A 72,089-nucleotide genomic window follows, 5' to 3' on the forward strand; every position below is an offset into this window, starting at 1 on the left:
AGATTTGCATGAACAAACTCCTCGTAGTTTGCTTAAAACGATATATTCGCAATCTAAGGGTCAAAGGACTATTGACCTCAGTATGATTGTTAGAAGAATCTATGATGTCTGGTTATGAGGCATTGAGAGTTGGAGACTCTATAGTTCTTCTAGGTATCTTCCGAAGGTACTGAATTGACCAGTGCACTTCTAGAGACAATATAAGAACAAACCATTTAACCTCTTATGTCTCGAAGTCACTATGTATGAATTGCATCATGCTTACCTTAATCCTGAAATGAGACATGCCATTTCACAACTAAGTATTCTCATTTGAGAAAGTCAAAGTTCAGACTCACTATGTGATTCAGAACAAGGCCTATTGGTGAAGTACTAAGTTGTGAGTCTGTCATGAGTAACTTTGTGAAGTTCTCATAGATATGGAATTCATGTACAAGATTGCTGAAATGCAATGTATGTAGCCTCATGCTTTGTTCCTTGGAGTGTGAATAAATGAACTGGCCAGTGTCCAAATTGAGTCCTGACTCTTTTGGATGAAACAATGTGACTTGTTAGCTCCTCGTCAATACATTGTTTCTAACTTATTCACAAGCGACAAAGGAGTTGAGGAAATAACAGCTAGAAGGGTAAAATGGTAATTTAGTAAATCCCGACTAGCTGATGACATTCATGAAGGGTAAACATAGATAATATTCAGTGGATCCGCTCATCATAATTAGGTCGAATTCTTGAGTAGAAAATAAATTCATTTGAACCGAGAGATTTTAAGTGTCAGCTCTTTAGTGGAGTCAGTTGGCATTAAGCTAAACTTGGAAGAGGTTTGTGAACTCTTGAGTCCAAGTGTTTAGCTCAAGCTTTGTTCATTTGGGTCCATGAGGTCACTGTCACGAATCACATCGATAGGAATAGTTAAACTGGAAGCAAAGTCAAAACAAGAACGAAAATAGTTAAAAGGGTATTTTTGTCTTTTGAGACAAAGGATGAAATGAATGTCAATAAATTTTTTGACAAGGTCATTTGATGACAAATGAAACTTAAAACACTCAGCCATTAATAGTTTATTGGGCCTTGAGGATTAATTTAATTTCATAGAATTTTACTATAAAATTCTTAATGGGCTTTTCTTATGTTGTCATGATCAAATGAAGAAACATCTAGAAGCTCCTTCTAGAAGCTCAAATTTCGTCCAACCCAAGGAAAATAAGGCTGAATTTCGTTCCTGCCATAGTGGGAAAGAGAGTTTTTTTTGTGCATTGATGTATGAAGATACTTGCCAAAAGAAAAAGAGGAAACAAATTTCCTTAAGAAGGAAAGTGCATTTTCGGCCAACTAAGAGGAAATCAAATGAGGAAACAAATCCTAAGCCTTCATGAGGCATGTTGGACGTGCAAGGCAATAGGAAAAGAGGAAACTACCTTTTGAAGGTAATCCTCCTCCTATAAATAGGAGCCTCATTCCTCACATTTCATTCATCCAAGTTTAAGAGATTTGAGAGACTCTCTCTCTAGAACTTGTGGCCGAAAATCCTCTCTCTCTCTCTTACTCGACCTAGTGGTTCGCTCTGCGACTTCAAGACTTGTTCTTAAGTCCTAATGTTTAAAAGTGCCCACTCACTGATTCCTTCTTTTCGAGTGATTTAGTGATAGAAACTTTCGTGGTTGCTCGAGGTGCCGAGGAAAGAAAGAGAGACTTACTGCGAGGGGAGACGAGCGTTGCAAACTTTCCACAAGCTTCTTCAAAGTTCAAGCTTCAAGAAAGGTTAGTAAACTGTTGGAATCGATCTAGGGTTTGAGAAAAAGTTTAACGCTTCGTTAAGCGGCGGAATTTTAAAAATTTTCTTTTTAAGTAAAACTAGTTTTTACTAACCTAGACAAGAGCATATGCATGTAAATAAAAACTAATATGAGCTATAAAAGTTACTAACCTTTTGATGCTTGAACGTTGATGAGCCTTTGGAAGGTTGGCAACGTTCGTCTCCCCTCGCAGCACGTCTCTCTTTTCTTTCCTCGGCACCTCGAGCAACCACGAAAGTTTCTATCACTAAATCACTCGAAAAGAAGGAATTAGTGAGTGGGCACTTTTAAACACTACGACTTGAGAACGAGTCTCGAAGTCGCAGAGCTAAAGACTAGGTCGAGTGAGGACCTAGGTGCCAAGACAAGAGAAAACCGAAAATAAACTAGAGAGAGAGAGAAGAGGACTTCGGCCAAGTTCTAGAGAGAGAGTCTCTCAAATCTCTTAAACTTGGATGAATGAATTGTGAGGAAATGGGGCTCCTATTTATAGGAGAGGTCTCACCTTCAATAAGGTAGTTTCCTCTTCTATAGAATATCACATATTCATGAGCAAAAATCCTTCATTTCCCATTCCTTGTTGGGCGCCCAAGGCTGCCTCCTAGAGGCAAGGATTTGTTTCCTTTTTTGTTCCTTGGCTTTCCCTTTTCTCACTTGGCCGAATTTCCCATTGCATGTGTGGGAAATTTGTTTCCTCTTTTTCTTTTGGCAAGTATCTAAATACATTTATGCACAAAATAAACTCTCTTTCCTTGGGTATTATGGGCGCCCATTTCACTTCTAGAAGGAGCTTCTAGAAGCTTCTTCATTTATTCATGAGAACATGAAAAAGGCCCATTAAGAGTTTTCAATAAAATTCTTATGAAATGAAATTAATTCACAAGGCCCAATTAATCATATTATGGCCGAGTGACATTAAGTCATCAAATGAACTTGTCAAAATTTATTGACATCCATTTCATCCTTATGTCTCAAAAGACAAAAATACCCTTTTAACTATTTTCGTTCTTGTTTTGGCTTAGCTTCCAGTTTAACTATTCCTATCGATGTGATTCGTGACAGTGACCTCATGGACCCAAATGAACAAAGCTTTAGCTAAACACTTGGACTCAAAAGTTCACAAACCTTTTCCAAGTTTAGCTTAATGCCAACTGACTCCACTAAAGAGCTGACACTGAAAATCTCTCGGTTCAAATGAATTTATTTTCTACTCAAGAATTCGACCTAATTATGATGAGCGGATCCACTGAATATTATCTATGTTTACCCTTCATGAATGTCATCAGCTAGTCGGGATTTACTAAATTACCATTTTACCCTTCTAGCTGTTATTTCCTCAACTCCTTTGTCGCTTGTGAATAAGTTAGAAACAATGTATTGACGAGGAGCTAACAAGTCACATTGTTTCATCCAAAAGAGTCAAGACTCAATTTGGACACTGGCCAGTTCATTTATTCACACTCCAAGGAACAAAGCATGAGGTGACATACATTGCATTTCAGCAATCTTGTACATGAATTCCATATCTATGAGAACTTCACAAAGTTACTCATGACAGACTCACAACTTAGTACTTCACCAATAGGCCTTGTTCGGAATCACATAGTGAGTCCGAACTTTGACTTTCTCAAATGAGAATACTAAGGTGTGAAATGGCATGTCTCATTTCAGGATTGAGGTAAGCATGATGCAATTCATACATAGTGACTTCGAGACATAAGAGGTTAAATGGTTTGTTCTTATCTTGTCTCTAGAAGTGCACTGGTCAATTCAGTACCTTCGGAAGATACCTAGAAGAACTATAGAGTTCCTAACTCTCAATGCCTCATAACCAGACATCATAGATTCTTCTAACAATCATACTGAGGTCAATAGTCCTTTGACCCAAAGATTGCGAATATATCGTTTTAAGCAAACTACGAAGAGTTTGTTCATGCAAATCTACATTTGTCTCTTCGTAAGTTGTTAAGTTTGTTTATGGACTAAAAGACTATGGTTTTATCATAAAGCTTCAGACAAGGAAGATTGAATGAACGTTTCAACTTTATTAATGAATGAATAGGCAATTACAAGCAAGAGTCTTCATGAGACTTTATTACATCAAATGTTCAAAATAAAGACTACAACCCTTCTTGTGGGCACCATTGACAACAAACTCCCACTTGACTCAAAGAAGGTGTGTGTAGTCCTTCATGCCTAATCCCTCACGATGTTGGTCGAAGACCTTGTTCGCTAGGGCCTTGGTGAATGGATCTGCGAGGTTGTCCACCGTTGAGATCTTCTTCACTTCCACGTCTCCGCGCTGCACGATCTCTCGAATCAAATGGTATTTCCTCTCAATATGCTTAGAGCGCTTATGGCTTCTAGGTTCCTTTGAGTTAGCGACAGCCCCACTATTATCACAATAAAGGGTCATGGGCTCGTCGACGTTTGGAACAACTTCCAAATACTTAAGGAACTTTCTAAGCCATACAGCCTCTTTGGATGCTTCACAAGCAGCCACATATTCTGCTTCCATTGTGGAGTCAGCAATGCAAGATTGCTTAATACTTCTCCACACAACAGCTCCACCATTAAGGATGAACACAGATCCCGAAGTGGATTTCCTGGAATCCTTATCCGCTTGAAAATCGGAGTCGGTATATCCCGTCATAGTCAGGTCAGTACCTGAGTATGTAAGCATCAAGTTCCTAGTTCTTCGAAGATACTTAAGAACATGCTTAACAGCAATCCAGTGCTCGGGTCCAGGGTTGGATTGGAAACGACTAACTACGCCAACGGCGAAACATATATCAGGTCGGGTGCAAAGCATAGCATACATGAGGCTTCCTACGGCAGAGGCGTAAGGAATTTTCCTCATGTCTTCAATCTCTTGTGCAGTCTTGGGAGACTGGTCCTTAGAGAGTGAAATTCCATGCCTAAAGGGTGTTTGACCCCTCTTGCAGTCTTGCATCGAGAAGCGATCCATCACCTTATCAATATAAGATGCTTGAGAGAGCGACAGGGTCCGGTTTTTCCTATCTCGAAAGATTTGGATTCCCAGAATGTACGCGGCTTCTCCTAGATCCTTCATATCGAATTGCTTTGCCAGCCAGACCTTGACCTCAGATAACTTACCCACGTCATTACCAATGAGTAGTATATCATCGACATATAGTACCAGAAACACAACTTTGCCTTCGTGTATTAACTTGTAAACACAAGGCTCATCTATTGACTGTTCAAAGCCGAAGCTCTTTACAGTTTCATCGAATCTAATGTTCCATGACCTAGATGCTTGCTTTAGTCCATAAATGGATTTAAGCAACTCACAAACCTTGGTCTCTTGACCTTTATCCACGAAACCGTCTGGTTGAGCCATGTAAATGCGCTCGTCAAGATTGCCATTCAGAAAAGCTGTCTTGACATCCATTTGCCAGATCTCATAGTCGAGAGCTGCAGCTATGGATAGGAGTATGCGGATGGATTTAAGCATCGCGACTGGCGAGAAGGTTTCTTCATAGTCAATCCCTTCTTGTTGGGTATAACCCTTCGCCACAAGTCGTGCTTTGAACGTCTCAACGTTCCCATCAGGACCCCTTTTCTTCTTGTATATCCACTTACACCCTACGGGTTTAATCCCTTCAGGAAGGTCTACAAGTTTCCAGACTTTGTTGACATACATCGAGTGCATCTCAACTTTCATGGCGTCAAGCCAAAGGTTTGATTCAGAACAAGCCATTGCTTGGCTATAGGAAACAGGATCATCCATGTCAGAGACGGCTACAAGAGAGTCTCCATAAGACATGTACCTGTCAGGCTTTTGAGTAGCCCTCCCACTACGTCGAAGTACTACTTGACGAGATTCTGATGAGTTAGGTTGTGTTTCAGTTGGGGTAAGAACAGTTCTTACAGATGAGGTAGAAGCTTCCTCACCCAACTTTTCTTCAAGCACAATTTTGCTTCTAGGTTTCGCATCCTTCATAAAGTCCTCCTCGAGGAAACGAGCATTCGTGCTAACGAAAGTCTTATCGTCCTCGGGACTATAGAAAGTAAAACCTTTGGTTTCCTTCGGATATCCTACAAACAGGCACAATTCTGACCTACTAGCCAACTTGCTAGTCTTTTGCCTTAGCACGTGTGCAGGGCAACCCCAAATTCGGATGCGGCCAAGATTCACTTTACGGCCAGTCCATCGTTCATAAGGAGTACCAGGAACCGTTTTGGACGGAACTTGGTTCAGAATATAAGCGGCTGTTTCGAGGGCATATCCCCAAAAGGAAAGCGGGAGTGATGAGTAACTCATCATTGATCTAACCATCTCCATAAGAGTTCGGTTTCTTCTCTCTGACACTTCGTTTTGTTGAGGTGTGCCAGGTGCGGTAAGCTGAGAAGCGATACCTTCTTCTTTAAGAAAGTCATCGAACTCTCCAGACATATACTCACCACCTCGATCAGATCGAAGGGTTTTGATCACTTTGCCAGTTTGCTTTTCCACTAAAGCCCTAAAGACCTTAAATACGTTAAAGGTCTCGGATTTGTGTTTAAGCAAATAGACAAACCCATATCTTGAGTAATCATCAGTGAAGGTAACGAAGTATTCGTATCCTCCACGTGCCTGTTGGTTGAGCGGACCACATACATCAGAATGTATTAGTTCCAGCAACTCAGTGGCTCTTCGACCCTTATCGGAGAAAGGTCGCTTAGTCATTTTTCCTTCTATGCAGGATTCACAAGTAGGTAGTGAACCTATTGCAGAGGCTTGGAGTGGACCATCCCTCACAAGTCTCTTAATCCTATCTAGACTGATATGACCAAGTCTTAAGTGCCAGAGGTATGTTGATTTTGTTAGATCGGAGGATTCAGAAAGTTTGATCCTCTTTGGCTCCCTAATTAGATCATTATCTATTTCGGTGTCTAAAAGAGAAGGTTGAGTGGGATAGATGTAGAAAAGAGCATTCTTCATACATGCATCAGTGACAAGAATTATCAGGAAACGAAATACGAATTCCATTCTTAATGAACTTTAAACAATAATCTTGCTCACGAAGACGAGCAACGGATATTAAGTTCTTCCCAAAGGTAGGAACAAAATAAACATTATTCAAGTTTAAAGTGCGGTCTTCAAAAGACAGCGTCACGGATCCCACAGCCTTTGCAGACACCAGGCTCCCATCACCCCATTTGAAACAGAACTCGCCTTCCTCTAAGCTTTTGGTTTTCTTGAAACCATTCAAGGAACAACAAATATGGTTAGTAGCAGCGGAGTCAATAATCCACGATGATACATTATCAGCTACTAAGCATGCTTCGGTAACTAGTACAATACTATGTTCCTTTGCTTTGAGATAGGCGGGACAGTTCTTTTTATCGGCCTTGTAAGGTCTCTTCACAGTTCCAGAGACGGAGGCTTTTTGCTCAGTAGCATGTGCCTCTCCTTGACTCCTCTTTCTCTTAGTGAGACTTACAGCAGTGTGAAGTTCCTCCATAAGCTTGGTAACAGTGTACTCTAGCTTGTTAATGGAGCAGTTCATCTTAGAGGTATCAAGAGATGCGGGGAGAGTTTCTAAGATCATATCTATGAAATTCTTCCCATCATTCTCAGATCCTAGGATTTCCATCTTATTTAGAAAACTAATGATCAGTATCATAAAGTCTCTAATAGGAGTCCTAGCCTTCATATGACAGTTCATAAACTGTCGGACTGCTTGTTGCCTTGCTTGACGCCTTTGCCCTCTAAATATCTCAAGGAGATTGTAGAGCATTTCGGCGGCAGTCTCGATGTCACGATGTTGCTCTTTCAGCATATTGTTCATAGATGCCAAGATATAGCACCTCACAATCTCATCGGATCGAAGCCAGGCCGCTAAGGCGTCATTGTCCTCTTGAGTTGAATCATTCGTCAGAGGAGGACACGGGGTGGTGAGTACCCATTTGTGCTTGTTAACGGTAGGTATTATGTCGAGGTTACGTTTCGAATCTACGTAGTTTTCGTTTTCGAGTTTGATCGAGGAAAGAAAGATAGAGAGATGGTTGAGAGACATATTGCCTATATAAGTTGAAACAAGTTTATGATTAGTCTTTGGTTTAGGATTTAAGTTTTATTAAGACTTTTGTAAAACCCAAAGGTGTTATAAACCAAACGATAATTTACTCCCTCAAGAGAAGGCCGCAAAAAATCTCCTTTTATAAGTAAATGACACATCATTAATGCTAAGCCAAGATGTCAGTACATCATTTTGACTAGCCACCTTGTAAATTGGTTTGATCACTCACATCCTTTCGCAGAGCCTTAAGGAAGGATACTAGGGATTGAGTCTAAGTGTGCAACCAACCACTTAGTCCAAAAGATCAGCTTTGAAAAACAATCCCCCAAGGGGAGGCCTTGCCATCATTGCATCATTCTCGGACGTAGCTCATTGAGCAATGATCGAAGCAACAACGCCTTGGAGTACTCACATTTAAGTGAGGGTCGCAAGAGCGGCTCTTAGTCCCACGTTATTGCATCTTTCATTAGTGTTGGGGATCGCGGGTTACAAACAACGAGTATAACCCTCCCACTTAGTTTTTGGAGATGGTTCATCGACTCTTTTAAGTTCGGAAACAGATTTCCCAGTTAGAGAGCGACAGAGCGGACAACTAGAAGAGAATCCTAGATCGACATGTTCAGAGCAGTATTAGTGCATAAAGGCACAAGGGACATACTCGATCTTTTCCTATTTTCTATTTCGGGAAAGTGCGTGAGGGAAGTGTGAACTTCAACTCACTCGAACACTTGAAAGTTTGAGATTACACATCTTTTTATTTTTCGGTTTTGTCTACAAAGAGACCTCCCACTCAAAATTTCAAGAGCATATAGATTTTGAACATATGTGATATAGATATAGTTTTGAAAACATTTTGAAAATTTATTTGATTTGGATGACAAAATATTTTCAAGTTTGAAAGTGAAAACGGTTTTTCAAAATTCAAACTAGTTTTGTAAAAATTCAATTTCAATTAATCTTTCAAAAAAAAACAAAACTTTTAATCTTTACACATCATGTTTATAATCATATGAAAAACATTTTTGCTCAAGAAAGTTTTCTCATTAGAGTTCTATAACTCATGGTAGTGGGGTTTGAAAATCCGGATTTCTAAAAAAACTGGAGTTTCAGACAGCCGCGCACCTCGGAGTAAAATCGCCATAACTGGCGGCTCCGATGTCCTTTTGAGCCGAAACCGGTGGCATTGGACAGAGGACAGACAGAGCTTTAATTTGATTCAAGAATCATTAAATTTCGATTTCTGAGCAGAGAGTTATGCCGCTTTTAATGCGGGTTTACATTCCAGCTCGAAGAAAAAGAAATAAATTAAAGCTTTGTCCTTTTAGGTGCGAAAAAGAATCGAGTGTAACGGAACGTTTTATGAGGTTGTTTAAAGCTTTTATTTGTGTTTTATTAGCAGGGTAACAACATAGAATAAAAGAAATAACAACATGCATAAAACGATTCAAGTAAATAAACGGAACTAGTAAGAAAATAAAACTAGTCACAAAATTTACTCGAAAAATCTCAAACCTTTAAAACACGTTTTTCAATATAAAAAATTAAAAACTTTTAGAACTGATTCTAATGTGTTTTAACATCATCCCAAACTCATAGAAAATCAACATGCTTTTTAATTTAAAGACAAGAGCAATAAATTAAAAAAAAATCTAAGATTACAATTCTAACTTGTCACAAAATTAGTAAACTTTCGAAAACGATTTTCAAGCTCATAATTTAAAAAACATGCACATGCATTCCTTTGACCATAGCTCTGATACCATTTGTTGGAATCGATCTAGGGTTTGAGAAAAAGTTTAACGCTTCGTTAAGCGGCGGAATTTTAAAAATTTTCTTTTTAAGTAAAACTAGTTTTTACTAACCTAGACAAGAGCATATGCATGTAAATAAAAACTAATATGAGCTATAAAAGTTACTAACCTTTTGATGCTTGAACGTTGATGAGCCTTTGGAAGGTTGGCAACGTTCGTCTCCCCTCGCAGCACGTCTCTCTTTTCTTTCCTCGGCACCTCGAGCAACCACGAAAGTTTCTATCACTAAATCACTCGAAAAGAAGGAATTAGTGAGTGGGCACTTTTAAACACTACGACTTGAGAACGAGTCTCGAAGTCGCAGAGCTAAAGACTAGGTCGAGTGAGGACCTAGGTGCCAAGACAAGAGAAAACCGAAAATAAACTAGAGAGAGAGAGAAGAGGACTTCGGCCAAGTTCTAGAGAGAGAGTCTCTCAAATCTCTTAAACTTGGATGAATGAATTGTGAGGAAATGGGGCTCCTATTTATAGGAGAGGTCTCACCTTCAATAAGGTAGTTTCCTCTTCTATAGAATATCACATATTCATGAGCAAAAATCCTTCATTTCCCATTCCTTGTTGGGCGCCCAAGGCTGCCTCCTAGAGGCAAGGATTTGTTTCCTTTTTTGTTCCTTGGCTTTCCCTTTTCTCACTTGGCCGAATTTCCCATTGCATGTGTGGGAAATTTGTTTCCTCTTTTTCTTTTGGCAAGTATCTAAATACATTTATGCACAAAATAAACTCTCTTTCCTTGGGTATTATGGGCGCCCATTTCACTTCTAGAAGGAGCTTCTAGAAGCTTCTTCATTTATTCATGAGAACATGAAAAAGGCCCATTAAGAGTTTTCAATAAAATTCTTATGAAATGAAATTAATTCACAAGGCCCAATTAATCATATTATGGCCGAGTGACATTAAGTCATCAAATGAACTTGTCAAAATTTATTGACATCCATTTCATCCTTATGTCTCAAAAGACAAAAATACCCTTTTAACTATTTTCGTTCTTGTTTTGGCTTAGCTTCCAGTTTAACTATTCCTATCGATGTGATTCGTGACAGTGACCTCATGGACCCAAATGAACAAAGCTTTAGCTAAACACTTGGACTCAAAAGTTCACAAACCTTTTCCAAGTTTAGCTTAATGCCAACTGACTCCACTAAAGAGCTGACACTGAAAATCTCTCGGTTCAAATGAATTTATTTTCTACTCAAGAATTCGACCTAATTATGATGAGCGGATCCACTGAATATTATCTATGTTTACCCTTCATGAATGTCATCAGCTAGTCGGGATTTACTAAATTACCATTTTACCCTTCTAGCTGTTATTTCCTCAACTCCTTTGTCGCTTGTGAATAAGTTAGAAACAATGTATTGACGAGGAGCTAACAAGTCACATTGTTTCATCCAAAAGAGTCAAGACTCAATTTGGACACTGGCCAGTTCATTTATTCACACTCCAAGGAACAAAGCATGAGGTGACATACATTGCATTTCAGCAATCTTGTACATGAATTCCATATCTATGAGAACTTCACAAAGTTACTCATGACAGACTCACAACTTAGTACTTCACCAATAGGCCTTGTTCGGAATCACATAGTGAGTCCGAACTTTGACTTTCTCAAATGAGAATACTAAGGTGTGAAATGGCATGTCTCATTTCAGGATTGAGGTAAGCATGATGCAATTCATACATAGTGACTTCGAGACATAAGAGGTTAAATGGTTTGTTCTTATCTTGTCTCTAGAAGTGCACTGGTCAATTCAGTACCTTCGGAAGATACCTAGAAGAACTATAGAGTTCCTAACTCTCAATGCCTCATAACCAGACATCATAGATTCTTCTAACAATCATACTGAGGTCAATAGTCCTTTGACCCTAAGATTGCGAATATATCGTTTTAAGCAAACTACGAAGAGTTTGTTCATGCAAATCTACATTTGTCTCTTCGTAAGTTGTTAAGTTTGTTTATGGACTAAAAGACTATGGTTTTATCATAAAGCTTCAGACAAGGAAGATTGAATGAACGTTTCAACTTTATTAATGAATGAATAGGCAATTACAAGCAAGAGTCTTCATGAGACTTTATTACATCAAATGTTCAAAATAAAGACTACAACCCTTCTTGTGGGCACCATTGACAACATAAACTTCTAGCTCATATTGGTTTTTAATTACATGTACTTGCACTTGTCTAGGTTAGTAAAAACCGTTTTTACTTATAAAAGAAAATTTTTAAAATTCCGCCGCTTACCGAAGCGTTAATTATTTTCTCAAACCCTAGATCGATTCCAACAAATGGTATCAGAGCTATGGTCAAAGATATGCATGTACATGTTTTTAAAATTATGAGCTTGAAAATCGTTTTCGAAAGTTTACTAATTTTGTGACAAGTTAGAATTGTAATCTTAGATTTTTTTTAATTTATTGCTATTGTCTTTAAATTAAAAAGCATGTTGATTTTTATGAGTTTGGGATGTTTTTAAAACACATTAGAATCAGTTCTAAAAGTTTTTAATTTTTTATATTGAAAAACGTGTTTTAAAGGTTTGAGAAATTTCGGTAAATTTTGTGACTAGTTACTTTGTCTTTCTAGTTTCTTTTATTTACCGTTTTCGTTTTATGCTTGTTGTTATTTCTTTTATTCTATGTTATTACCCTGCTAATAAAACACAAATAAAAGCTTTAATCAACATCTTAAAACGATCCGTTACACTTGATTCTTTTTCGCACCTAAATAGGACCAAGCTTTAATTTATTTCTTTTTCTTCGAGCTGGAGTAAACCCGCATTAAAAGTGGCATAACTCTCTGCTCAGAAATCGAAATTTAATGATTTTTAAATCAAATTAAATCTCTGTCTGTCCTCTGTCCAATGCCACCGGTTTCGGCTCAAAAGGACATCGGAGCCGCCAGATATGGCAATTTTACTCCGAGGTGCGCGGCTGTCTGAAACTCCAGTTTTTTAGAAATCCGGATTTTCAAACCCCACTACCATGAGTTATAGAACTCTAATGAGAAAATTTTCTTGAGCAAAAATGTTTTTCATATGATTATAAACATGATGTGTAAGATTAAAATGTTTTGATTTTGAAAGTTTAATTGAAATTGAATTTTTACAAAACTAGTTTGAATTTTGAAAAACCGTTTTCACTTTCAAACTTGAAAATATTTTGTCATCCAAATCAAATAAATTTTCAAAATGTTTTCAAAACTATATCTATATCACATATGTTCAAAATCTATATGCTCTTGAAAATTTGAGTGGGAGGTCTCCTTGTAGACAAGCCGAAAAATAAAAAGATGTGTAATCTCAAACTTTCAAGTGTTCGAGTGAGTTGAAGTTCACACTTCCCTCACGCACTTTCCCGAAATAGAAAATAGGAAAAGATCGAGTATGTACCTTGTGCCTTTATGCACTAATACTGCTCTGAACATGTCGATCTAGGATTCTCTTCTAGTTGTCCGCTCTATCGCTCTCTAACTAGGAAATTTGTTTCCGAACTTATAAGAGTCGATGAACCATCTCCAAAAACTAAGTGGGAGGGTTATATTCGTTGTTTGTAACCCGCGATCCCCAACACTAGTGAAAGATGCAATAACGTGGGACTAAGAGCCGCTCTTGCGACCCTCACTTAAATGTGAGTACTCCAAGGCGTTATTGCTTCGATCATTGCTCAATGAGCTACGTCCGAGAGTGATGCAATGATGACAAGGCCTCCCCTTGGGGGATTGTTTTTCAAAGTTGATCTTTTGGACTAAGTGGTTGGTTGCACACTTAGGCTCAATCCCTAGTATCCTCTCTTGAGGCTCTGCGAAAGGATGTGAGTGATCAAACCAATTTAAAAGGTGGCTAGTCAAAATAGATGTATTGACATCTTGGCTTAGCATTAATGATGTGTCATTTACTTATAAATGGAGATTTTTTGCGGCCTTCTCTTGAGGGAGTAAATTATCGTTTGGTTTATAACACCTTTGGATTTTACAAAAGTCTTAATAAAACTTAAATCCTAAACCAAAGACTAATCATAAACTTGTTTCAACTTTTATAGGCAATATGTCTCTCAACCCTCTCTCTACAATTCTTTCCTCGAATAAACTCGAAAACGAAAACTACGTAGATTCGAAACGTAACCTCGACATAATACCTACCGTTAACAAGCACAAATGGGTACTCACCACCCCGTGTCCTCCTCTGACGAATGATGATTCAACTCAAGAGGACAATGACGCCTTAGCGGCCTGGCTTCGATCTGATGAGATTGTGAGGTGCTATATCTCGGCATCTATGAACAATGTGCTGAAAGAGCAACATCGTGACATCAAGACTGCCGCTGACGTGCTCTACAATCTCCTTGAGATGTTTGGAGGGCAAAGGCGTCAGGCAAGGCAAAAAGCAGTCCGACAATTTATGAACTGTCGCATGAAGGCTAGGACTCCTGTTGGAGACTTTATGATACTGATCATTAGTTTTCTGAATAAAATGGAAATCCTAGGATCTGAGATTGATGGGAAAAATGTCATAGATATGATCTTAGAAACTCTCCCCGCATGTCTTGATACCTCCAAGATGAACTACTCCATAAACAAGCTAGAGTACATTGTTACCAAGCTTATAAAGGAGTTTCACACTGCTGAAGGTCTCACTAAGGGAAAGAGGAATCAAGGAGAGGCACATGCTACTGAGCAAAGAGCCTCCGCCTCTGGAACTAAGAAGAGACCTCACAAGGCCGATAAAAAGAACTGTCCTGCCAATCTCAATGCAAAGGAACATAGTATTGTACTAGTTACCGAAGCATGCTTAGTAGCTGATAATGTATCAACGTGGATTCTTGACTCCGCTGCTACTAACCATATTTGTTGTTCCTTGAATGGTTTCAAGAAAACCAAAAGCTTAGAGGAAGGCGAGTTCTGTTTCAAATGGGGTGATGGGAGCCTGGTGTCTGCGAAGGCTGTGGGATCCGTGACGCTGTCTTTTGAAGACCGCACTTTAAACTTGAATAATGTTTATTTTGTTCCTACCTTTGGGAAGAACTTAATATCCGTTGCTCGACTTCTTGAGCAAGATTATTGTTTAAAGTTCATAAAGAATGGAATGCGTATTTCGTTTCCTGATAATTCTTTTGTCACTGATGCATGTATGAAGAATGCTCTTTTCTACATCTATCCCACTAAACCTTCTCTTTTAGACACCGAAATAGATAATGATCTAATTAGGGAGCCAAAGAGGATCAAACTTACTGAATCCTCCGATCTAACAAAATCAACATACCTATGGCACTTAAGACTTGGTCATATCAGTCTAGATAGGATTAAGAGACTTGTGAGGGATGGTCCACTCCAAGCCTCTGCAATAGGTTCACTACCTACTTGTGAATCCTGCATAGAAGGAAAAATGACTAAGCGACCTTTCTCCGATAAGGGTCGAAGAGCCACTGAGTTGCTGGAACTAATACATTCTGATGTATGTGGTCCGCTCAACCAACAAGCACGTGGAGGATACGAATACTTCGTTACCTTCACTGATGATTACTCAAGATATGGGTTTGTCTATTTGCTTAAACACAAATCCGAGACCTTTAACGTATTTAAGGTCTTTAGGGCTTTAGTGGAAAAGCAAACTGGCAAAGTGATCAAAACCCTTCGATCTGATCGAGGTGGTGAGTATATGTCTGGAGAGTTCGATGACTTTCTTAAAGAAGAAGGTATCGCTTCTCAGCTTACCGCACCTGGCACACCTCAACAAAACGGAATGTCAGAGAGAAGAAACTGAACTCTTATGGAGATGGTTAGATCAATGATGAGTTACTCATCACTCCCGCTTTCCTTTTGGGGATATGCCCTCGAAACAGCCGCCTACATTCTGAACCAAGTTCCGTCCAAAACGGTTCCTGGTACTCCTTATGAACGATGGACTGGCCGTAGAGTGAATCTTGGCCGCATCCGAATTTGGGGTTGCCCTGCACACGTGCTGAGGCAAAAGACTAACAAGTTGGCTAGTAGGTCAGAATTGTGCCTGTTTGTAGGATATCCAAAGGAAACCAAAGGTTTTACTTTCTATAGTCCCGAGGACGATAAGACTTTCGTTAGCACGAATGCTCGTTTCCTCGAGGAGGACTTTATGAAAGATGCAAAACCTAGAAGCAAAATTGTGCTTGAAGAAAAGTTGGGTGAGGAAGCTTCTACCTCATCTGTAAGAACTGTTCTTACCCCAACTGAAACACAACCTAACTCATCAGAATCTCGTCAAGTAGTACTTCGACGTAGTGGGAGGGCTGTTCAACAGCCTGACATGTACATGTCTTATGGAGACTCTCTCGTAGCCGTCTCCGACATGGATGACCCTGTTTCCTATAGCCAAGCGATGGCTTAATCTGAATCAAACCTTTGGCTTGACGCCATAAAAGTTGAAATGCACTCGATGTATGTCAACAAAGTCTGGAAACTTGTAGACCTTCCTGAAGGGATTAAACCCGTAGGGTGTAAGTGGATATACAAGAAGAAAAGGGGTCCTGATGGGAACGTCGAGACGTTCAAAGCACGACTTGTGGCGAAGGGTTATACCCAACAAGAAGGGATTGACTATGAAGAAACCTTCTCGCCAGTCGCGATGCTTAAATCCATCCGCATACTCCTATCCATAGCTGCAGCTCTCGACTATGAGATCTGGCAAATGGATGTCAAGACAGCTTTTCTGAATGGCAATCTTGACGAGCGCATTTACATGGCTCAACCAGACGGTTTCGTGGATAAAGGTCAAGAGACCAAGGTTTGTGAGTTGCTTAAATCCATTTATGGACTAAAGCAAGCATCTAGGTCATGGAATATTAGATTCGATGAAACTGTAAAGAGCTTCGGCTTTGAACAGTCAATAGATGAGCCTTGTGTTTACAAGTTAATACACGAAGGCAAAGTTGTGTTTCTGGTACTATATGTCGATGATATACTACTCATTGGTAATGACGTGGGTAAGTTATCTGAGGTTAAGGTCTGGCTAGCAAAGCAATTCGATATGAAGGATCTAGGAGAAGCCGCGTACATTCTGGGAATCCAAATCTTTCGAGATAGGAAAAACCGGACCCTGTCGCTCTCTCAAGCATCTTATATTGATAAGGTGATGGATCGCTTCTCGATGCAAGACTGCAAGAGGGGTCAAACACCCTTTAGGCATGGAGTTTCACTCTCTAAGGACCAGTCTCCCAAGACTGCACAAGAGATTGAAGACATGAGGAAAATTCCTTACGCCTCTGCCGTAGGAAGCCTCATGTATGCTATGCTTTGCACCCGACCTGATATATGTTTCGCCGTTGGCGTAGTTAGTCGTTTCCAATCCAACCCTGGACCCGAGCACTGGATTGCTGTTAAGCATGTTTTTAAGTATCTTCGAAGAACTAGGAACTTGATGCTTACATACTCAGGTACTGACCTGACTATGACGGGATATACCGACTCCGATTTTCAAGCGGATAAGGATTCCAGGAAATCCACTTCGGGATCTGTGTTCATCCTTAATGGTGGAGCTGTTGTGTGGAGAAGTATTAAGCAATCTTGCATTGCTGACTCCACAATGGAAGCAGAATATGTGGCTGCTTGTGAAGCATCCAAAGAGGCTGTATGGCTTAGAAAGTTCCTTAAGTATTTGGAAGTTGTTCCAAACGTCGACGAGCCCATGACCCTTTATTGTGATAATAGTGGGGCTGTCGCTAACTCAAAGGAACCTAGAAGCCATAAGCGCTCTAAGCATATTGAGAGGAAATACCATTTGATTCGAGAGATCGTGCAGCGCGGAGACGTGGAAGTGAAGAAGATCTCAACGGTGGACAACCTCGCAGATCCATTCACCAAGGCCCTAGCGAACAAGGTCTTCGACCAACATCGTGAGGGATTAGGCATGAAGGACTACACACACCTTCTTTGAGTCAAGTGGGAGTTTGTTGTCAATGGTGCCCACAAGAAGAGTTGTAGTCTTTATTTTGAACATTTGATGTAATAAAGTCTCATGAAGACTCTTGCTTGTAATTGCCTATTCATTCATTAATAAAGTTGAAACGTTCATTCAATCTTCCTTGTCTGAAGCTTTATGATAAAACCATAGTCTTTTAGTCCATAAACAAACTTAACAACTTACGAAGAGACAAATGTAGATTTGCATGAACAAACTCTTCGTAGTTTGCTTAAAACGATATATTCGCAATCTTAGGGTCAAAGGACTATTGACCTCAGTATGATTGTTAGAAGAATCTATGATGTCTGGTTATGAGGCATTGAGAGTTGGGAACTCTATAGTTCTTCTAGGTATCTTCCGAAGGTACTGAATTGACCAGTGCACTTCTAGAGACAAGATAAGAACAAACCATTTAACCTCTTATGTCTCGAAGTCACTATGTATGAATTGCATCATGCTTACCTTAATCCTGAAATGAGACATGCCATTTCACACCTTAGTATTCTCATTTGAGAAAGTCAAAGTTCGGACTCACTATGTGATTCCGAACAAGGCCTATTGGTGAAGTACTAAGTTGTGAGTCTGTCATGAGTAACTTTGTGAAGTTCTCATAGATATGGAATTCATGTACAAGATTGCTGAAATGCAATGTATGTCACCTCATGCTTTGTTCCTTGGAGTGTGAATAAATGAACTGGCCAGTGTCCAAATTGAGTCTTGACTCTTTTGGATGAAACAATGTGACTTGTTAGCTCCTCGTCAATACATTGTTTCTAACTTATTCACAAGCGACAAAGGAGTTGAGGAAATAACAGCTAGAAGGGTAAAATGGTAATTTAGTAAATCCCGACTAGCTGATGACATTCATGAAGGGTAAACATAGATAATATTCAGTGGATCCGCTCATCATTATTAGGTCGAATTCTTGAGTAGAAAATAAATTCATTTGAACCGAGAGATTTTCAGTGTCAGCTCTTTAGTGGAGTCAGTTGGCATTAAGCTAAACTTGGAAAAGGTTTGTGAACTTTTGAGTCCAAGTGTTTAGCTAAAGCTTTGTTCATTTGGGTCCATGAGGTCACTGTCACGAATCACATCGATAGGAATAGTTAAACTGGAAGCTAAGCCAAAACAAGAACGAAAATAGTTAAAAGGGTATTTTTGTCTTTTGAGACAAAGGATGAAATGAATGTCAATAAATTTTTTGACAAGGTCATTTTGTGACATGTTTCACTCGGCCATGACTTGATCATTGGGCCTTGTGAATTAATTTCATTTCATAAGAATTTTATTGAAAATTCTTATTGGGCCTTTTTCATGTTGTCATGAACAAATGGAAAAGCTTCTAGAAGCCTTTTCTAGAAGGCCTTGGGCGCCCAACATACCCAACCAAGAGAGAATATTTTGTGCATAAATGTATCAAGATACTTGCCAAAAGAAAAAGAGGAAACAAATTTGCATAAGGATGCTATATGGAATTCGGCCAAGAGAGAGTCAAGGCAAGCCTTGAACAAAATAGGAAACAAATCAAGGCTTCTAGAAACCCTAGCTTGGCCGAGTATCTCAAAGGGAAAAAAGAGGAAATTGGTCATGAATATGTGATATTCTATAGAAGAGGAAACTACCTTATTGAAGGTGAGACCTCTCCTATAAATAGGAGCCTCATTTCCTCACATTTCATTCATCCAAGTTTAAGAGATTTGAGAGACTCTCTCTCTAGAACTTGTGGCCGAAATCCTCTCTCTCTCTCTCTAGTTTATTTTCGATTTTTTTATTGTCTTGGCACCTAGGTCCTCACTCGACCTAGTGTTTAGCTCTGCGACTTCGAGACTCGTTCTCAAGTGGTAGTGTTTAAAAGTGCCCACTCACTGATTCCTTCTTTTCGAGTGATTTAGTGATAGAAACTTTCGTGGTTGCTCGAGGTGCCGAGGAAAGAAAAGAGAGACGTGCTGCGAGGGGAGACGAACGTTGCCAACCTTCCAAAGGCTCATCAACGTTCAAGCATCAAAAAGGTTAGTAACTTTTATAGCTCATATTAGTTTTTATTTACATGCATATGCTCTTGTCTAGGTTAGTAAAAACTAGTTTTACTTAAAAAGAAAATTTTTAAAATTCCGCCGCTTAACGAAGCGTTAAACTTTTTCTTAAACCCTAGATCGATTCCAACATCTTGCTTGTAATTGCCTATTCATTCATTAATAAAGTTGAAACGTTCATTCATTCTTTCTTTGTTTGAAGCTTTATGATAAAACCTTAGTCTTTTAGTCCATAAACAAACTTAACAACTTACGAAGAGACAAATGTAGATTTGCATGAACAAACTCTTCGTAGTTTGCTTAAAACGATATATTCGCAATCTAAGGGTCAAAGGACTATTGACCTCAGTATGATTGTTAGAAGAATCTATGATGTCTGGTTATGAGGCATTGAGAGTTGGAGACTCTATAGTTCTTCTAGGTATCTTCCGAAGGTACTGAATTGACCAGTGCACTTCTAGAGACAATATAAGAACAAACCATTTAACCTCTTATGTCTCGAAGTCACTATGTATGAATTGCATCATGCTTACCTTAATCCTGAAATGAGACATGCCATTTCACACCTAAATATTCTCATTTGAGAAAGTCAAAGTTCGGACTCACTATGTGATTCCGAACAAGGCCTATTGGTGAAGTACTAAGTTGTGAGTCTGTCATGAGTAACTTTGTGAAGTTCTCATAGATATGGAATTCATGTACAAGATTGCTGAAATGCAATGTATGTCGCCTCATGCTTTGTTCCTTGGAGTGTGAATAAATGAACTGGCCAGTGTCCAAATTGAGTCCTGACTCTTTTGGATGAAACAATGTGACTTGTTAGATCCTCGTCAATACATTGTTTCTAACTTATTCACAAGCGACAAAGGAGTTGAGGAAATAACAGCTAGAAGGGTAAAATGGTAATTTAGTAAATCCCGACTAGCTGATGACATTCATGAAGGGTAAACATAGATAATATTCAGTGGATCCACTCATCATAATTAGGTCGAATTCTTGAGTAGAAAATAAATTCATTTGAACCGAGAGATTTTCAGTGTCAGCTCTTTAGTGGAGTCAGTTGGCATTAAGCTAAACTTGGAAAAGGTTTGTGAACTTTTGAGTCCAAGTGTTTAGCTCAAGCTTTGTTCATTTGGGTCCATGAGGTCACTGTCATGAATCACATCGATAGGAATAGTTAAACTGGAAGCTAAGTCGAAACAAGAACGAAAATAGTTAAAAGGGTATTTTTGTCTTTTGAGACAAAGGATGAAATGAATGTCAATAAATTTTTTGACAAGGTCATTTGATGACAAATGAAACTTAAAACACTCAGCCATTAATAGTTTATTGGGCCTTGAGGATTAATTTCATTTCATAGAATTTTACTTGAAAATTCTTAATGGGCTTTTCTTATGTTGTCATGAACAAATGAAGAAACATCTAGAAGCTCCTTCTAGAAGCTCAAATTTCGTCCAACCCAAGGAAAATAAGGCTGAATTTCGTTCATGCCATAGTGGGAAAGAGAGTTTATTTTGTGCATTGATGTATGAAGATACTTGCCAAAAGAAAAAGAGGAAACAAATTTCCTTAAGATGGAAAGTGCATTTTCGGCCAACTAAGAGGAAATCAAATGAGGAAACAAATCCTAAGCCTTCATGAGGCATGTTGGACGTGCAAGGCAATAGGAAAAGAGGAAACTACCTTTTGAAGGTAATCCTCCTCCTATAAATAGGAGCCTCATTCCTCACATTTCATTCATCCAAGTTTAAGAGATTTGAGAGACTCTCTCTCTAGAACTTGTGGCCGAAAATCCTCTCTCTCTCTCTCACTCGACCTAGTGGTTCGCTCTGCGACTTCAAGACTTGTTCTTAAGTCCTAATGTTTAAAAGTGCCCACTCACTGATTCCTTCTTTTCGAGTGATTTAGTGATAGAAACTTTCGTGGTTGCTCGAGGTGCCGAGGAAAGAAAGAGAGACTTACTGCGAGGGGAGACGAGCGTTGCAAACTTTCCACAAGCTTCTTCAAAGTTCAAGCTTCAAGAAAGGTTAGTAAACTTCTAGCTCATATTGGTTTTTAATTACATGTACTTGCACTTGTCTAGGTTAGTAAAAACCGTTTTTACTTATAAAAGAAAATTTTTAAAATTCCGCCGCTTACCGAAGCGTTAATTATTTTCTCAAACCCTAGATCGATTCCAACATTTTCTACCCCATGGACGTTCAAGCTAGTCTTGTAGAAGACCTTGGATTTGTTTCCTCTTTTGTTTGCTCCTTGTTGGCCGCCCAAATGCATTCCTCAAATAGGAAGTTTGTTTCCTCTTTTTCTTTTGGCAAGTATCTACATACATTAATGCACAAAATAAACTCTCTTTCACAGTATGGCATGAACGAAATTCAGCCTTCTTTTCCAAGGGATGGACGTGCAAGGCTTCTAGAATGGGTTTCTAGATTTTCCTTCATTTGTTCATGACAACATAAGAAAAGCCCATTAAGAATTTTCAAGTAAAATTCCTTGAAATGAAATTAATCCTGAAGGCCCAATAAACTCTTCATGGCCGAGTGGTTTAAGTTTCATTTGTCATCATATGACAATGTCAAAAAAATTTATTGACATTCATTTCGTCCTATGTCTAAAAAGACAAAAATACCCGTTAGACAATTTTCGTAAAACTTGTCTCGTTCTTGTTTTGACTTAGCTTCTAGTTTAACTATTCCTACTTGATATGATTTGTGACAGTCACCTCATGGATCCAAATGAACAAAGCATGAGGTAAAATACTTGGACACAAAAGTTCACAAACCTTTTCCAAGTTTAGCTTAATGTCAACTGACTCCACTAAAGAGTTGACACTGAAAATATCTCGGTTCAAATGAATTTATTTTCTACTCAAGAATTCAACCTAATTGTAATGAGTGGATCCACAAAATATTATCTATGTTTACCCATCATGAATATCATCAGCTAGTCGGGATTTACAAAATTACCCTTTTACCCTTATAGCTGTTATTTCCTCAACTCCTTTGTAGCTTGTTAATAAGTTAGAAACAATGTATTGAGGAGGAGCTAACAAGTCACATTGTTTCATCCAAAAGAGTCAAGACTCAAATTGGACACTGGCCAGTTCATTTATTCACACTCCAAGGAACAAAGCATGACGTGATATACATTGCATTTCAGCAATCTTGTACATGAATTCCATATCTATGAGAACTTCACAAAGTTACTCATGACATCTTCACAACTTACTTCTCCACCAATAGGTCTTGCTTAGAATCACATAGTGACTCCGAACTCTGACTTTCTCAAATGAGAATACGTAAGCTGTGAAATGGCATGTCTCATTTCAGGATTAAGGTAAGCATGATGCAATTCATGCTTAGTGACTTCGAGACATAAGAGGTTAAATGGTTTGTTCTTATCTTGTGTCTAGAAGTGCACTGGTCAATTTAGTACCTTCGGAAGAGACCTAGAAGAACTATAGAGTCTCCAACTCTTAATGTCCCATAACCAGACGTCATAGATTCTCCTAACAATTGTACTAAGATCAATAGTCCTTTAATCCTTAGATTGCGAATATATCGTTTTAAGCAAACCATGAAGAATTTGTTCATGCAAATCTACATTTGCCTATTCATGTGTTGTTAGGTTTGTTTACGGACTAAAGACTAAGGTTTTATCATAAAGCTTCACACAATGAATAATGAATGAACGTTTCAACTTTTTATTAATAAATAAGCAATTACGAGCAAGAGTATTCGTGAGACTTTATTACATCAAATGTACAATAGTAAAGACCACAACTCTTCTTATGGGCACCATTGACAACATGGCCCACGCGTGCAACTGCGCACACCTGCGCTCCCGGTTCACCAAGCCCGCACGCGCACCTGCGCCCCCGACCATCTGGCCCGCGTGCACACCTGCGCCTTCCTGCCTCGGCCGAGCGCCCTGCAGCCTCAGCCGAGCACCCTTGCTGCCTCGATCGGGCGCTCATGCCGCCTCGGCCGAGTGCCCCTGCTGCCTCGGCCGGGTGCCCCTGCTGCCTTGGCCGGGCGCCTCTGCTACCTCGGCCGATCATCCCTGCTGCCTAGGCCGAGCGCCTCGCTGCCTCGGCCGAGCCCCGCCGCCTCAGCCGAGCATCCCTGCCGAGACGCTAATCGAACGCCGCGTTCGGGAGGGCCTCATGCCCGCGTACAACCCGCGCCCGTCCGGGTGTCACGCCCCGCGCATCCAGCGCCCGTCTGGGCGTCACGCCCCGCGCACCCCGTGCCCGACCAAGCGTCATGCCCTGATCACCCTGCTCCCTGGCCGAGGGCATGCCCCGCTCCCGGCCATCCAACTGGCCTCAAGGGGGTCGGCCCAAGGCTTCCTCCAAGCCTATAAATACCGCCTCATCTTCACTTGAGGGGACCTTGAATCTTGACATCTTTTGGAGAACTTGAAGAACTCTCTTCTCTCCTTTGTCATACACGCTCTTGTGACATTCCAATAGCGTGCTCTCCTCCTCTCCTGGCTCGGCTCAGAAACCCGAGAACCCCTCTCCAAGACAGGGAACGCATTTCCATTCTATGACCTAAGACTTCACAACGCACAAGCTGCGCCCCTGCTTTATGGTCCTTGAGTTAGAACTCTGAGCTATGAGTTAAGCGACCCTCTAAAGTCTTCACCAGAAGCTACGAGCCGGGTCATTATCTAAGGCCTTGGATTCTATACCTCCAAGCCCAAGATAGCCCCACACACTCTTATTGAACTACGTTCTGACCTGATCCGAACAAACGAGTACGTAGGCAGCCAACCTTTGGTACGGTCACGCCCTCCAACACACACCTTAGGGTCTGAAGGGCGCAACTCGGCCTTTGATTTCACATTTTTGGGCCGAGTGCGATCACTTGGTCCGGCCTTGGGTCGAACCGCCCAAGGTATTTAATCGTTGTTCATTTTCGTGTGACAACATTTTGGCGCTAGAAGGAAGGGACTTCCCAACTTGTACAACCCGAAATCCCTTCCAAAGCTCGACCCCTTCTTTTTCGACTTGAAAAAGACATGAGTGGTCAACCGCCCGTTCATTCTGAGGGCGTGAATAACCCCGAGAACGCAACCCGAGCGCAGGGCGATGAGGAAAACTAAGATGTACAAAAGAAAACTAAGATGTACTTATGGTCAATCAGGCAAGATTGAAGGACATGTTCCTAGCACGATTTGCTACGTCGATGGTACAAAAGAAAACTAAGATGTACTTATGGTCAATCAGGCAAGAGAATAACGAGTCCTTGAGATAGTATCTCACTCGGTTCACCAAAGAATCGAACAAGGTCGACCACTTCGACGACAGTGACGTAATAACAGCCATCATTGAGGGCTTGCACACTGGGGAATTCCTAAAGTCCGTCGTTGGCAGAGTTCCTTCAACAATGGCCGAGTTGATGTACCGAACCAAGACCTTCAAGGGGGTTGAAGATTACCTCGATGGTCGTAGGAGCAATGACCAAAGCTCCCGCCGTCGGGACGAATTCGGCAACGAGCAGGGCAACCCCCGCAAGAAAGTGAATCAGGGAGGTCAAGCTTCCGATAGCCGACTCCCCACGTATGAAAAGCCGCTTCTTGCGAACAACTTCAAAGACTATTCACATTACACACCATTGAACGCCCCGGTAGAACAAATCTACACTGTGGCGCGTGATAAGTTCACCGCTCCAACTCAAATGAAAGGTGACCCCGCGTCTCACGACCGGTCCTGTTATTGTGACTTCCACCAGGATTGTTGTCGCTGTTTTTCGGACAACCATTTAGGAGCCCAAAGTGGTTAGACCCAAGGCCAGACCAAGTGGTCTCACTTCGGCTCGAGCGTGTCTGACTTGGTATCCCAAGTCGTCCCTTAGCTGTGAATGTCCCTTGAGTTCGTCAGAGTACCTGAAAAGGAGTAAAGAACAGGTGAACTAGGAAGGGAAAACAGAGGGGGTGCCTCTGTTTACCTCTCCGACGCTCAACATTAGTAGGATTAAGGTGGAGTATAAAGGTTTTAGAGGTGGTGAGAGGCCAGAGATGAGCGAAACGAGTGAAGTACGAGTTCGACAGCGTTTCGGCACTCAAAATTGGATTACCTGGGTCAAGGGAGGGACCCTTGTATTTATAGGCGGCCAAGGGGTGGTTTGAAGACCCCTTGGCCGAGTGAGCAAGCTTGAGTCGGCCATTGACCCTCTGAATGGTTGGGTCGGCCAATGGCCGAGTGAACGTGGTGGTGAGGTTCACTCGGCCATTGGCCGAGTGAAAAGCTTGGGGCCGGCTGAGGTTCACTCGGCCAATGGCCGAGTGAACTGCTTTGGAGGTTCACTCGGCCATTGACCGAGTGAACTGTATGGCCGGTTGAAGGTTCACTCGGCCAATGGCCGAGTGAACTTCTGGAGGGTTCACTCGGCCATTGGCCGAGTGAACAGCCTGGCCGGCTGAGGATTTCACTCGGCCATTGGCTGAGTGAACAGCCAGGCCGGCTGAGAGTTTCACTCGGCCATTGGCCGAGTGAACAGCCTGGCCGGCTGAGAGTTTCACTCGGCCATTCGCCAAGTGAACAGCCCTGCCGACTGAGAGTTTCACTCGGCCATTGGCCGAGTGAACAGCCTGGCCGGCTGAAAGTTTCACTCGGCCATTGGCCGAGTGAACAGCCTGGCCGGCAGAAGGTTTCACTCGGCCATTGGCCGAGTGAAGGAGTTGGACCTTCGGCCGGCCATTGGCCGGCTGACCCTTGGGTCGGCCATGGCCGGCTGAACCTCACCCTTGGGACGGCCATTGGCCGGCTGAGCCTTGGGCCGGCCATGGGTTGGCTGGGCCCTGGGCCGGCCATGGCCGGCCGAGCCTTATGCCGGCCACGGGTTGGTTGGGCCAGCCAGTGGTCGAGGAAAGGTTTCACCGTCCGAGGCCTCGCGCCGGTCGCACGGGTCGAAGTGACACCTTTGTCCTCGTCGGTCCGAGACGGGCCGATAACATTAGCCCCCCAGGTTTTCGGTCGAGCGTAGGTCGAGTGGAAACTCAATGCTTACGCCGGCGTGCGGACGCGGGACGAACGTACTCGGGTTTGCGAGCGTGCTGCAAATGGGCTTTTAATGCATCGCGAGGGAAAGCCTCTGTGCGTCGCGAGGGACGACTTTTATGCGTCACGAGGGACGGCCTTTGTGCGTCGCGAGGGACGGCCTTTGTGCGTCGCGAGGGACGGCCTTTGTGCGTCGCGAAGGACGGCTTTTGTGCGTCACGAGGGACGGCCTTTGTGCTACACGTGGGACGGCCTTATCGCGTCGCGAGGGATGACTTTATGCATGTCTTATGTTCTCGACATACTATTGTAGTCGATTCGCACGGTTTTGTCGGTGTGCGTCTTATTTTCTCGACTTACCAGTGGAGGGGTAATCGATTTGTGCGACTCGGGCCTCTGGGGGCCCCGGTGTCACGTTCGCGTGATCGGGTTTCCCGCGGACGCTGGCTAGACCAGATACGTCCGGCGGACACAAGCCTTTGAAACCCATTTGTGACTCGCTGCCTTTCGGCTCACGAGCTGGTTGGCGAGGGCGGTGCCACATTTGTGTGGCCAGGTTTCCCGTGGACGCTGGCTAGACCAGGTACGTCCAGCGGAGGCAAGCCTTTGAAACCCATTTGTGACTCGCTGCCTTTCGGCTCACGAGCTGGGCGGCGAGCGCGGTGCCACTTTTGTGCGGCCATGTTTCCCGTGGACGCTGGCTAGACCAGGTACGCCCGGCGGACGCAAGCCTTTAAAACCCATTTGTGACTCGCTGCCTTTCGGCTCACGAGCTGGGCGGCGAGCGTGGTGCCACATTTGTGTGGCCGGGTTTCCTGTGGACGCTGGCTAGACCAGATACGTCCGGCGGACGCAAGCCTTTGAAACCCATTTGTGACTCGCTGCCTTTATGCTCACGAGCTGGGCGGTGAGCGCGGTGCCACATTTGTGTGGCCGGGTTTCCCGTGGACGCTGGCTAGACCAGATACGTCCGGCGGACGCAAACCCTTGAAACCCATTTGTGACTCGCTGCCTTTCGGCTCACGAGCTGGGCGGCGAGCGCGATGCCACATTTGTGTGGCCGGGTTTCCCGTGGACGCTGGCTAGACCAGATACGTCCGGCGGACGCAAACCCTTGAAACCCATTTGTGACTCGCTGCCTTTCGACTCACGAGCTGGGCGGCGAGCGCGATGCCACATTTGTGTGGCCGGGTTTCCCGTGGACGCTGGCTAGACCAGATACGTCCGGCGGACGCAAGCCTTTGAAACCCATTTATGACTCGCTGCCTTTCGGCTCACGAGCTGGGCGGCGAGCGTGATGCCACATTTGTGTGGCCGTTCCACCTCTCGAGCGTGGCACCCTTGGGTGCGCGTGTCGTGTGATAGGCGGGGTTAGGTGTAGACTTGATCCCCCGGCGAGTGTGGCACCTTAGTGCACTGGTCGCGTTTTCGGGTTGCGTCTCTTGGGTCGAGTCTTGAGCCCTTGTGAATGCGACGCCATGGCGCGTGTGTCACGCCTGGGGACTCAATTGTCCCATTCTTTCTCTCACGAGAGCGTCGGGGAGCGAATTTTGGTTTACCGTTTAGGGGCAATTTTTGTTGCTTGTGTGAGAGCATTTAGATTTATCATTGAATCTTGTGAGTTTATCGTTGACTGGTGACTCAGGAAGTTGTAGATTTTTGACACGAAGACTTTTAAGTTAATTCGTGGGTTTTGGGACTCAACTTGAGGAATAGACTCGACTCGAGGAGGTACACATAAGGTCAACTCGAGGGCCAGTAAGGTGTAGAGCTGGCACGAAGACTTATCAGTCGACTCGTGGACCCGGACCTATCCTCGAGGAGTGATCTCAACTCGAGGTGTCATATAGAGCCGGCATGAAGAGTGGCATGTCGACTCGTGGACTCGGTACTCGACTCGACGAATGAACTCAACTCGAGGAGAAATATAGAGTCGGCACGAGGAGTAGCTAGTCGACTCGTGGACTCGGTACTCGACTCGAAGAGTGAACTCAACTCGAGGAGATTTTTGTAGAGTCGGCACGAGGAGTAGCTAGTCGACTCGTGGACTCGGTACTCGACTCGAGGAGTGAACTCAAGTCGAGGAGATTTTTGTAGAGTCGGCACGAAGAGTAGCTAGTCGACTCGTGGACTCGGTACTCGACTCGAGGAATGAACTCAACTCGAGGAGAAATGTAGAGTCGGAACGAGGAGTTGCTTGTCGACTCGTGGACTCGGTACTCGACTCGAGGAATGAACTCAACTCGAGGAGAAATGTAGAGTCGGCACGAGGAGTGGCTTGTCGACTTGTGGACTCGGTACTCGACTCGAGGAATGATCTCAAGTCGAGGAGAAATGTAGAGTCGGCACGAGGAGTAGCCAGTCGACTCGTGGACTCGGTACTCGATTCGAGAAGTGAACTCAACTCGAGGAGAAATGTAGAGTCGGCACGAGGAGTAGCTAGTCGACTGGTGGACTCGGTACTCGACTCGAGGAATGAACTCAACTCGAGGCGAAATGTAGAGTCGGCATGAGGAGTGGCTTGTCGACTCTTGGACTCGGTACTCGACTCGAGGAATGAACTCAACTCGAGGAGAAATGTAGACTCGGCACGAGGAGTAGCTAGTCGACTCACTCGTGGACTCGGTACTCAACTCGAGGAATGAACTCAACTCGAGGAGAAATGTAGAGTCGGCAAGAGGAGTGGCTTATCGACTCGTGGACTCGGTACTCGACTCGAGGAAAGAACTCAACTCGAGGAGAAATGTAGAGCCGGCACGAGGAGTAGCTAGTCGACTCGTGGACTCGGTACTAGGCTCGAGGAATGGACTCAACTCGAGTAGATATGTAGAGTCGGCACGAGGAGTAGCTAGTCGACTCGTGGACTCGGTACTCGACTCGAGGAATGAACTAAACTCGAGGAGAAATGTAGAGTCGGCACGAGGAGTTGCTTGTCGACTCGTGGACTCGGTACTCGACTCGAGGAATGAACTCAACTCAAGGAGAAATGTAGAGTCGGCACGAGGAGTTGCTTGTCGACTCGTGGACTCGGTACTCGACTCAAGGAATGAACTCAACTCGAGAAGAAATGTAGAGTCGGCACAAGGAGTAGCTAGTCGACTCGTGGACTCGGTACTCGACTCGAGGAATGATCTCAAGTCGAGGAGAAATGTAGAGTCGGCACGAGGAGTAGCCAGTCGACTCGTGGACTCGGTACTCGACTCGAGGATTGAACTCAACTCGAGGAGAAATGTAGAGTCGGCATGAGGAGTAGCTAGTCGACTCGTGGACTCGGTACTCGACTCGAGGAATGAACTCAACTCGAGGAGAAATGTAGAGTCGGCACGAGGAGTGGCTTGTCGACTCGTGGACTCGGTACTCGACTCGAGGAATGAACTCAACTCGAGGAGAAATGTAGAGTCGGCACGAGGAGTAGCTAGTCGACTCGTTGACTCGGTACTCAACTCGAGGAATGAACTCAACTCGAGGAGAAATGTAGAGTCGGCACGAGGAGTGGCTTGTCGACTCGTGGACTCGGTACTCGACTCGAGGAATGAATTCAACTCGAGGAGAAATGTAGAGTCGGCACGAGGAGTAGCTAGTCGACTCGTGGACTCGGTACTCATTTCGAGGAATGAACTCAACTCGAGGAGAAATGTAGAGTCGGCACGAGGAGTGGCTTGTCGACTCGTGGACTCGGTACTCGACTCGAGGAATGAATTCAACTCGAGGAGAAATGTAGAGTCGGCACGAGGAGTAGCTAGTCGACTCGTGGACTCGGTACTCGGCTCGAGGAATGGTCTCAAATCGAGTAGAAATGTAGAGTCGGCACGAGGAGTAGCTAGTCGACTCGTGGACTCGGTACTCGACTCGAAGAGTGAACTCAACTCGAGGAGATTTTTGTAGAGTTGGCACGAGGAGTAGCTAGTCGACTCGTGGACTCGATACTCGACTCGAGGAATGAACTCAACTCGAGGAGAAATGTAGAGTCGGCACGAGGAGTTGCTTGTCGACTCGTGGACTCGGTACTCGACTCGAGGAATGAACTCAACTCGAGGAGAAATGTAGAGTCGGCACGAGGAGTGGCTTGTCGACTCGTGGACTCGGTACGCGACTCGAGGAATGATCTCAAGTCGAGGAGAAATGTAGAGTAGGCACGAGGAGTAGCCAGTCGACTCGTTGACTCGGTACTCGACTCGAGGAGTGAACTCAACTCGAGGAGAAATATAGAGCCGGCACGAGGAGTAGCCAGTCGACTCGTGGACTCGGTACTCGACTCGAGGAGTTAACTCAACTCGAGGAGAAATGTAGAGTCGGCACGAGGAGTAGCTAGTCGACTCGTGGACTCGGTACTCGACTCGAGGAATGAACTCAACTCGAGGAGAAATGTAGAGTCGGCACGAGGAGTGGCTTGTCGACTCGTGGACTCGGTACTCGACTCGAGGAATGAACTCAACTCAAGGAGAAATGTAGAGTCGGGACGAGGAGTAGCTAGTCGACTCGTGGACTCGGTACTCAACTCGAGGAATGAACTCAACTCGAGGAGAAATGTAGAGTCGGCACGAGGAGTGGCTTGTCGACTCGTGGACTCGGTACTCGACTCGAGGAATGAACTCAACTCAAAGAGAAATGTAGAGTCGGCACGAGGAGTAGCTAGTCGACCCGTGGACTCGGTACTCGGCTCGAGGAATGGACTTAACTCGAGTAGAAATGTAGAGTCGGCACGAGGAGTAGCTAGTCGACTCGTGGACTCGGTACTCGACTCGAAGACTGAACTCAATTTGAGGAGATTTTTGTAGAGTCGGCACGAGGAGTAGCTAGTCGACTCGTGGACTCGGTACTCGACTCGAGGAGTGAACTCAACTAGAGGAGATTTTTGTAGAGTCGGCACGAAGAGTAGCTAGTCGACTCGTGGACTCGGTACTCGACTCGAGGAATGAACTCAACTCGAGGAGAAATGTAGAGTCGGCACGAGGAGTTGCTTGTCGACTCGTGCACTCGGTACTCGACTCGAGGAATGAACTCAACTCGAGGAGAAATGTAGAGTCGGCACGAGAAGTAGCTAGTCGACTCGTGGACTCGGTACTCGACTAGAGGAGTGAACTCAACTCGAGGAGAAATGTAGAGTCGGCACGAGGAGTAGCTAGTCGACTCGTGGACTCGGTACTCGACTCGAGGAATGAACTCAACTCGAGGAGAAATGTAGAGTCGGCACGAGGAGTGGCTTGTCGAGTCATGGACTCGGTACTCGACTCGAGGAATGAACTCAAGTCGAGGAGAAATGTAGAGTCGGCACGAGGAGTAGCCAGTCGACTCCTGGACTCGGTACTCGAGTCGAGGAGTGAACTCAACTCGAGGAGAAATGTAGAGTCGGCACGAGGAGTAGCTAGTCGATTCGTGGACTCGGTACTCGACTCGAGGAATGAACTCAACTCGAGGAGAAATGTAGAGTCGGAACGAGGAGTGGCTTGTCGACTCGTGGACTCGGTACTCGACTCGAGGAATGAACTCAACTCGAGGAGAAATGTAGAGTCGGAACGAGGAGTTGCTTGTCGACTCGTGGACTCGGTACTCGACTCGAGGAATGAACTCAACTCGAGGAGAAATGTAGAGTCGGCACGAGGAGTGGCTTGTCGACTTGTGGACTCGGTACTCGACTCGAGGAATGATCTCAAGTCGAGGAGAAATGTAGAGTCGGCACGAGGAGTAGCCAGTCGACTCGTGGACTCGGTACTCGATTCGAGAAGTGAACTCAACTCGAGGAGAAATGTAGAGTCGGCACGAGGAGTAGCTAGTCGACTGGTGGACTCGGTACTCGACTCGAGGAATGAACTCAACTCGAGGCGAAATGTAGAGTCGGCATGAGGAGTGGCTTGTCGACTCTTGGACTCGGTACTCGACTCGAGGAATGAACTCAACTCGAGGAGAAATGTAGACTCGGCACGAGGAGTAGCTAGTCGACTCACTCGTGGACTCGGTACTCAACTCGAGGAATGAACTCAACTCGAGGAGAAATGTAGAGTCGGCAAGAGGAGTGGCTTATCGACTCGTGGACTCGGTACTCGACTCGAGGAAAGAACTCAACTCGAGGAGAAATGTAGAGCCGGCACGAGGAGTAGCTAGTCGACTCGTGGACTCGGTACTAGGCTCGAGGAATGGACTCAACTCGAGTAGATATGTAGAGTCGGCACGAGGAGTAGCTAGTCGACTCGTGGACTCGGTACTCGACTCGAGGAATGAACTAAACTCGAGGAGAAATGTAGAGTCGGCACGAGGAGTTGCTTGTCGACTCGTGGACTCGGTACTCGACTCGAGGAATGAACTCAACTCAAGGAGAAATGTAGAGTCGGCACGAGGAGTTGCTTGTCGACTCGTGGACTCGGTACTCGACTCAAGGAATGAACTCAACTCGAGAAGAAATGTAGAGTCGGCACAAGGAGTAGCTAGTCGACTCGTGGACTCGGTACTCGACTCGAGGAATGATCTCAAGTCGAGGAGAAATGTAGAGTCGGCACGAGGAGTAGCCAGTCGACTCGTGGACTCGGTACTCGACTCGAGGATTGAACTCAACTCGAGGAGAAATGTAGAGTCGGCATGAGGAGTAGCTAGTCGACTCGTGGACTCGGTACTCGACTCGAGGAATGAACTCAACTCGAGGAGAAATGTAGAGTCGGCACGAGGAGTGGCTTGTCGACTCGTGGACTCGGTACTCGACTCGAGGAATGAACTCAACTCGAGGAGAAATGTAGAGTCGGCACGAGGAGTAGCTAGTCGACTCGTTGACTCGGTACTCAACTCGAGGAATGAACTCAACTCGAGGAGAAATGTAGAGTCGGCACGAGGAGTGGCTTGTCGACTCGTGGACTCGGTACTCGACTCGAGGAATGAATTCAACTCGAGGAGAAATGTAGAGTCGGCACGAGGAGTAGCTAGTCGACTCGTGGACTCGGTACTCATTTCGAGGAATGAACTCAACTCGAGGAGAAATGTAGAGTCGGCACGAGGAGTGGCTTGTCGACTCGTGGACTCGGTACTCGACTCGAGGAATGAATTCAACTCGAGGAGAAATGTAGAGTCGGCACGAGGAGTAGCTAGTCGACTCGTGGACTCGGTACTCGGCTCGAGGAATGGTCTCAAATCGAGTAGAAATGTAGAGTCGGCACGAGGAGTAGCTAGTCGACTCGTGGACTCGGTACTCGACTCGAAGAGTGAACTCAACTCGAGGAGATTTTTGTAGAGTCGGCACGAGGAGTAGCTAGTCGACTCGTGGACTCGATACTCGACTCGAGGAATGAACTCAACTCGAGGAGAAATGTAGAGTCGGCACGAGGAGTGGCTTGTCGACTCGTGGACTCGGTACGCGACTCGAGGAATGATCTCAAGTCGAGGAGAAATGTAGAGTAGGCACGAGGAGTAGCCAGTCGACTCGTTGACTCGGTACTCGACTCGAGGAGTGAACTCAACTCGAGGAGAAATATAGAGCCGGCACGAGGAGTAGCCAGTCGACTCGTGGACTCGGTACTCGACTCGAGGAGTTAACTCAACTCGAGGAGAAATGTAGAGTCGGCACGAGGAGTAGCTAGTCGACTCGTGGACTCGGTACTCGACTCGAGGAATGAACTCAACTCGAGGAGAAATGTAGAGTCGGCACGAGGAGTGGCTTGTCGACTCGTGGACTCGGTACTCGACTCGAGGAATGAACTCAACTCAAGGAGAAATGTAGAGTCGGGACGAGGAGTAGCTAGTCGACTCGTGGACTCGGTACTCAACTCGAGGAATGAACTCAACTCGAGGAGAAATGTAGAGTCGGCACGAGGAGTGGCTTGTCGACTCGTGGACTCGGTACTCGACTCGAGGAATGAACTCAACTCAAAGAGAAATGTAGAGTCGGCACGAGGAGTAGCTAGTCGACCCGTGGACTCGGTACTCGGCTCGAGGAATGGACTTAACTCGAGTAGAAATGTAGAGTCGGCACGAGGAGTAGCTAGTCGACTCGTGGACTCGGTACTCGACTCGAAGACTGAACTCAATTTGAGGAGATTTTTGTAGAGTCGGCACGAGGAGTAGCTAGTCGACTCGTGGACTCGGTACTCGACTCGAGGAGTGAACTCAACTAGAGGAGATTTTTGTAGAGTCGGCACGAAGAGTAGCTAGTCGACTCGTGGACTCGGTACTCGACTCGAGGAATGAACTCAACTCGAGGAGAAATGTAGAGTCGGCACGAGGAGTTGCTTGTCGACTCGTGCACTCGGTACTCGACTCGAGGAATGAACTCAACTCGAGGAGAAATGTAGAGTCGGCACGAGAAGTAGCTAGTCGACTCGTGGACTCGGTACTCGACTAGAGGAGTGAACTCAACTCGAGGAGAAATGTAGAGTCGGCACGAGGAGTAGCTAGTCGACTCGTGGACTCGGTACTCGACTCGAGGAATGAACTCAACTCGAGGAGAAATGTAGAGTCGGCACGAGGAGTGGCTTGTCGAGTCATGGACTCGGTACTCGACTCGAGGAATGAACTCAAGTCGAGGAGAAATGTAGAGTCGGCACGAGGAGTAGCCAGTCGACTCCTGGACTCGGTACTCGAGTCGAGGAGTGAACTCAACTCGAGGAGAAATGTAGAGTCGGCACGAGGAGTAGCTAGTCGATTCGTGGACTCGGTACTCGACTCGAGGAATGAACTCAACTCGAGGAGAAATGTAGAGTCGGCATGAGGAGTGGCTTGTCGACTCGTGGACTCGGTACTCGATTCGAGGAATGAACTCAACTCGAGGAGAAATGTATAGTCGGCACGAGGAGTAGCTAGTCGACTCGTGGACTCGGTACTCAACTCGAGGAATGAACTCAACTCGAGGAGAAATGTAGAGTCGGCACGAGGAGTGGCTTGTCGACTCGTGGACTCGGTACTCGACTCGAGGAATGCACGTAAGTCGAGGAGAAATGTAGAGTCGGCACGAGGAGTAGCTAGTCGACTTGTGGACTCGGTACTCGGCTCGAGGAATGGACTCAACTCGAGGAGAAATGTAGAGTCGGCACGAGGAGTAGCTAGTCGACTCGTGGACTCGGTACTCGACTCGAGGAATGAACTCAACTCGAGGAGAAATGTAGAGTCGGCACGAGGAGTAGCTAGTCGACTCGTGGACTCGATACTCGACTCGCGGAATGAACTCAACTCGAGGAGAAATGTAGAGTCGGCACAAGGAGTAGCTAGTCGACTCGTGGACTCGGCACTCGACTCGAGGAATGAACTCAACTCGAGGAGAAATGTGTAGACCGTCTCTCTCTGGGATCTCCGGCCTAACCATCGGCCCCTTGAGACTTTGTTATGCTTTTACTTTTATTTTGTTTTTTCTTTTTGAGTTGTTTAGTTGATTGGATATTGATCCCTGTTAGCCCCCCGAGTTTCTTACGTTTGTGAGACGAAGACCAAGAAACTCTCTTGTTGGAGGTATACAATATTGTGTGTTGCCATGTATAGGATAACTCTTTATTGCAATAAGGGGGTCGTTACAGGTTGTCATGGCACTTGGCCTTCTTTGGAAAAAGAAAATTGCATAATTGAAATGAAGCGATTACAAAGTCGAGCGAGTTCGGACGTGAGTTTAAGGGTCGAAGCTGCGACAATCATGGCTTGCTAGCGGATGCGACTGATGTCAATGGTGCCCACCAGAAGAGTTTTAGTCTTTATTTTGTACATTTGATGTAATAAAGTCTCATGAAGACTCTTGCTTGTAATTGCCTATTCATTTAATAATAAAGTTGAAACGTTCATTCATTCTTTCTTTGTTTGAAGCTTTATGATAAAACCTTAGTCTTTTAGTCCATAAACAAACTTAACAACTTACGAAGAGACAAATGTAGATTTGCGTGAAAAAACTCTTCGTAGTTTGCTTAAAACGATATATTCGCAATCTTAGGGTCAAAGGACTATTGACCTCAGTACGATTGTTAGAAGAATCTATGATGTCTGGTTATGAGGCATTGAAAGTTGGAGACTCTATAGTTCTTCTAGGTATCTTCCGAAGGTACTGAATTGACTAGTGCACTTCTAGAGACAAGATAAGAACAAACCATTTAACCTCTTATGTCTCGAAGTCACTACGTATGAATTGCATCATGCTTACGTTAATCCTGAAATGAGACATGCCATTTCACAGCTTAGTATTCTCATTTGAGAAAGTCAGAGTTCGGGCTCACTATGTGATTCCGAACAGGGCCTATAGGTGAAATACTAAGTTGTGAGAATGTCATGAGTAACTTTGTGAAGTTCTCATAGGTATGGAATTCATGTACAAGATTGCTGAAATGCAATGTATGTCACCTCATGCTTTGTTCCTTGGAGTGTGAATAAATGAACTGGCCAGTGTCCAAATTGAGTCCTGACTCTTTTGGATGAAACAATGTGACTTGTTAGCTCCTCGTCAATACATTGTTTCTAACTTATTCACAAGCGACAAAGGAGTTGAGGAAATAACAGCTAAAAGGGTAAAATGGTAATTTAGTAAATCCCGACTAGCTGATGACATTCATGAAGGGTAAACATAGATAATATTCAGTGGATCCGCTCATCATAATTAGGTTGAATTCTTGAGTAGAAAATAAATTCATTTGAACCGAGAGATTTTCGGTGTCAACTCTTTAGTGGAGTCAGTTGGCATTAAGCTAAACTTGGAAAAGGTTTGTGAACTTTTGAGTCCAAGTGTTTAGCTCAAGCTTTGTTCATTTGGGTCCATGAGGTCACTGTCACGAATCACATCGAGTAGGAATAGTTAAACTGGAAGCTAAATCAAAACAAGAACGAAAATTGTCAAAAGGGTAATTTTGTCTTTTGAGACATATGGTGAAATGAATGTTAATAAATTTTTTGACAAGTTCATTTGATGACTTAATGTCACTCGGTCATAATATGATTAATTGGGCCTTGCGAATTAATTTCATTTCATAAGAATTTTATTGAAAATTCTTAATGGGCTTTTCTCATGTTGTCATGAACAAATGAAGAAGCTTCTAGAAGCTCCTTCTAGATGAGGATAGGAGCCCAAATACCCAAGGAAAAGAGAGAATATTTTGTGCATGAATGTATGAAGATACTTGCCAAAAGAAAAAGAGGAAACAAATTTCCCCTAAGAGGAAACATGTGGGCACCCAAATAAGGTCAAGAGAGAAGCAAATAAAAGAGCAAACAAATCCAAGGACTTGCTTGGCAAGTCTTGGCCTTGTGACTCTTTGAAGGAAAAGGGAAATTGGCTCATGAATATGTGATATTCTATAGAAGAGGAAACTACCTTATTGAAGGTGAGACCTCTCCTATAAATAGGAGCCTCATTCCACACTTTTCATTCATCCAAAGTTTTAGAGATTGAGAGCTTCTCTCTCTAGACTTGGCCGCCCCTTCCTCTCTCTCTCTCTAGTTTATTTTCGATTTTTTGTTTTGGCACCTAGGTCCTCATTTGACCTAGTGTTTAGCTCTGCGACTTCAAGACTCGTTCTTAAGTCGTAGTGTTTAAACGTGCCCACTCACTAATTCCATTATTTCGAGTGATTTAGTGATAGAAACTTTCATGGTTGCTCGAGGTGCCGAGGAAAGAAAGAGAGACGTGCTGCGAGAGGAGACGAGCGTTGTAACTCTCTAAGAGCTTCTCAAAGATAAAGCTTCAAGAAAGGTTAGTAAACTTCTATATTCATAATAGTTTTTAATTACGTGTACTTGCTCTTTCGTCTAGGTTAGTAAAAACCGTTTTTACTTGTAAAAGAAAATTTTTAAATTTCCGCCGCTTACCGAAGCTTTAATTATTTTTTTAAACCCTAGATCGATTCCAACAAATGGTATCAGAGCTATGGTCAAAGATTAGCATGTACATGTATTTAAAAATATGAGCTTGAAAATCGTTTTCGAAAGTTTACTAATTTTGTGACAAGTTAGAATTGTTATCTTAGATTTTTTTTTTAATTTATTGCTCATGCCTTTAAATTAAAAATCATGTTGATTTTCTATGAGTTTGGGATGTTTTTAAAACACATTAGAATCAGTTCTAAATTTTTTTAATTTTTTATATTGAAAAACGTGTTTTAAAGGTTTGAGAAATTTCGAGTAAAATTTTGTGACTAGTTATATTGTCTTGCTAGTTTCTTTTATTTACTTGAATCGTTTTATGCATGTTGTTATTTATTTTATGCCTTGTTATTACCTTGCTAATAAAACACAAATAAAATCTTTAACAACCTTCATAAAACGTTCTGTTACACTCGATTCTTTTTCGCACCTAAAAAGGACCAAGCTTTAATTATTTCTTTTTCTTGGAGCTGGAGTAAACCCGCATTAAACGTGGAATACCTCTCTGCTCAGAAATCGATATTTAATGATTTTTGAATAAAATTATAGCTCTGTCTGTCCTCTGTCCAATGCCACCGGTTTCGGCTCAAAAGGACATCGGAGCCGCCAGATATGGCGATTTAACTCCGAGGTGCGCGGCTGTGCTGAAACTCCAGTTTTTTAGAAATCCGGATTTTCAAACCCCACTACCATGAGTTACAGAACTCTAATGAAAAAATTTTCTTGAGCAAAAATGTTTTTCATATGATTATAAACATGATGTGTAAGATTAAAATGTTTTGATTTTTGAATGTTTAATTGAAATTGAGTTTTTACAAAACTAGTTTGAATTTTGAAAAACCGTTTTCACTTTTAAACTTGAAAATATTTTGTCATCCAAATCAAATAAATTTTCAAAATGTTTTCAAAACTATATCTATATCACATATGTTTAAAATCTATATGCTCTTGAAAATTTGAGTGGGAGGTCTCTTTGTAGACAAGCCGAAAAATAAAAAGATGTGTAATCTCAAACTTTCAAGTGTTCGAGTGAGTTGAAGTTCACACTTCCCTCACGCACTTTCCCGAAATAGAAAATAGGAAAAGATCGAGTATGTACCTTGTGCCTTTATGCACTAATACTGCTCTGAACATGTCGATCTAGGATTCTCTTCTAGCTGTCCGCTCTGTCGCTCTTTAACTAGGAAATCTGTTTCCGAACTTATAAGAGTCGATGAACCAACTCCAAAAACTAAGTGGGAGGGTTATACTTGTTGTTTGTAACCCACGATCCCCAACACTAATGAAAGAAGCAATTAACGTGGGACTAAGAGCCGCTCTTGCGACCCTCACTTAAATGGGAGTACTCCAAGGCGTTATTGCTTCGATCATTGCTCAATGAACTACGTCCGAGAGTGAGACGATGATGGCAAGGCCTCCCCTTGGGGTATTGTTTTTCAAAGTTGACCTTTTGGACTAAGTGGTTGGTTGCACACTTAGGCTCAATCCCTAGTAATCCTCCCTTGAGGCTCTGCGAAAGGATGTGAGTGATCAAACTAATTTTAATGGTGGCTAGTCAAAATAGATGTATTGACATCTTGGCTAAGCATTAATGATGTGTCATTTACATATAAATGGAGATTTTTTGCGGCCTTCTCTTGAGGGAGTAAATTATCGTTTGGTTTATAACACCTTTGGATTTTATAAAAGTCTTAATAAAACTTAAATCCTAAACCAAAGACTAATCATAAACTTGTTTCAACTTATATAGGCAATTTGTCTCTCAACCTTCTCTCGTCTATCCTTTCCTCGAACAAACTGGAAAACGAAAACTTCGTAGATTCGAAACATAACCTCGACATAATCCTTACCAAGCACAAATGGGTACTCACCACCCCTTGTCCTCCTCTGACGAATAATGATTCGACTTAAGAGGACAATGATGCCTTAGCGGCCTGGCTTCGATCCGATGAGATTGTGAGGTGCTGTATCTTAGCATCTATGAACAATATGCTGAAAAGGCAACATCGTGACATCGAGACTGTCGGTGACATGCTCTACAATCTCCTTGAGATGTTTGGAGGGCAAAGGCGTCAAGCAAGGCAAAAAGCAGTCCGACAGTTTATGAACTGTCACATGAAGGCTAGGACTCCTGTTGGAGACTTTATGATACTCATCATTAGTTTTCTAAATAAAATGGAAATCCTAGGATCTGAGATTGATGAGAAGAGTGTCAGAGATATGATCTTAGAAACTCTCCCCACATCTCTTGATTCCTCCAAGATGAACTACTCCATAAACAAGCTAGAGTACACTGTTACCAAGCTTATGAAGGAACTTCACACTGCTGTAGGTCTCACTAAGAGAAAGAGGAATCAAGGAGAGGCACATGCTACTGAGCAAAAAGCCTCAGCCTCTAGAACTGAGAAGGGACCTTACAAGGCCGATAAAAAGAACTGTCCCACCTATCTCAAAGCAAAGGAACATAGTATTGTACTAGTTACCGAAGCATGCTTAGTAGCTGATAATGTATCAACGTGGATTCTTGACTCCGCTGCTACTAACCATATTTGTTGTTCCTTGAATGGTTTCAGGAAAACCAAAAGCTTAGAGGAAGGCGAGTTCTGTTTCAAATGGGGTGATGGGAGCCTGGTGTCTGCAAAGGCTGTGGGATCCGTGACGCTGTCTTTTGAAGACCGCACTTTAAACTTGAATAATATTTATTTTGTTCCTACCTTTGGGAAGAACTTAATATCCGTTGCTCGTCTTCTTGAGCAAGATTATTGTTTAAAGTTCATTAAGAATGGAATTCGTATTTCGTTTCCTGATAATTCTTTTGTCACTGATGCATGTATGAAAAATGCTCTTTTTTACATCTATCCCACTCAACCTTCTCTTTTAGACACCGAAATAGATAACGATCTAATTAGGGAGCCAAAGAGGATCAAACTTTCTGAATCCTCCGATCTAACAAAATCAACATACCTCTGGCACTTGAGACTTGGTCATATCAGTCTAGATAGGATTAAGAGACTTGTGAGGGACGGTCCACTCCAAGACTCTGCAATAGGTTCACTACCTACTTGTGAATCCTGCATAGAAGGAAAAATGACTAAGCGACCTTTCTCCGATAAAGGTCGAAGAGCCACTGAGTTGCTAGAACTAGTACATTCTGATGTATGTGGTCCGCTCAGCCAACAGGCACGTGGAGGATACGAATACTTCGTTACCTTCACCGATGATTACTCGCGATATGGTTTTGTCTATTTGCTCAAAAACAAATCCGAGACATTTAACGTATTTAAGGTCTTTAGGGCTTTTGTGGAAAAGCAAACTAGCAAAGTGATCAAAACCCTTCGATCTCATCCAGGTGGTGAGTATATGTCTGGAGAGTTCGATGACTTTCTTAAAGAAGAAGGTATCGCTTCTCAGCTTACCGCACCTGGCACACCTCAACAAAACGGAGTGTTAGAGAGAAGAAACCGAACTCTTATGGAGATGGTTAGATCAATGATGAGTTACTCATCACTCCCTCTTTCCTTTTGGGGATATGCCCTCGAAAGAGCCGCTTACATTCTGAACCAAGTTCCGTCTAAAATGGTTCCTGTTACTCCTTATGAACGATGGACTGGCCGTAAAGTGAATCTTGGCCGCATCAGAATTTGGGGTTGCCCTGCACACGTGCTAAGGCAAAAGACTTGCAAGTTGGCTAGTAGATCAGAATTGTGCTTGTTTGTGGGATATCCAAAGGAAACCAAGGGTTTCATCTTCTATAGTCCCGAGGACGATAATACTTTCGTTAGCACGAATGCTCGTTTCCTTGAGGAGGACTTTATGAAGGATGCAAAACCTAGAAGCAAAATTGTGCTTGAAGAAAAGTTGGGTGAGGAAGCTTCTACCTCATCTGTAAGAACTGTTCTTACCCCAACTGAAACACAACCTAACTCATCAGAATCTCGTCAAGTAGTACTTAGACGTAGTAGGAGGGCTACTCAAAAGCCTGACAGGTACATGTCTTATGGAGACTCTCTTGTAGCCGTCTCTGACATGGATGATCCTGTTTCCTATAGCCAAGCGATGGCTTGTTCTGAATCAAACCTTTGGCTTGACTCCATGAAAGTTGAAATGCACTCGATGTATGTCAACAAAGTCTGGAAACTTGTAGACCTTCCTGAAGGGATTAAACCCGTAGGGTGTAAGTGGATATACAAGAAGAAAAAGGGTCCCGATGGGAACGTCGAGACGTTCAAAGCACGACTTGTGGCGAAATTTTATACCCAACAAGAAGGGATTGACTATGAAGAAACCTTCTCGCCAATCGCGATGCTTAAATCCATCCGCATACTCCTATCCATAGCTGCAGCTCTCGACTATGAGATCTGGCAAATGGATGTCAAGACAGCCTTTCTGAATGGCAATCTTGACGAGCGCATTTACATGGCTCAACCAGACGGTTTTGTGGAAGAAGGTCAAGAGACCAAGGTTTTGTGGAGCGCTGCTTAAGTCCATTTATGGATTAAAGCAAGCATCTAGGTCATGGAATATCAGATTCGATGAAACTGTGAAAAGCTTCGGCTTTGAACAGTCAATAGATGAGCCTTGTGTTTACAAGTTAATACACGAAGGCAAAGTTGTGTTTCTGGTGCTATATGTCGATGATATACTACTCATTGGTAATGACGTGGGTAAGTTATCTAAGGTTAAGGTCTGGCTGGCAAAGCAATTCGATATGAAGGATCTAGGAGAACCCGCGTACATTCTGGGGCTCCAAATCTTTCGAGATAGGAAAAACCGGACCATGTCGCTCTCTCAAGCATCTTATATTGATAAGGTGATGGATCGCTTCTCGATGCAAGACTCCAAGAAGGGCCAAACACCGTTTAGGCATGGAGTTTCGCTCTCTAAGGACCAGTCTCCCAAGACTGCACAAGAGATTGAAGACATGAGGAGAATTCCTTACGCCTCTGCCATAGGAAGCCTCATGTATGCTATGCTTTGCACTATACCTGATATATGTTTCGCCGTTGGCGTGGTTAGCCGTTTCCAATCCAACCCTGGACCCGAGCACTGGATTGTTGTTAAGCATGTTCTTAAGTATCTTCGAAGAACTAGGAACTTGATGCTTACATACTCAGGTACTGACCTGACTATGACGGGATATACCGACTCCGATTTTCAAGCGGAGAAGGATTCCAAGAAATCCACTTCGGGATCTGTGTTCATCCTTAATGTTGGAGCTGTTGTGTGGAGAAGTATTAAGCAATCTTGCATTGCTGACTCCACAATGGAAGCAGAATATGTGGCTGCTTGTGAAGCATCCAAAGAGGCTGTATGGCTTAGAAAATTCCTTAAGTATTTGGAAGTTGTTCCAAACGTCGACGAGCCCATGACCCTTTATTGTGATAATAGTGGGGCTGTCGCTAACTCAAAGGAATCTAGAAGCCATAAGCGCTCTAAACATATTGAGAGGAAATACCATTTGATTCGAGAGATCGTGCAGCGCGGAGACGTGGAAGTGAAGAAGATCTCAACGGTGGACAACCTCGCAGATCCATTCACCAAGGCCCTAGCGAACAAGGTCTTCGACCAACATCGTGAGGGATTAGGGATGAAGGACTACACACATCTTCTTTGAGTCAAGTGGGAGTTTGTTGTCAATGGTGCCCACAAGAAGAGTTGTAGTCTTTATTTTGTACATTTGATGTAATAAAGTCTCATGAAGACTCTTGCTTGTAATTGCCTATTCATTTAATAATAAAGTTGAAACGTTCATTCATTCTTTCTTTGTTTGAAGCTTTATGATAAAACCTTAGTCTTTTAGTCCATAAACAAACTTAACAACTTACGAAGAGACAAATGTAGATTTGCATGAACAAACTCTTCGTAGTTTGCTTAAAACGATATATTCGCAATCTTAGGGTCAAAGGACTATTGACCTCAGTACGATTGTTAGAAGAATCTATGATGTCTGGTTATGAGGCATTGAGAGTTAGAGACTCTATAGTTCTTTTAGGTATCTTCCGAAGGTACTGAATTGACCAGTGCACTTCTAGAGACAAGATAAGAACAAACCATTTAACCTCTTATGTCTCGAAGTCACTACGTATGAATTGCATCATGCTTACATTAATCCTGAAATGAGACATGCCATTTCACAGCTTAGTATTCTCATTTGAGAAAGTCAGAGTTCGGGCTCACTATGTGATTCCGAACATGGCCTATTGGTGAAATACTAAGTTGTGAGAATGTCATGAGTAACTTTGTGAAGTTCTCATAGGTATGGAATTCATGTACAAGATTGCTGAAATGCAATGTATGTCACCTCATGCTTTGTTCCTTGGAGTGTGAATAAATGAACTGGCCAGTGTCCAAATTGAGTCCTGACTCTTTTGTATGAAATAATGTGACTTGTTAGCTCCTCGTCAATACATTGTTTCTAACTTATTCACAAGCGACAAAGGAGTTGAGGAAATAACAGCTAGAAGGGTAAAATGGTAATTTAGTAAATCCCGACTAGCTGATGACATTCATGAAGGGTAAACATAGATAATATTCAGTGGATCCGCTCATCATAATTAGGTTGAATTCTTGAGTAGAAAATAAATTCATTTGAACCAAGAGATTTTCAGTGTCAACTCTTTAGTGGAGTCAGTTGGCATTAAGCTAAACTTGGAAAAGGTTTTTGAACTTTTGAGTCCAAGTGTTTAGCTCAAGCTTTGTTCATTTGGGTCCATGAGGTCACTGTCACGAATCACATCGAGTAGGAATAGTTAAACTGGAAGCTAAGTCAAAACAAGAACGAAAATTGTCAAAAGGGTATTTTTGTCTTTTGAGACATATGATGAAATGAATGTCAATAAATTTTTTGACAAGTTCATTTGATGACTTAATGTCACTCCGCCATAATATGATTAATTGGGCCTTGTGAATTAATTTCATTTCATAAGAATTTTGTTGAAAACTCTTAATGGGCTTTTCTCATGTTGTCATGAACAAATGAAGAAGCTTCTAGAAGCTCCTTCTAGATGAGGATAGGTGCTCAAATACCCAAGGAAAAGAGAGAATATTTTGTGCATGAATGTATGAAGATACTTGCCAAAAGAAAAAGAGGAAACAAATTTCCCCTAAGAGGAAACATGTGGGCGCCCAAATAAGGTCAAGAGAGAAGCAAATAAAAGAGGAAACAAATCCATGCACTTGCTTGGCAAGTTTTGGCCGTGTGACTCTTTGAAGGAAAAGGGAAATTGGCTCATGAATATGTGATATTCTATAGAAGAGGAAACTACCTTATTGAAGGTGAGACCTCTCCTATAAATAGGAGCCTCATTCCACACTTTTCATTCATCCAAAGTTTTAGAGATTGAGAGCTTCTCTCTCTAGACTTGGCCGCCCCTTCCTCTCTCTCTCTCTAGTTTATTTTCGATTTTTTGTTTTGGCACCTAGGTCCTCATTTGACCTAGTGTTTAGCTCTGCGACTTCAAGACTCGTTCTTAAGTTGTAGTGTTTAAAAGTGCCCACTCACTAATTCCATTATTTCGAGTGATTTAGTGATAGAAACTTTCGTGGTTGCTCGAGGTGCCGAGGAAAGAAAGAGAGACGTGCTGCGAGAGGAGACGAGCGTTGCAACTTTCTAAGAGCTTGTCAAAGATAAAGCTTCAAGAAAGGTTAGTAAACTTCTATACTCATAATAGTTTTTAATTACGTGTACTTGCTCTTTTGTCTAGGTTAGTAAAAACCGTTTTTACTTGGAAATGAAATTTTTAAATTTCCGCCTCTTACCGAAGCGTTAATTATTTTCTTAAACCCTAGATCGATTCCAACAACGATGAATTCCTTGAAGTCCCCACCTCGAATTAGGGAATCAATTCGCTTCCTAAGTTGGCCGCATTCAATTGTCGTGTGCCCGTGATCACGGTGATACTCGCAGTGTTTGTTCTTGTCTCGTGTTGCGGGGTCCTTCTTCATCAGAGGTGGGGATCCCAGCTTCTCTCTGTGTAGGCTCAGGATCCTATCGGGTGTCGCGTTGAGAGGGACGAAGGATTGCTTCGGGGCTGGAGAAGGGTGGTCATTAGGGACTTGACCATTTCTACGCCTCTTCTTTCGTGAGCCGAGACTGGCGGCCGGTGCCGTGAGTATGGCATCGCGCTTTTTGTTGGATGCACGGTCAGCAACGTTGGGTGGTTGGCGTCCCAAGGCAGCCTGTCTCACGGTCTCGCATCGGACGCTGAGTTTCTCTCTCAGGTCGCATCCACGGGATTCCCTTCGGGAATCGAGATGGTCTCTCAAGTCTTCGTTGGCCGTCCCTATCATCCTCGGCAAGAATACGTCGTTCAAGTGACGTCCTTGATGGGCGCCACGACCTTCGATGTCGTATCCCAATCGGAGGCCTTGGACGCGAATGGTGAGTTTGGAGCGTCCCTTTCTGGACCTTGAGATTGAGCATCCTCGAGCGTTGCGCGATCTTTGACGTCTCGATGCGGTCTCTCGAGGGTGTCCCCTTGAGAGCGCATGTGTTTGTTCCCTCGATGGTGGATGCCTTGACGCAGTCGCCTGAGGGAGCCTCCTCGAAGGAGTCCGTGCGCGTTCACTTTTGTGAATAGCGTGGTCGAGGTTTGTCTCGCTGGTTCTCGACTTCTCCACGTAATCGGGGTCTTTCTCGTCATGGTCGACGTAGTTGTTGGAGTCGAGGAGGTCGGCGATGAGCGCGCCGGTGACGTCGGGTTGGTCTAGGAGCTCGGCGAGCCTTCGAGCCGTGTCCTCTCGGACTGCGGCCTCGGGGTCATTCGTCGGGTCTCGGGGCTGGCTCTCATTATCATGAGGTTGCCCTTCAAGACGGTGCGCAGAGCTTTGGAGGTCGTGCCCCGAGCTAGTCGCTCGGGGGCCCACGGAGGTGGCGAGGACACGACTCATCTCTCGAGAGTCGTAGAAGTAGCAGGAAAGAGGAATGGAAGAGGGCGCGTCACCAAGGTCGGGCGGTCCCCTCCTTCTGGCGCTAAAATGTTGTCGCTGTTTTTCGGACAACCATTTAGGAGCCCAAAGTGGTTAGACCCAAGGCCATGTTGTCAATGGTGCCCACAACAAGAGTAGTAGTGTCTATTTGTGTACATTTGATGTAATATAGTCTCATGAAGACTGTTGCTTGTAATTGTTTATTCATTAATAAAAAGTTGAAACGTTCATTCAATCTTCCTTGTCTGAAGCTTTATGATAAAACATTAGTCTTTAGTCCATAAACAAACTAAACAACTTACGAAGAGACAAATGTAGATTTGCATGAACAAACTCTTCGTAGTTTGCTTAAAACGATATATTCGCAATCTTAGGGTCAAAGGACTATTGACCTCAGTACGATTGTTAGAAGAATCTATGATGTCTGGTTATGAGGCATTGAGAGTTGGAGACTCTATAGTTCTTCTAGGTATCTTCCGAAGGTACTGAATTGACCAGTGCACTTCTAGAGACAAGATAAGAACAAACCATTTAACCTCTTATGTCTCGAAGTCACTATATATGAATTGCATCATGCTTAATTTAATCCTGAAATGAGACATGCCATTTCACAGCTTAGTATTCTCATTTGAGAAAGTCAGAGTTCGCACTCACTATGTGATTCCGAACATGGCCTATTGGTGAAGTACTAAGTTGTGTGAATGTCATGAGTAACTTTGTGAAGTTCTCATAGATATGGAATTCATGTACAAGATTGCTGAAATGCAATGTATGTCACCTCATGCTTTGTTCCTTGGAGTGTGAATAAATGAACTGGCCAGTGTCCAAATTGAGTCCTGACTCTTTTGGATGAAACAATGTGACTTGTTAGCTCCTCGTCAATACATTGTTTCTAACTTATTCACAAGCGACAAAGGAGTTGAGGAAATAACAGCTAGAAGGGTAAAATGGTAATTTAGTAAATCCCGACTAGCTGATGACATTCATGAATTGTAAACATAGATAATATTCAGTGGATCCGCTCATCATAATTAGGTTGAATTCTTGAGTAGAAAATAAATTCATTTGAACCGAGATATTTTCAGTGTCAACTCTTTAGTGGAGTCAGTTGGCATTAAGCTAAACTTGGAAAAGGTTTGTGAACTTTTGAGTCCAAGTGTTTAGCTCAAGCTTTGTTCATTTGGGTCCATGAGGTCACTGTCACGAATCACATCGAGTAGGAATAGTTAAACTGGAAGCTAAGTCAAAACAAGAACGGAAATTGTCAAAAGGGTATTTTTGTCTTTTGAGACATAGGATGAAATGAATGTCAATAAATTTTTTGACATGGTCATTTGATGACAAGTAACACTCGGCCATAATAAGATTAAATGGGCCTTGTGGACTAATTTCATTTCATAGAATTTTAATGAAAATTCTTAATGGGCCTTTAACATGTTGTCATGAACAAATGAAGAAGCTTCTAGAAGCTCCTTCTAGAGATGAAATGGGCGCCCAACCTTAAGATAGAAAGAGAGATTATTTTGTGCATAAATGTATCAAGATACTTGCCAAAAGAAAAAGAAGAAACAAGTTTGCTATGCATGCCATAAGGAAATTCGGCCAACTAAGCCAAAGAGGGAGAAGATAAATGAGGAAACAAATCCATGTGGCATAGGTAATGCCTTGCACGCCCAAAGTGAAAAAGGGAAACAAGGGATTTGTTCATGAATATGTGATATTCAATATAGAAGAGGAAACTACCTTATTGAAGGTAAAGCCTCTCCTATAAATAGGAGCCTCATTTCCTCACATTTGATTCATCCAAGTTTAAGAGATTTGAGAGACTCTCTCTCTAGAACTTTGGCCGAAACTCCTCTCTCTCTCTCTCTAGTTTATTTTTTATTTTTCTTGTTTTGGCACCTAGGTCCTCACTCGACCTAGTGTTTAGCGCTGCGACTTCAAGACTTGTTCTTAAGTCGTAGTGTTTAAAAGTGCCCACTCACTAATTCCTTTATTTCGAGTGATTTAGTGATAGAAACTTTCGTGGTTGCTCGAGGTGCCGAGGAAAGGAAGAGAGACGTGCTGTGAGGGGAGACGAGCGTTGCAACTTTCTAAGAGCTTCTCAAAGATCAAGCTTCAAGAAAGGTTAGTAAACTTCTTAGCTCATATTAGTTTTTAATTACATGTACTTGCACTTGTCTAGGTTAGTAAAAACCGTTTTTACTTATAAAAGAAAATTTTTAAAATTCCGCCGCTTCCCGAAGCGTTAATTATTTTCTTAAACCCTAGATCGATTCCAACAAATGGTATCAGAGCTATGGTCAAAGAGATACATGTACATGTTTTTAAAATTATGAGCTTGAAAATCGTTTTCGAAAGTTTACTAATTTTGTGACAAGTTAGAATTGTAATCTTGTTTTTTTTTAATTTATTGCTCTTGTCTTTAAATTAAAAACCATGTTGATTTTCTATGAGTTTGGGATGTTTTTAAAACACATTAGAATCAGTTCTAAATTTTTTTGATTTTTTATACTGAAAAACGTGTTTTAAAGGTTTGAGATTTTTCGAGTAAAATTTTGTGACTAGTTTTGTTATCTTGCTAGTTTCTTATTTTTACTTGAATCGTTTTATGCTTGTTGTTATTTCTTTTATTCCTTGTTATTACCTTGCTAATAAAGCACAAATAAAAGCTGTAAACAACCTTCATAAAACGTTCCGTTACACTCGATTCTTTTTCGCACCTAAAAAGGACCAAGCTTTAATTATTTCTTTTTCTTCGAGCTGGAGTAAACCCGCATTAAAAGTGGCATAACTCTCTTATCAGAAATCGAAATTTAATGATTCTTAAATCAAATTAAAGCTCTGTCTGTCCTCTGTCCAATTCCACCAGTTTCGGCGCAAAAGGACATCGGAGCCGCCAGATATGGCGATTTTACTCCGAGGTGCGCGGCTGTCTGAAAGTCCAGTTTTTAGGAAATCCGGATTTTCAAACCCCACTACCATGAGTTATAGAACTCTAATGAGAAAATTTTCTTGAGCAAAAATGTTTTTTATATGATTATAAACATGATGTGTAAGATTAAAATGTTTTGATTTTTGAAAGTTTAATTGAAATTGAGTTTTTACAAAACTAGTTTGAATTTTGAAAAACCGTTTTCACTTTCAAACTTGAAAATATTTTATCATCCAAATCAAATAAGTTTTCAAAATGTTTTCAAAACTATATCTATATCACATATGTTCAAAATCTATATGCTCTTGAAAATTTGAGTGGGAGGTCTCCTTGTAGACAAGCCGAAAAATAAAAAGATGTGTAATCTCAAACTTTCAAGTGTTCGAGTGAGTTGAAGTTCACACTTCCCTCATGCACTTTCCCGAAATAGAAAATAGGAAAAGATCGAGTATATACCTTGTGCCTTTATGCACTAATACTACTCTGAACATGTCGATCTAGGATTCTCTTATAGTTGTCCGCTCTGTCGCTCTCTAACTAGGAAATTTGTTTCCGAACTTATAAGAGTCGATGAACCAACTCCAAAAGCTAAGTGGGAGGTTTATACTTAGTGGGACTTGTTGGAATTGATCTAGGGTTTAAGAAAAAGATTAAACGCTTCGGGAAGCGGCGGAATTTTAAAATTTTCTTTACAAGTAAAAACAGTTTTTACTAACCTAGACAAAGAGCAAGTACATGTAATTAAAAACTAATATGAGCTAAGAAGTTTACTAACCTTTCTTGAAGCTTGATCTTTTAGAAGCTCTTAGAAAGTTTGCAACGCTCGTCTCCCCTCGCAACACGTCTCTCTTTCTTTCCTCGGCACCTCGAGCAACCACGAGAGTTTCTATCACTAAATCACTCGAAATAAAGGAATTAGTGAGTGGGCACTTTTAAACACTACGACTTAAGAACAAGTCTTGAAGTCGCAGAGCTAAACACTAGGTCGAGTGAGGACCTAGGAGCCAAAACAAGAAAAATCGAAAATAAACTAAAGAGAGAGGGAGAGAGGGGCGGCAACCACAAATTCTAGAGAGAGAAGCTCTCAATCTCTAACTTATGTGGAATGAGAAAAATGAGAAGAATGAGGCTCCTATTTATAGGAGAGGTCTTACCTTCAATAAGGTAGTTTCCTCTTCTATAGAATATCACATATTCATGAGCCAATTTCCTCTTTTCCTCTATGATGCACTCGGCCAAGGTGGGTTTCATTAAGCCTTGGATTTGTTTCCTTTTTTGTTCCGTGCCTTGCATCTTACTTGTGTTGGGCGCCTACCTCTTATTTCCCTTAGAGGAAATTTGTTTCCTCTTTTTCTTTTGGCAAGTATCTTCATACATTTATGCACAAAATATTCTCTCTTGTTTCTAGGGTATTTGGGCGCCTATAACTTATCTAGAAAGGCCTTCTAGAAGCTTTTCCACTTGTTCATGACAACATGAAAAAAGCCCATTAAGAATTTTCAATAAAATTCTTATGAAATGAAATTAATTCACGAGGCCCAATAATCAAGTTATGGCCGAGTGACATTAAGTCATCAAATGAACTTGTCAAAAAATTTATTGACATTCATTTCATCGTATGTCTCAAAAGACAAAATTACCCTTTTGACAATTTTCGTTCTTGTTTTGACTTAGCTTCCAGTTTAACTATTCCTAGCGATGTGATTCGTGACAGTGACCACATGGACCCAAATGAACAAAGCTTGAGCTAAACACTTGGACTCAAAAGTTCACAAACCTTTTCCAAGTTTAGCTTAGTGCCAACTGACTCCACTAAAGAGCTGACACTGAAAATCTCTCGGTTCAAATGAATTTATTTTCTACTCAAGAATTCGACCTAATTATGATGAGCGGATCCACTGAATATTATCTATGTTTACCCTTCATGAATGTCATCAGCTAGTCGGGATTTACTAAATTACCATTTTACCCTTCTAGCTGTTATTTCCTCAACTCCGTTGCCGCTTGTGAATACGTTAGAAACAATGTATTGACGAGGAGCTAACAAGTCACATTGTTTCATCCAAAAGAGTCAGGACTCAATTTGGACACTGGCCAGTTCATTTATTCACACTCCAAGGAACAAAGCATGAGGTGACATACATTGCATTTTAGCAATCTTGTACATGAATTCCATATCTATGAGAACTTCACAAAGTTACTCATGACAGACTCACAACTTAGTACTTCACCAATAGGCCTTGTTCGGAATCACATAGTGAGTCCGAACTTTGACTTTCTCAAATGAGAATACTAAGGTCTGAAATGGCATGTCTCATTTCAGGATTAAGGTAAGCATGATGCAATTCATACATAGTGACTTCGAGACATAAGAGGTTAAATGGTTTGTTCTTATATTGTCTCTAGAAGTGCACTGGTCAATTCAGTACCTTCGAAAGATATCTAGAAGAACTATAGAGTCCCCAACTCTCAATGCCTCATAACCAGACATCATAGATTCTTCTAACAATCATACTGAGGTCAATAGTCCTTTGACCCTTAGATTGCGAATATATCGTTTTAAGCAAACTACGAAGAGTTTGTTCATGCAAATCTACATTTGTCTCTTCGTAAGTTGTTAAGTTTGTTTATGGACTAAAATACTAAGGTTTTATCATAAAGCTTCAAACAAAGAAAGAATGAATGAACGTTTCAACTTTATTAATGAATAGATAGGCAATTACAAGCAAGAGTCTTCGTGAGACTTTAATACATCAAATGTACAAAATAAAGACTACAACTCTTCTTGTGGGAACCATTGACAACAAACTCCCACTTGACTCAAAGAAGGTGTGTGTAGTCCTTCATGCCTAATCCCTCACGATGTTGGTCGAAGACCTTGTTCGCTAGGGCCTTGGTGAATGGATTTGCGAGGTTGTCCACCGTTGAGATCTTCTTCACTTCCACGTCTCCACGCTGCACGATCTCTCGAATCAAATGGTATTTCCTCTCAATATGCTTACAGCGCTTATGGCTTCTAGGTTCCTTAGAGCTAGCGACAGCCCCACTATTATCACAATAAAGGGTCATGGGCTTGTCGACGTTTGGAACAACTTCCAAATACTTAAGGAACTTTCTAAGCCGTATAGCCTCTTTGGATGCTTCACAAGCAGCCACATATTCTGCTTCCATTGTGGAGTCAGCAATGCAAGATTGCTTAATACTTCTCCACACAACAGCTCCACCATTAAGGATGAACACAGATCCCGAAGTGGATTTCCTGGAATCCTTATCCGCTTGAAAATCGGAGTCGGTATATCCCGTCATAGTCAGGTCAGTACCTGAGTATGTAAGCATCAAGTTCCTAGTTCTTCGAAGATACTTAAGAACATGCTTAACAGCAATCCAGTGCTCGGGTCCAGGGTTGGATTGGAAACGACTAACTACGCCAACGGCGAAACAGATGTCAGGTCTAGTGCAAAGCATGGCATACATGAGGCTTCCTACGGCAGAGGCGTAAGGAATCTTCCTCATGTCTTCAATCTCTTGTCTTCAATCTCTTGTTCAATCTCTTGTGCAGTCTTGGGAGACTGGTGCTTGGGAGGCTTCCTAAAGGGTGTTTGACCCCTCTTACAGTCTTGCATCGAGAAGCGATCCATCACCTTATCAATATAAGATGCCTGAGAGAGCGACAGGGTCCGGTTTTTCCTATCTCGAAAGATTTGGATTCCCAGAATGTATGCGGCTTCTCCTAGATCCTTCATATCGAATTGCTTTGCCAGCCAGACCTTAACCTCAGATAACTTACCCACGTCATTACCAATGAGTAGTATATCATCGACATATAGTACCAGAAACACAACTTTACCTTCGTGTATTAACTTGTAAACACAAGGCTCATCTATCGACTGTTCAAAGCCAAAGCTTTTTACAGTTTCATCGAATCTAATATTCCATGACCTAGATGCTTGCTTTAGTCCATAAATGGATTTAAGCAACTCACAAACCTTGGTCTCTTGACCTTAATCCACAAAACCGTCTGGTTGAGCCATGTAAATGCGCTCGTCAAGATTGCCATTCAGAAAGGCTGTCTTGACATCCATTTGCCATATCTCATAGTCGAGAGCTGCATCTATGGATAGGAGTATGCGGATGGATTTAAGCATCGCGACTGGCGAGAAGGTTTCTTCATAGTCAATCCCTTCTTGTTGGGTATAACCCTTCGCCACAAGTCGTGCTTTGAACGTCTCAACGTTCCCATCAGGACCCCTTTTCTTCTTGTATATCCACTTACACCCTACGGGTTTAATCCCTTCAGGAAGGTCTACAAGTTTCCAGACATTGTTGACATACATCGAGTGCATTTCAACTTTCATGGCGTCAAGCCAAAGGTTTGATTCAGAACAAGCCATCGCTTGGCTATAGGAAACAGGGTCATCCATGTCGGAGACGGCTACAAGAGAGTCTCCATAAGACATGTACCTGTCAGGCTTTTGAGTAGCCCTCCCACTACGTCGAAGTACTACTTGACGAGATTCTGATGAGTTAGGTTGTGTTTCAGTTGGGGTAAGAACAGTTCTTACAGATGAGGTAGAAGCTTCTTCACCCAACTTTTCTTCAAGCACAATTTTGCTTCTAGGTTTCTCATCCTTCATGAAGTCCTCCTCAAGGAAACGAGCATTCGTGCTAACGAAAGTCTTATCGTCCTCGGGACTATAGAAAATGAAACCTTTGGTTTCTTTTGGATATCCCACAAACAGGCACAATTCTGACCTACTAGCCAACTTGCTAGTCTTTTGCCTTAGCACATGTGCAGGGCAACCCCAAATTCGGATGTGGCCCAAACTTACTTTACGGCCAGTCCATCTTTCATAAGGAGTACCAGAAACCGATTTAGACCGAACTTGGTTCAGAATGTAAGCGGCTGTTTCGAGGGCATATCCCCAAAAGGAAAGCGGGAGTGATGAGTAACTCATCATCGATCTAACCATCTCCATAAGAGTTCGGTTTCTTCTCTCTGACACTCCGTTTTGTTGAGGTCTGCTAGGTGCGGTAAGCTGAGAAGCGATACCTTCTTCTTTAAGAAACTCATCGAACTCTCCAGACATATACTCACCACCTCGATCAGATCGAAGGGTTTTGATCACTTTGCCAGTTTGCTTTTCCACTAAAGCCCTAAAGACCTTAAATACGTTAAAGGTCTCGGATTTGTGTTTGAGCAAATAGACAAACCCATATCGTGAGTAATCATCAGTGAAGGTAACGAAGTATTCGTATCCTCCACGTGTCTGTTGGCTGAGCGGACCACATACATCAGAATGTATTATTTCCAGCAACTCAGTGGCTCTTCGACCCTTATCAGAGAAAGGTCGCTTAGTCATTTTTCCTTCTATGCAGGATTCACAAGTAGGTAGTGAACCTATTACAGAGGCTTGGAGTGGACCATCCATCACAAGTCTCTTAATCCTTTCTAGACTGATATGACCAAGTCTTAAGTGCCATAGGTGTGTTGATTTTGTTAGATCGGAGGATTCAGAAAGTTTGATCCTCTTTGGTTCCCTAATTAGATCATTATCTATTTCGGTGTCTAAAAGAGAAGGTTGAGTGGGATAGATGTAGAAAAGAGCATTCTTCATACATGCATCAGTGACAAAAGAATTATCAGGAAACGAAATACGAATTCCATTCTTAATGAACTTTAAACAATAATCTTGCTCACGAAGACGAGCAACGGATATTAAGTTCTTCCCAAAGGTAGGAACAAAATAAACAATATTCAAGTTTAAAGTGCGGTCTTCAAAAGACAGCGTCACGGATCCCACAGCCTTTACAGACACCAGGCTCCCATCACCCCATTTGAAATAGAACTCGCCTTCCTCTAAGCTTTTGGTTTTCTTGAAACCATTCAAGGAACAACAAATATGGTTAGTAGCAGCGGAGTCAATAATCCACGATGATACATTATCAGCTACTAAGCATGCTTCGGTAACTAGTACAATACTATGTTCCTTTGCTTTGAGATAGGCGGGACAGTTCTTTTTATCGACCTTGTAAGGTCTCTTCACAGTTCCAGAGGCGGAGGCTTTTTGCTCAGTAGCATGTGCCTCTCCTTGATTCCTCTTTCTCTTAGTGAAACCTACAGCAGTGTGAAGTTCCTTCATAAGCTTGGTAACAGTGTACTCTAGCTTGTTTATGGAGTAGTTCATCTTGGAGGTATCAAGAGATGCGGGGAGAGTTTCTAAGATCATATCTATGACATTCTTCCCATCAGTCTCAGATCCTAGGATTTCCATTTTATTTAGAAAACTAATGATCAGTATCATAAAGTCTCTAACAGGAGTCCTAGCCTTCATATGATAGTTCATAAACTGTCGGACTGCTTTTTGCCTTGATTGACGCCTTTGCCCTCCAAATATCTCAAGGAGATTGTAGAGCATTTCGGCGGCAGTCTCGATGTCGCGATGTTGCTCTTTCAGCATATTGTTCATAGATGCCAAGATATAGCACCTCACAATCTCATCGGATCGAAGCCAGGCCGCTAAGGCGTCATTGTCCTCTTGAGTCGAATCATCATTCGTCAGAGGAGGACACGGGGTGGTGAGTACCCATTTGTGCTTGGTAAGGATTATGTCGAGGTTAAGCTTCGAGTCTACGTAGTTTTCGTTTTCCAGTTTGTTCGAGGAAAGAATGAAAGAGAGAGGGTTGGGAGACATATTGCCTATAAAAGTTGAAACAAGTTTATGATTAGTCTTTGGTTTAGGATTTAAGTTTGTTTCGGACTTTATAAAATCCAAAGGTGTTATGAACGAAATGACACTTTACTCCTTCGAGGGAAGGCCGCAACGAGTCTCCTTTCATAAGTAAATGACTCATCGTTAATGCATAGCCAAGATGTCAATACATCAATTTTGACTAGCCACCTTGTAAATTGGTTTGATCACTCACATCCTTTCGCAGGGCCTCGAGGGAGGATTACTAGGGATTGAGTCTAAGTGTGTAACCAACCACTTAGTCCAAAAGATTGACTTTGAAAAACAATCCGCCGAGGGGAGGCCTTGTCATCATCGTCTCACTCTCGGACGTAGCTCATTGAGCAATGATCAGAGCAAAGCGCCCTTGAGTACTCTCATTTAAGAGAGGGCCACGAGGGTGACTCTTAGTCCGGCGACACTTGCACTTTTCATTAGTGTTGGGGATCGTGGGTTACAAACAACAAGTATAACCCTCCCACTTAGTTTTTGGAGTTGGTTCATCGACTCTTATAAGTTCGGAAACAGATTTCCTAGTTAGAGAGCGACAGAGCGGACAACTAGAAGAGAATCCTAGGTCGACATGTTCAGAGTAGTATTAGTGCATAAAGGCACAAGGTACATACTCGATCTTTTCCTATTTTCTATTTCGGGAAAGTGCATGAGGGAAGTGTGAACTTCAACTCACTCGAACACTTGAAAGTTTGAGATTTCACATCTTTTTATTTTTCGGCTTGTCTACAAGGAGACCTCCCACTCAAATTTTCAAGAGCATATAGATTTTGAACATATGTGATATAGATATAGTTTTGAAAACATTTTGAAAATTTATTTGATTTGGAAGACAAAATATTTTCAAGTTTGAAAGTGAAAACGGTTTTTCAAAATTCAAACTAGTTTTGTAAAAATTCAATTTCAATTAAACTTTCAAAAATCAAAACATTTTAATCTTACACATCATGTTTATAATCATATGAAAAACATTTTTTCTCAAGAAAATTTTCTCATTAGAGTTCTATAACTCATGGTAGTGGGGTTTGAAAATCCGGATTTCTAAAAAACTGGAGTTTCAGACAGCCGCGCACCTCGGAGTAAAATCGCCATATCTGGCGGCTCCGATGTCATTTTGAGCCGAAACCGGTGGCATTGGACAGAGGACAGACAGAGATTTAATTTGATTCAAGAATCATTAAATTTCGATTTCTGAGCAGAGAGTTATGCCACTTTTAATGTGGGTTTACTCCAGCTCGAAGAAAAAGAAATAAATTAAAGCTTGGTCCTACTTAGGTGCGAAAAAGAATCAAGTGTAACGGAACGTTTTAAGATGTTGTTTAAAGCTTCTATTTGTGTTTTATTAGCAGGTTAATAACATAGAATAAAAGAAATAACAACATACATAAAACGATTCAAGTAAAAATAAGAAACTAGCAAGATATCAAAACTAGTCACAAAATTTTACTCGAAATTTCTCAAACCTTTAAAACACGTTTTTCAATATAAAAAATTAAAAAATTTTAGAACTGATTCTAAAGTGTTTTAAAAACATCCCAAAATCATAGAAAAACAGCATGGTTTTTAATTTAAAGGCATGAGCAATAAATTAAAAAAAATCTAAGAAAACGATTTTCAAGCTCATAATTTTAAAAACATGTACATGTATCTCTTTGACCATAGCTCTGATACCATTTGTTGGAATTAATCTAGGGTTTAAGAAAAAGATTAAACGCTTCGGGAAGCGGTGGAATTTTAAAATTTTCTTTACAAGTAAAAACAGTTTTTACTAACCTAGACAAAGAGCAAGTACATGTAATTAAAAACTAATATGAGCCAAGAAGTTTACTAACCTTTCTTGAAGCTTGATCTTTGAGAAGATCTTAGAAAGTTTGCAATGCTCGTCTCCCCTCGCAACACGTCTCTCTTTCTTTCCTCGGCACCTCGAGCAACCACGAGAGTTTCTATCACTAAATCACTCGAAATAAAGGAATTAGTGAGTGGGCACTTTTAAACACTACGACTTAAGAACAAGTCTTGAAGTCGCAGAGCTAAACACTAGGTCGAGTGAGGACCTAGGTGCCAAAACAAGAAAAATCGAAAATAAACTAAAGAGAGAGAGAGAGAGGGGCGGCAACCACAAGTTCTAGAGAGAGAAGCTCTCAATCTCTAACTTATGTGGAATGAGAAAAATGAGAAGAAAGAGGCTCCTATTTATAGGAGAGGTCTTACCTTCAATAAGGTAGTTTCCTCTTCTATAGAATATCACATATTCATGAGCCAATTTCCTCTTTTCCTCTATGATGCACTCGGCCAAGGTGGGCTTCATTAAGCCTTGGATTTGTTTCCTTTTTTTGTTCCTTGCCTTGCATCTTACTTGTGTTGGGCGCCTACCTCTTATTTCCCTTAGAGGAAATTTGTTTCCTCTTTTTCTTTTGGCAAGTATCTTCATACATTTATGCACAAAATATTCTCTCTTGTTTATAGGGTATTTGGGCGCCTATAACTTATCTAGAAAGGCCTTCTAGAAGCTTTTCCACTTGTTCATGACAACATGAAAAAGGCCCATTAAGAATTTTCAATAAAATTCTTATGAAATGAAATTAATTCACGAGGCCCAATAATCAAGTTATGGCCGAGTGACATTAAGTCATCAAATGAACTTGTCAAAAAATTTATTGACTTTGATTTCATCCTATGTCTCAAAAGACAAAATTACCCTTTTGACAATTTTCGTTCTTGTTTTGACTTAGCTTCCAATTTAACTATTCCTATCGATGTGATTCGTGACAGTGACCTCATGGACCCAAATGAACAAAGCTTGAGCTAAACACTTGGACTCAAAAGTTCACAAACCTTTTCCAAGTTTAGCTTAATGCCAACTGACTCCACTAAAGAGCTGACACTGAAAATCTCTCGGTTCAAATGAATTTATTTTCTACTCAAGAATTCGACCTAATTATGATGAGCGATCCACTGAATATTATCTATGTTTACCCTTCATGAATGTCATCAGCTAGTCGGGATTTACTAAATTACCATTTTACACTTCTAGCTGTTATTTCCTCAACTCCTTTGTCGCTTGTGAATAAGTTAGAAACAATGTATTGACGAGGAGCTAACAAGTCACATTGTTTCATCCAAAAGAGTCAGGACTCAATTTGGACACTGGCCAGTTCATTTATTCACACTCCAAGGAACAAAGCATGAGGTGACATACATTGCATTTCAGCAATCTTGTACATGAATTCCATATCTATGAGAACTTCACAAAGTTACTCATGACAGACTCACAACTTAGTACTTCACCAATAGGCCTTGTTCGGAATCACATAGTGAGTCCGAACTTTGACTTTCTCAAATGAGAATACTAAGGTGTGAAATGGCATGTCTCATTTCAGGATTAAGGTAAGCATGATGCAATTCATACATAGTGACTTCGAGACACAAGAGGTTAAATGGTTTGTTCTTATATTGTCTCTAGAAGTGCACTGGTCAATTCAGTACCTTCGGAAGATACCTAGAAGAACTATAGAGTCCCCAACTCTCAATGCCTCATAACCAGACATCATAGATTCTTCTAACAATCATACTGAGGTCAATAGTCCTTTGACCCTTAGATTGCGAATATATCGTTTTAAGCAAACTACGAAGAGTTTGTTCATGCAAATCTACATTTGTCTCTTCGTAAGTTGTTAAGTTTGTTTATGGACTAAAAGACTAAGGTTTTATCATAAAGCTTCAAACAAAGAAAGAATGAATGAACGTTTCAACTTTATTAATGAATAGATAGGCAATTACAAGCAAGAGTCTTCATGAGACTTTATTACATCAAATGTACAAAATAAAGACTACAACTCTTCTTGTGGGCACCATTGACAACAGGACTAAGAGCCGCTTTTGCGACCCTCACTTAAATGGGAGTACTCCAAGGCGTTATTGCTTCGATCATTACTCAATGAGCTACGTCCGAGAGTGAGACGATGATGGCAAGGACTCCCCTTGGGGGATTGTTTTTCAAAGTTGACCTTTTGGACTAAGTGGTTGGTTGCACACTTAGGCTCAATCCCTAGTAATCCTCCCTTGAGGCTCTGCGAAAGGATGTGAGTGATCAAACCAATTTAAAAGGTGGCTAGTCAAAATTGATGTATTGACATCTTGGCTAAGCATTAATGATGTGTCATTTACTTATAAAAGGAGATTTTTTGCGGCCTTCTCTTGAGGGAGTAAATTATCGTTTGGTTTATAACACCTTTGGATTTTATAAAAGTCTTAATAAAACTTAAATCCTAAACCAAAGACTAAATCATAAACTTGTTTCAACTTATATAGGCAATATGTCTCTCAACCATCTCTCTATCTTTTTTTCCTCGATCAAACTCGAAAACGAAAACTACGTAAATTCGAAACGTAACCTCGACATAAAACCTACCATTAACAAGCACAAATGGGTACTCACCACCCCGTGTCCTCCTCTGACAAATGATGATTCAACTCAAGAGGACAATGACGCCTTAGCGGCCAGACTTCGATCCGATGAAATTGTGAGGTGCTATATCTTGGCATCTATGAACAATATGCTGAAAGAGCAACATCGTGACATCGAGACTGCCGCTAACATGCTCTACAATCTCCTTGAGATGTTTGGAGGGCAAAGGCGTCAAACAAGGCAACAAGCAGTCCGACAGTTTATGAACTGTCATATGCAGGCTAGGACTCCTGTTGGAGACTTCATGATACTGATCATTAGTTTTCTGAATAAAATGGGAATCCTAGGATCTGAGATTGATGGGAAGAATATCATAGATATGATCTTAGAAACTCTCCCCGCATCTCTTGATACCTCCAAGATGAACTACTTCATAAACAAGCTAGAGTACACTGTTACCAAGCTTATGAAGGGACTTCACAATGCTGTAGGTCTCACTAAGAGAAAGAGGAATCAAGGAGAGGCACATGCTACTGAGCAAAAAAACCTCCGCCTCTGGAACTAAGAAGAGACCTCACAAAGCCGATAAAAAGAAATGTCCTGCCTATCTCAAAGCAAAGGAACATAGTATTGTACTAGTTACCGAAGCATGCTTAGTAGCTGATAATGTATCAACGTGGATTCTTGACTCCGCTGCTACTAACCATATTTGTTGTTCCTTGAATGGTTTCAAGAAAACCAAAAGCTTAGATGAAGGCGAGTTCTGTTTCAAATGGGGTGATGGGAGCCTGGTGTCTGCGAAGGCTGTGGGATCCGTGACGCTGTCTTTTGAAGACCGCACTTTAAACTTGAATAATGTTTATTTTGTTCCTATCTTTGGGAAGAACTTAATATCCGTTGCTCGTCTTCTAGAGCAAAATTATTGTTTAAAGTTCATTAAGAATGGAATTCGTATTTCGTTTCCTGATAATTCTTTTGTCACTGATGCATGTATGAAGAATGCTCTTTTCTACATCTATCCCACTCAACCTTCTCTTTTAGACACCGAAATAGATAACGATCTAATTAGGGAGCCAAAGAGGATCAAACTTTCTGAATCCTCCGATCTAACAAAATCAACATACCTCTGGCACTTGAGACTTGGTCATATCAGTCTAGATAGGATTAAGAGACTTGTGAGGGACGGTCCACTCCAAGCCTCTGCAATAGGTTCACTACCTACTTGTGAATCCTGCATAGAAGGAAAAATGACTAAGCGACCTTTCTCCGATAAGGGTCAAAGAGCCACTGAGTTGCTGGAACTAGTACATTCTGATGTATGTGGTCCGCTCAGCCAACAGGCACGTGGAGGATACGAATACTTCGTTACCTTCACTGATGATTACTCGTGATATGGTTTTGTCTATTTGCTCAAACACAAATTCGAGACCTTTAACGTATTTAAGGTCTTTAGGGCTTTAGTGGAAAAGCAAACTGGCAAAGTGATCAAAACCCTTCGATCTGATCGAGGTGGTGAGTATATGTCTGGAGAGTTCGATGACTTTCTTAAAGAAGAAGGTATCGCTTCTCAGCTTACCGCACCTGGCACATCTCAATAAAACGGAGTGTCAGAGAGAAGGAACCGAACTCTTATGGAGATGGTTAGATCAATGATGAGTTACTCATTACTCCCTCTTTCCTTTTAGGGATATGCGCTCGAAAGAGCCGCCTATATTCTGAACCAAGTTCCATCCAAAACGGTTCCTGGTACTCCTTATGAACGATGGACTGGCCGTAAAGTGAATCTTGGCCGCATCAAAATTTGGGGTTGCCCTGCACACGTGCTAAGGCAAAAGACTAGCAAGTTGGCTATGTTGGAATTGATCTAGGGTTTAAGAAAAAGATTAAACGCTTCGGGAAGCGGCGGAATTTTAAAAAATTTCTTTTCAAGTAAAAACAGTTTTTACTAACCTAGACAAAGAAGCAAGTACATGTAATTAAAAACAATATGAGCTAAGAGTTTACTAACCTTTCTTGAAGCTTGAACCTTGAAGAAGCTTTTGGAAAGTTTGCAACGCTCGTCTCCCCTCGCAGCACGTCTCTCTTTCTTTCCTCGGCACCTCGAGCAACCACGAATGTTTCTATCACTAAATCACTCGAAATAAAGGAATTAGTGAGTGGGCACTTTTAAACACTACGACTTAAGAACAAGTCTTGAAGTCGCAGAGCTAAACACTAGGGCGAGTGAGGACCTAGGTGCCAAGACAAGAAAAAATCGAAAATAATCTAGAGAGAGAGAGAGAGGATTTTCGGCCACAAGTTCTAGAGAGAGAGTCTCTCAAATCTCTTAAACTTTGATGAATTGAAATGTGAGGAAATGAGGCTCCTATTTATAGGAGACGTCTCACCTTCAATAAGGTAGTTTCCTCTTCTATAGAATATCAAATATTCATCAGCCAATTTCCTCTTTTTCCCTTTGAGACACTCGGCCAACAAAAGGCTTCTAGAAGCCTTGATTTTTTTCCTATTTTGTTCAAGGCTTGCCTTTTCTCTCAATATGGCCGATTCCCTTATGCATGCATATGCAAAATTGTTTCCTCTTTTTCTTTTGGCAAGTATCTAAATACATTTATGCACAAAATAAACTCTCCTATTTCTCTATAGGGTAGGCGCCCAACATGTCTCTAGAAGGAGCTTCTAGAAGCTTCTTCATTTATTCATGAGAACATGAAAAAGGCCCATTAAGAATTTTCAATAAAAATCTTATGAAATGAAATTAATTCACGAGGCCCAATGATCAAGTCATGGCCGAGTGACATTAAGTCATCAAATGAACTTGTCAAAAAATTTATTGACATTCATTTCATCCTTTGTCTCAAAAGACAAAAATACCCTTTTAACTATTTTCGTTCTTGTTTTGAGTGAGCTTCCAGTTTAACTATTCCTATCGATGTGATTCGTGACAGTGACCTCATGGACCCAAATGAACAAAGCTTGAGCTAAACACTTGGACTCAAAAGTTCACAAACCTTTTCCAAGTTTAGCTCAATGCCAACTGACTCCACTAAAGAGCTGACACTGAAAATCTCTCGCTTCAAATGAATTTGTTTTCTACTCAAGAATTCGAAATAATAATGATGAGTGGATCAACTGAATATTATCTATGTTTACCCTTCATGAATGTCATCAGCTAGTCGGGATTTACTAAATTACCATTTTACCCTTCTAGTTGTTATTTCCTCAACTGCTTTGTCGCTTGTGAATAAGTTAGAAACAATGTATTGACGAGGAGCTAACAAGTCAAATTGTTTCATCCAAAAGAGTCAGGACTCAATTTGGACACTGGCCAGTTCATTTATTCACACTCCAAGGAACAAAGCATGAGGTGACATACATTGCATTTCAGCAATCTTGTACATGAATTCCATATCTATGAGAACTTCACAAAGTTACTATTGACATACTCACAACTTAGTACTTCACCAATAGGCCTTGTTCGGAATCACATAGTGAGTCCGAACTTTGACTTTCTCAAATGAGAATACTAAGGTGTGAAATGGCATGTCTCATTTCAGGATTAAGGTAAGCATGATGCAATTCATACATAGTGACTTCGAGACACAAGAGGTTAAATGGTTTGTTCTTATATTGTCTCTAGAAGTGCACTGGTCAATTCAGTACCTTCGGAAGATACCTAGAAGAACTATAGAGTCTCCAACTCTCAATGCCTCATAACCAGACATCATAGATTCTTCTAACAATCATACTGAGGTCAATAGTCCTTTGACCCTAAGATTGCGAATATATCGTTTTAAGCAAACTATGAAGAGTTTGTTCATGCAAATCTACATTTGTCTCTTCGTAAGTTGTTAAGTTTGTTTATGGACTAAAAGACTAAGGTTTTATCATAAAGCTTCAAACAAAGAAAGAATGAATGAACGTTTCAACTTTATTAATGAATAGATAGGCAATTACAAGCAAGAGTCTTCATGAGACTTTATTACATCAAATGTACAAAATAAAGACTACAACTCTTCTTGTGGGCACCATTGACAACAGGCTAGTAGGTCAGAATTGTGTCTGTTCGTTGGATATCCAAAGGAAACCTAAGGTTTTACTTTCTATAGTCCCGAGGACGATAAGACTTTCGTTAGCACGAATGCTCGTTTCCTTGAGGAGGACTTTATGAACGATGCAAAACCTAGAAGCAAAATTGTGCTTGAAGAAAAGTTGGGTGAGGAAGCTTCTACCTCATCTGTAAGAACTGTTCTTACCCCAACTGAAACACAACCTAACTCATCAGAATCTCGTCAAGTAGTACTTCGACGTAGTGGGAGGGCTGTTCTAAAGCCTGACAGGTACATGTCTTATGGAGACTCTCTTATAGCCGTCTCTGACATGGATGATCCTGTTTCCTATAGCCAAGCGATGGCTTGTTCTGAATCAAACCTTTGGCTTGACGCCATGAAAGTTGAAATGCACTCGATGTATGTCAACAAAGTCTATAAACTTGTAGACCTTCCTGAAGGGATTAAACCCGTAGGGTGTAAGTGGATATACAAGAAGAAAAGGGGTCCTGATGGGAACGTCGAGACGTTCAAAGCACGACTTGTAGCGAAGGGTTATACCCAACAAGAAGGGATTGACTATGAAGAAACCTTCTCGCCAGTCGCGATGCTTAAATCCATCCGCATACTCCTATCCATAGCTGCAGCTCTCGACTATGAGATCTGGCAAATGGATGTCAAGACAGCCTTTCTGAATGGCAATCTTGACGAGCGCATTTACATGGCTCAACCAGACGGTTTCGTATAAGAAGGTCAAGAGACCAAGGTTTGTGAGTTACTTAAGTCCATTTATGGATTAAAGCAAGCATCTAGGTCATGGAATATTAGATTCGATGAAACTGTAAAGAGCTTTGGCTTTGAACAGTCAATAGATGAGCCTTGTGTTTACAAGTTAATACACGAAGGCAAAGTTGTGTTTCTGGTACTATATGTCGATGATATACTACTCATTGGTAATGACATGGGTAAGTTATCTGAGGTTAAGGTCTGTCTGGCAAAGCAATTCGATATGAAGGATCTAGGAGAAGCCGCGTACATTTTGGGGATCCAAATCTTTCGAGATAGGAAAAACCGGACCATGTCGCTCTCTCAAGCATCTTATATTGATAAGGTGATGGATCGCTTCTCGATGCAAGACTCCAAGAGGGGTCAAACACCCTTTAGGCATGGAGTTTCACACTCTAAGGACCAGTCTCCCAAGACTGCACAAGAGATGAAGACATAAGGAAAATTCCTGACGCCTCTGCCGTAGGAAGCCTCATGTATGCTATGCTTTGCACTAGACCTGAAATCTGTTTCGCCGTTGGCGTAGTTAGCCGTTTCCAATCCAACCCTAGACCCGAGCACTGGATTGCTGTTAAGCATGTTCTTAAGTATCTTCGAAGAGCCAGGAACTTGATGCTTACATACTCAGGTACTGACCTGGCTATGACGGGATATACCAACTCCGATTTTCAAGCGGATAAGGATTCCAGGAAATCCACTTCGGGATCTGTGTTCATTCTTAATGGTGGAGCTGTTGTGTGGAGAAGTATTAAGCAATCTTGCATTGCTGACTCCACAATGGAAGCAGAATATGTGGCTGCTTGTGAAGCATCCAAAGAGGTTGTATGGCTTAGAAAATTCCTTAAGTATTTGGAAGTTGTTCCAAACGTCGACGAGCCCATGACCCTTTATTGTGATAATAGTGGGGCTGTCGCTAACTCAAAGGAACCTAGAAGCCATAAGCGCTCTAAGCATATTGAGAGGAAATACCATTTGATTCGAGAGATCGCGCAACGCGGAGACGTGGAGGTGAAGTAGATCTCTGGCAGATCTATTCACCAAGGCCCTAGCGAACATGGTCTTCGACCAACATCGAGAGGGATTAGGAATGTAGGACTACTCACATCTTCTTTGAGTCAAGTGGGAGTTTGTTATCAATGGTGCCCACAAGAAGAGTAGTAGTGTCTATTTGTGTACATTTGATGTAATATAGTCTCATGAAGACTCTTGCTTGTAATTGCTTATTCATTAATAAAAAGTTGAAACGTTCATTCAATCTTCCTTGTCTGAAGCTTTATGATAAAACATTAGTCTTTAGTCCATAAACAAACTTAACAACTTACGAAGAGACAAATGTAGATTTGCATGAACAAACTCTTCGTAGTTTGCTTAAAACGATATATTCGCAATCTTAGGGTCAAAGGACTATTGACCTCAGTACGATTGTTAGAAGAATCTATGATGTCTGGTTATAAGGCATTGAGAGTTGGAGACTCTATAGTTCTTCTAGGTATCTTCCGAAGGTACTGAATTGACCAGTGCACTTCTAGAGACAAGTTAAGATCAAACCATTTAACCTCTTATGTCTCGAAGTCACTATGTATGAATTGCATCATGCTTACCTTAATCCTGAAATGAGACATGCCATTTCACAGCTTAGTATTCTCATTTGAGAAAGTCAGAGTTCGCACTCACTATGTGATTCCGAACAGGGCCTATTGGTGAAGTACTAAGTTGTGAGAATGTCATAAGTAACTTTGTGAAGTTCTCATAGATATGGAATTCATGTACAAGATTGCTGAAATACAATGTATGTCACCTCATGCTTTGTTCCTTGGAGTGTGAATAAATGAACTGGCCAGTGTCCAAATTGAGTCCTGACTCTTTTGGATGAAACAATGTGACTTGTTAGCTTCTCGTCAATACATTGTTTCTAACTTATTCACAAGCGACAAAGGAGTTGAGGAAATAACAGCTAGAAGGGTAAAATGGTAATTTAGTAAATCCCGACTAGCTGATGACATTCATGAAGGGTAAACATAGATAATATTCAGTGGATCCGCTCATCATAATTAGGTTGAATTCTTGAGTAGAAAATAAATTCATTTGAACCGAGAGATTTTCAGTGTCAACTCTTTAGTGGAGTCAGTTGGCATTAAGCTAAACTTGGAAAAGGTTTGTGAACTTTTGAGTCCAAGTGTTTAGCTCAAGCTTTGTTCATTTGGGTCCATGAGGTCACTGTCACGAATCACATCGAGTAGGAATAGTTAAACTGGAAGCCAAGTCAAAACAAGAACGAAAATTGTCAAAAGGGTATTTTTGTCTTTTGAGACATAGGATGAAATGAATGTCAATAAATTTTTTGACATGGTCATTTGATGACAAGTAACACTCGGCCATAATAAGATTAAATGGGCCTTGTGGACTAATTTCATTTCATAAGAATTTTAATGAAAATTCTTAATGGGCCTTTAACATGTTGTCATGAACAAATGAAGAAGCTTCTAGAAGCTCCTTCTAGAGATGAAATAGGCGCCCAACCCTAAGATAGAAAGAGAGATTATTTTGTGCATAAATGTATCAAGATACTTGCCAAAAGAAAAAGAGGAAACAAATTTCCTATGCATGCCATAAGGAAATTCGGCCAACTAAGCCAAAGAGGGAGAAGATAAATGAGGAAACAAATCCATGTGGCATAGGTAATGCCTTGCACGCCCAAAGTGAAAAAGGGAAACAAGGGATTTGGTCATGAATATGTGATATTCAATATAGAAGAGGAAACTACCTTATTGAAGGTAAAGCCTCTCCTATAAATAGGAGCCTCATTTCCTCACATTTGATTCATCCAAGTTTAAGAGATTTGAGAGACTCTCTCTCTAGAAATTTGGCCGAAACTCCTCTCTCTCTCTCTCTAGTTTATTTTCGATTTTTCTTGTTTTGGCACCTAGGTCCTCACTCGACCTAGTGTTTAGCTCTGCGACTTCAAGACTTGTTCTTAAGTCGTAGTGTTTAAAAGTGCCCACTCACTAATTCCTTTATTTCGAGTGATTTAGTGATAGCAACTTTCGTGGTTGCTCGAGGTGCCGAGGAAAGGAAGAGAGACGTGCTGCGAGGGGAGACGAGCGTTGCAACTTTCTAAGAGCTTCTCAAAGATCAAGCTTCAAGAAAGGTTAGTAAACTTCTTAGCTCATATTAGTTTTTAATTACATGTACTTGCACTTGTCTAGGTTAGTAAAAACAGTTTTTACTTATAAAAGAAAATTTTTAAAATTCCGCCGCTTCCCGAAGCGTTAATTATTTTATTAAACCCTAGATCGATTCCAACAGGCAATACCAAGTGGTCTCACTTCGGCTCGAGCGTGTCGGACTTGGTATCCCAAATCGTCCCTTAGATGTGAATGTCCCTTGAGTTCGTCAGAGTACCTGAAAAGGAGTAAAGAGCAGGTGAACTAGGAAGGGAAAACAGAGGAAGTGCCTCTGTTTACCTCTCCGACACTCAACATTAGTAGGATTGAGGTGGAGTATAGAGGTTTTAGAGGTGGTGAGAGGCCAAAGATGAGCGAAACGACTGAAGTACGAGTTCGACAGCGTTTCGGGACTCAAAATTGGATTACCTGGGTCAAGGGAGGTACCCTTGTATTTATAGGCAGCCAAGGGGTGGTTTGAAGACCCCTTGGCCGAGTGAGCAAGCTTGAGTCGGCCATTGACCCTCTGAGTTGTAGTGTGTATTTATGTACATTTGATGTCATATAGTCTTACAAAGACTCTTGCTTGTAACTGCTTATTTAATAATAAAAGTTCATTTAATGACTTAATGTCACTCGGCCATAATATGATTAATTGGGCCTTGTGAATTAATTTCATTTCGTAAGAATTTTATTGAAAATTCTTAATGGGCTTTTCTCATGTTGTCATGAACAAATGAAGAAGCTTCTAGAAGCTCCTTCTAGATGAGGATAGGCGCCCAAATACCCAAGGAAAAGAGAGAATATTTTGTGCATGAATGTATGAAGATACTTGCCAAAAGAAAAAGAGGAAACAAATTTCCCCTAAGAGGAAACATGTGGGCGCCCAAATAAGGTCAAGAGAGAAGCAAATAAAAGAGGAAACAAATGCATGGACTTGCTTGGCAAGTCTTGGCCGTGTGACTCTTTGAAGGAAAAGGGAAATTGGCTCATGAATATGTGATATTCTATAGAAGAGGAAACTACCTTATTGAAGGTAAGACCTCTCCTATAAATAGGAGCCTCATTCCACACTTTTCATTCATCCAAAGTTTTAGAGATTGAGAGCTTCTCTCTCTAGACTTGGCCGCCCCTTCCTCTCTCTCTCTCTAGTTTATTTTCGATTTTTTGTTTTGGCACCTAGGTCCTCATTTGACCTAGTGTTTAGCTCTGCGACTTCAAGACTCGTTCTTAAGTCGTAGTGTTTAAAAGTGCCCACTCACTAATTCCATTATTTCGAGTGATTTAGTGATAGAAACTTTCGTGGTTTCTCGAGGTGCCGAGGAAAGAAAGAGAGACGTGCTGCGAGAGGAGACGAGCGTTGCAACTTTCTAAGAGCTTCTCAAAGATAAAGCTTCAAGAAAGGTTAGTAAACTTCTATATTCATAATAGTTTTTAATTACGTGTACTTGCTCTTTTGTCTAGGTTAGTAAAAACCATTTTTACTTGTAAAAGAAAATTTTTAAATTTCCGCCGCTTACCGAAGCGTTAATTATTTTCTTAAACCCTAGATCGATTCCAACAGCGACGAATTCCTTGAAGTCCCCACCTCGAATTAGGGAATCAATTCGCTTCCTAAGTTGGTCGCATTGAATTGTCGTGTGCCCGTGATCACGGTGATACTCGCAACGTTTGTTCTTGTCTCGTGTTGCGGGTTCCTTCTTCATCGGAGGTGGGGATCCCAGCTTCTCTCTGTGTAGGCTCAGGATCCTGTCGGGTGTCGCGTTGAGAGGGACGAAGGATTGCTTCGGGGCTGGAGAAGGGTGGTCATTAGGGACTTGACCACTTCTACGCCTCTTCTTTCGCGAGCCGAGACTGGCGGCCGGTGCCGTGAGTATGGCATTGCGCTTTCTGTGGGATGCACGGTCAGCAACGTTGGGTGGTTGGCGTCCCAAGGCAGCCTCTCTCACGGTCTCGCATCGGACGCTGAGTTTCTCTCTCAGGTCGCATCCATGGGATTCCCTTCCGGAATCGAGATGGTCTCTCAAGTCTTCGTTGGCCGTCCCTATCACCCTCGGCAAGGATACGTCGTTCAAGTGACGTCCTCGATGGGCGCCATGACCTTCGGTGTCGTCGCCCAATCGGAGGCCTTGGACGCGAATGGTGAGCTTGGAGCGTCCCTTTCTGGACCTTGAGATTGAGCATCCTCGAGCGTTGCGCGATCTTTGACGTCTCGATGCGGTCTCTCGAGGGTGTCCCCTTGAGAGCGCATGTGTTTGTTCGCTCGATGGTGGATGCCTAGACAGCCTCCTCGAAGGAGTGCGTGCGCGTTCACTTTTGTGAATAGCGTGGTCGAGGTTTGTCTCGCTGGTTCTCGACTTCACCACGTAATCGGGGTCTTTCTCGTCATGGTCGACGTAGTGGTTGGAGTCGAGGAGGTCGGCGATGAGCGCGCCGGTGATGCCGGGACGGTCTAGGAGCACGGCGAGCTTTCGAGCCGTGTCCTCTAGGACTGCCGCCTCGGGGTCATTCGTCGGGTCTCGGGGCTGGCTCTCATTATCATGAGGTTGCCCTTCAAGACGGTGCACAGAGCTTCGGAGGTCGTGCCCCGAGCTAGTCGCTCGGGCGCCCACGGAGGTGGCGGGGACACGACTCATCTCTCGAGAGTCGTAGAAGTAGCAGGAAAGAGGAATGGAAG

The sequence above is a fragment of the Urtica dioica genome, chromosome 4 (genome assembly GCF_054948205.1).
Source record: "Urtica dioica subsp. dioica isolate 48M chromosome 4, U.dioica_male_clone48M_v1_H2, whole genome shotgun sequence".
NCBI classification, from domain to species: domain Eukaryota; kingdom Viridiplantae; phylum Streptophyta; class Magnoliopsida; order Rosales; family Urticaceae; genus Urtica; species Urtica dioica.